This window comes from Adiantum capillus-veneris, chromosome 30, assembly GCF_014529385.1.
Source record: "Adiantum capillus-veneris isolate H3 chromosome 30, ASM1452938v2, whole genome shotgun sequence".
NCBI lineage: Eukaryota > Viridiplantae > Streptophyta > Polypodiopsida > Polypodiales > Pteridaceae > Adiantum > Adiantum capillus-veneris.
The window spans coordinates 88,984,853-89,056,941 of NC_140960.1; the positions used below are offsets into that span (position 1 = coordinate 88,984,853).

The 72,089-nt window shown below is 41.4% G+C and overlaps 1 protein-coding gene across 1 annotated transcript; it reads right to left on the minus strand.

Annotated features, from left to right (window-relative positions):
• Window positions 1-25,285: 25,285 nt before the first annotated feature.
• Window positions 25,286-49,780, minus strand: LOC147418369 (polyphenol oxidase F, chloroplastic-like). The gene is made up of 2 exons (XM_086506435.1): window positions 49,354-49,780; window positions 25,286-26,186 (listed from the first exon to the last, which is right to left on the minus strand). The coding sequence occupies exons 1-2, from the start codon at window positions 49,357-49,359 to the stop codon at window positions 25,470-25,472; spliced, it is 723 nt and encodes a 240-aa protein (XP_086362561.1). The 5' UTR covers window positions 49,360-49,780; the 3' UTR covers window positions 25,286-25,469.
• Between the last annotated feature and the right edge of the window lie 22,309 nt (window positions 49,781-72,089).

Below are 72,089 nucleotides of genomic sequence, written 5' to 3' on the forward strand. Positions count from 1 at the left end.
GTCTGAAACTAGCTTTTTGGTAGTTATGGGAGAAAGCGGTCAAATAAGACTTAGGAACAAATCAGAGTTGGGTTTTCCAATTGAATACTTTTTTTTCAATCCTGGCCACTTGGAATAATTGAGATAAGACCTTAGGAACAAACCAGATTTGGGATTTCCAACACAACATTCCTGGAAACATACCATTCAAGAGCTGACAACTGCAACTTGAAAGAAGAGCTGATTTTGCGGGTTGTCTTAACATTTTTTATTGTTTGAAATCATACACAGATTTCACATAGTTTCTAGACAAGAACACAAGATTCAAAGGAGTTCAACAGCTTTTGGAAAAGTTGAAAAGCGTTTTTGGAATTTTTGGAGAGAGCGTTAATAGGTGACAAGTTCGATTTGTGCAAACACTCAATTTGTGTTGATTTCATTATTTTAAGATCTGGTAATTTGTATAATTTGAAGGCTAGATTAGAGAGAGAGAGAGAGAGAGAGAGAGAGAGAGAGAGAGAGAGAGAGAGAGAGAGAGAGAGAGAGAGAGAGAGAGAGAGAGAGAGAGAGAGACTGATAGTAGAGTCTCACTAGATAAGAGAATCAATCAAGAACTTATAGCAAAGCCTATGGGGAGCCTCTGGAAGTCCTAGGCCCTATCATCAAGGACTATGTGTCTGATACAACTTCACAGTCTTTTAGTTTCTATAAAATGGCTTCTGATCTATGCAAGTAAGGACATGAGATAGCTAGTTCTAGTAGAGTGCCACTGAAGGTGGTGTATTACAACATGACCTTAGTTTACCGATTTGACAACCAATTTGGGGCAAGGATCTATGCAAATCCATATAGTCACTTTGATTGTTGAATTGATGATCATCAGATGGGATTTATTGAAGAGCTAGTTATGAGGTATCTAAATGATAGATATTTGGATCGCATTGGTGTTACTTTTAGAGTGGTAGAGAATCCAAACCTAGTAGACAACCTAAGATGAGTGGTAGATGAAAACCGAAGAGATGCAGTGCCTAAATCATGGCCATTGCCATCTTGAAAACATCTCATGCAAATCCATTCCTTGAAAAAAAACATGCCTTGACAGATGATACATCCATAACTCTCTATTGGACATCCATTAGGAGAAATTATCAACAAGTATAGAGGTAATTCCATTGGATATGAGATGGTCACGAAAGAGAAGATCCTATATGTTTTTGCTTCAATAGCTACTACAGAGGCTATGTTGATCTTAGACAAGTTTGGATACCAATTTGAAGTAGTATTAAGAAAGGATTTTTAAAAATTTTGATATCTCCTTGCACTACTCATGGCTTTACCTTGGGGGGGGGGGTCACTACATGTAAACCCTCCGTATCTTGTGCATTCAAGGCATGTCAAAAAGAAATTCCTTACCTATAGATTTTACATGAATATAAGAATCAAGAAGATTCTAGAAGCTCAAGAATGTTCTAGAAGTATATGGAAAGGTCTCGAGTTAGCTAGAAGAATCTAGAAACATCTAGAAGCTTGAGGAAGAACCTAGAAGGTTCTAGAAGAAATAGGAGTTTCTAGAAGGTAGAACTTAGAATGCTTTTAACCTCCTTAGGTTTGAATATAAATAGGGGTCTTGGGCAATATGCCCCTCAGTCCTACCAACACCGATTGTGAAGCTCTTTCAAGATGAGCCTTCTTCTAGACCTCATCTTGCATCAAACCTTATCCTTTCAAAATCAAGTCTTCTATTATTGTGGGATTTGAGTGATTGATCAATTGGCCATACCTAGTTCTCTTTGTGTAAGCCTAGAGTCAAGAACTTTAAAAGCTATAACTAGAGTTGTTGAAACACCAACATAGATGAGAGAAGAACCGAGCATTAGAAGAGTAGATTCTACCACAACAACAACCATAGTGGAGGATACTCATCTAGAGAGAACTGGAGATAGAGGTGGCTTTACACCCATTACAGTGTCATCTATGCCACACCTTACCAAACAAGTACTACCAAATGTGACTACTAGAGAAGTATTGAGAGCACCATCACCTATAGTGTAATGTATGAGGGTACTTTCCTAGGAGCTTCGGGAGTGTTGAGATTTTTTTTTGAGCTGCATGTGTCCATCTTAAGTCGCAAAATGCATGGCATCAAATTATAATGGATCAGGGGATCCCCACGCATATTTCACATCATTTAAGCACGTGTTGAGAGCTGAGCACGTCACAAATTTCCACATTTAGTTTGAAAGTTTTAGATTAACTTTGGAAGGCACCACTCTTACATGGCTCCAGCCTTTGAAATAGAAAGACTATGGAAACATAGAAGCACTATTGCAAGACTTTGTGGAGGAGTTTTCCATGCAAGAGATTAAGCACAATATAGTTTCACAAATCCATTCTTTCAAGCAAAAAGATAATGAGAGAGTATGACAGGCTTTGTTGCAATTCAAACAGTATATGAAGAGATGTCTACCACGAGAGAAGCCCCAGGAGGATAGGCAGGTAGTGTTGTTCATTGAGGGGATCAAGAACAAGCACCTCAAGAAGCATTTTCACTTGAAAAAGTGTGTGACATTAGATGAGGTAATGTGAGGGAAGCTATCTATTTAGTAGACAGTTGCATGACCTACAAAGAGGTATCAAAAAATGTGGATATAACTTTGGATGACTCACGAGCTACAGTTAGTGATGTAAATATAGTGCGGACAACATCAATATAGCAACAAGTGAAAATGGATCATCTTGTAGATGAACATATGAAGAGAATGGATCAGACCTTGAGAGTCCAAAACCATAGAATACCACCATTAGGACATTGCTTTATATGTGGAGGAGATCATTCGACGACCCATCAATGTCCAGTGTTTCCACAACATCATCCTAGATAGAAGTGGTGTGCCATTGAGAATAAGTGGACAAATCATACCACTAAGAAATGTTACTACAATAGGGGTCAAGTTAGGAAAAGTACTTCTCAGCCTAACCCACCAGTGAATCCTTAGTATCAATTGAATAGGCCAGCAGCACCACCGCCAAGATGTGCATCAAGACCAATGAATCCTCAGCTAGGAGTTGAAAGACTGAGACTAGTGTTGGGGTACTAACCACCACTGCTAGGTAAAGACCAGGTATCTATGAGATATGTGTATCCAGAAAAGAATGCTCAGTACGAATATAGTCATATTACTAAGAGGAAAGCTATGGGTACCACCATGCATACAATCCTAACCCACGTGTGGTTATGAAGTCATATGACCATGAGAATATCGCTTCATCCTCTAAAAATTCTCAGTTATTAAGAATAGGGAGTGTATCATCAAGCGAAGAGCTTACATTGAGTCACGGAACACTAATGTTCATAACCAATCAAGGGGGGTCTAAAAAAAATGTGTATCCCCAAAGACCATCTACCTAGAAATCGAGACAACAAAGAACCCTAGGACCTGGTTCAAATTTCAAGGAGACCATTTGGCTAGGAATTGCCCAACTGACTAATCTAATGGTGTAAACAAAGTTTCTAATGTGACTGGTAATGCTTGTGGACATTGTGGTGTTGTGGAAAAAAACATTTGTATCAAGATTGTCCTCAAAACCCACATAAGGAAGGAAAAGTGACGGTGAACATTGTCGAGGTCATGCCCTCTTCAAGTGGTTTTGATTCTGATGAAAAAGTGCCATTGAAGGTGGTAATGAGAGCGCAAGCCAAGTAGAAAGTGGCAAACGAGAAAATTAGTTATGACTCTAACAAATCTAGGAGTGTGAAATTGTCAAATAAATCTATGAGAGATAGATTTAGAGCTCAATATCATAGGAAGCTAAAGGCTGTTGCAGCAGCTGAGCTGTCACAGGCTCGAGAGCAACCACAACAATCAACAAGATCTTCATCTAGTGAGATACTAGAAGAAATACCCAAAATCAAACAAAAGTAGAGCAAAGCAAAGCCAAAGGATGCCAGCTCAGGAAGTTTGGTCCTAGTCGATAAGAAGTTCAAGCCATTGGAAGAAATTTTGAAGGCTTATGAAGCGAGACTAGACAACATAGACTATGAAGCATCGGTGGATGACTTATCCTAATGCAAAGATGGAAAGAGGGTGGTTTTTGATGTGCAAATTAATTGAGGCTGCTCAAGTGCTTATGGAACCTCCACTAGATATTCCAGCTTAGGCTACGACAACACCTCAATCTAAAGAAACAAACAAGAGAAAGGAAGAGAGTTTAAATGACACGACTAAATAAGAACCGATGAAAGAAGCTCAGGTTTCAGCTAATGATTAGATTGACCAAAAGATCTCAAACGAGCATGGTGAGAAAGACAATAAACAAGGATCCAAGATCCTCAAGGGATTGGGAATGTGATTACTTGTGAAGAAGGAGCGGTTGAACACATGGTAGAGAACATAGCAGATGAATCTGTTTATCATGTGCCTCCTATCATGCCAGAAGTTAAAGGCAATTGGAAGAACTTTCGGATATAGTCAGAAAGGCTAGAGATGAAAATCAAGCATGGGAATTGGCACATATTTTTGAAGTCAACCTAAGTTGACAGGGTGTGGTGGACTTTGATATACCACCCAACCGTATGGTGACCAAGGAAAGGGACTTTGATGTACCACCCAACCGTATGGTGACCAAGGAATGGACAGATTAGAGGATAGTAGAGAGTACATCCTTAAGGAGTTGCCTTCCTACTATATGAGGTAAGATCTGATGTTATGGTTTTTCCATCTCAAAAAGGAACTCATAAGCCAGTCATAGATTCTCAAGGATTGCAAGAATTTATGTCAACAACGATGAGATACACACTGATGATAGCTGAACTATTAAAATTCAGACCTCAGATGTGTAGGGATGTTGAAAAATGTCTTAAGAAAATGGGAATCAAAAATTCTATTGAAATCATAGGTCGAGAAGTGGAGGATTGGAACAAACCCAAAAAGGATATTGAGCAAGTCCCCATAAACAAAGTCGGTGATTATTGCAAAGGTGAAGATGGAAACACCACATTGCCTATAGAATACCATGGAGCAAAAACCATAGCTATTTTGGACAATGGTGCAGGTGTTGCCATAGCCACTAAAGGTATTTGGGAACAATGGGGAAAAACGGCTCTTAGGCAGACACAAATGAGACTACAATTAGCTGACGGTCATATTGAGAAGCCTATTTGAATTTTAGCATGTAGTCATGACTTTTTGTGGAACTGATTATGAGAATAAATTTGCAGTAGTAGATTTTGGTACTGAGGATAACTACATAATGTTATTCTAGGAATACCATTCATGTGCCCATTAAAAATGGCTCAAAAGACTAGGGCTATGACTATATCTACTTGCCCCACATGCAGACCGCTATGCAGATCAACTTGAGAGACCATAGCTACAGAGATCTACGTAAGACTCTGGTAGAAGAAATCAATTTGGCTACAGCTGCAGAATCTCAAATACCGGCATGGTTGAATTCTAAAGCTCGCCTATGGATGTGCAGAGCTTTTGAATGTGAAAGCCTTGTAAAAGAAGTGTAGAGGGGATAGGTCATTTGCAGATTCTTCTTATATACTTGAACCTTTTTGGCAAGAAAGAATGGAACCCCTAGAGTGGACCCAAATTTTGGCCAACTTAGATGTGTGTGGCAATGAGATCACCCCTACAAAATTTTGTGATGAGAATGGTTTGGGCTTCATTCCATTTTGCATGATAAACAAAGAGAAAATGGATGACAATGTAACATGAGAGCTAGAGACTAGTGTGCAGTGTCTATATATTTAGGATAAGAATTCTATTCCCAAGTGATGCATAAAAAAGTTTCATGAAAAGCTTGTGAAATCTAAAGTATTTGCACCAAGAGATTATGTGCTTGTTTGTACTCTTAAACAAAAGACAAAGAAATTGAAAAGGCGAGGTATGGGGACATTTGAGATTCATTTTATATCACCAAGTGGGGCCATAAAACTTTCTACATTGGATGGAGAGGAAATGCCCAATTGGATTAGTGGCAATAGATTAAAAATGTTTCACTTGCCATTGACTAAAAAAAACTTGAAAGGGCATATGCAACTAAGAACGGGAATGGCAAGCATGACAAAGTCATTCAAGAGGCACTACAAGAAGCCAAAGAACGAGCTCCAAAGAGAAAACAAATGCTGGAGGACCTCAAAAAGAAACAAGCTATTCCGCTTTACGAGCTAACGAGCATTGAGGAAGACGAAGAAAGTTTGGATCCATATATTTCTACAGAGCTAGGAGCCAACATGTTACTTATTCATGTGCTAGTAGATTTTGGTGTGCATATGAATATAATTAGTTGGGATCTGTATCAGAAAATGCAAGAGTTGGCCCTACAACCATTGTAGGGTTAAATGGGACTGTCAATACTTCCCTAGGTTACATGGAGATTATGTTACACATCCAAGGATTACCATGTCCTTACTTATGTGTACTACCTCTAGACTCCTGTGATAGTCAGCTAGTATGGGGTGCACCATGGCAATGCAAATACAACATACATTGCTCAGAAAACCAAGTGTATTTCACAGTAGAACATCACGCATGACAAATAGCATTTGCTTCCATGGAAGATACCAGGTATCTCTTTGAGGATGATGACAAAAGAACCAAAGAGTCAACCAATAACACCAATGCAAGACACACAATGAGACATTGCAATGGTCATGGAGGAAACGACACTTACAAAATATATTGATAGCCATAATTATGCATCTATAATTGATTTGCCCCATTTAGTGTAAGTATTTGAGACAAAGCTACCTGTTACAAATACCATGTCAACCATTGAAGGCTCAGAAGCATCAAAACAGACCACTCAAGTCAACCATCCCAAATAAATTTGGATACCAAAGAAGAGACAAGTCAAGGTCACACAAACACAACACCAAACACCATGAAGGTGACAAATATGGATATCAAAGGATACCGTAAGAATTGATGGAGGCTTCATTTGGGTGCCAAAAGCCCAACTACAAAGTTTCTCTCAGCAAGATTGAAACCAACCACGATGTTCACCCACCACTACAAAGGAGGGACGAGCAACCAAGCTCGATCCACCACTAGTCCACAATTCAAGAAAACACAAGTAGTCAAATACAAACAGGTATGGATGCCTAAGCAACTTGTTATTGCTCAAAAATTCACACACAACCTGTGGATTTTGAAACAAAAGATTCCAATTCATCCCATGGAGACCACAATCCACAAAAGTGCTTCAAAGTCACCATAGCACTTGCCAAAGTCAAAACCCACTACAATGGTGTGGCGTCCCAAAATTCCAACACAAATTCAAGCCAAGAAGCAGTTTCAACCTTCACCAATTCAAAAGCGCATTGTAGAATTACAACACTTGTTACATGGTACATGCTCATTAACACAGGACCAGGTTAACCTCATCCTAGAATTCCCTGAAGCACTTTGCTTAAGACCCACTTCCCGCACAACGAGTATGCATACATAGGGTCACATTGCAAGACCTTGCATAAGACACTGCTTTGACTCCCATGCACAGCACAACCCTGATGGCTCATTGTCGTTTTGGAGAACTTGAACAAGGAGGGGGGAGGCATTCTGAATGCGGACCTAATGATCAAATGAGAAAAGCGCATTGTTTTATTGATTTTTGTCTGAATGCAGACCTAATGATCAAATGAGAAAAGCGCATTGTTTTATTGATTTTTGTGTTATAATTTTTATTTTAAAAATTTTTGATTTTAGGCCCTGAGAAGATGATGTATATCAAGTATAAGGGACAAACGTCCATATATGAGCCCTTAGGTGTGAGTTCTTATGTACATATTCTAGATTTTTTTTCCACTTATTTTTTTATGTTTTTCTCTATTTTCTATTGCCTTTTTTATTTTCTATAATTAAAAGAAAAAAAACAAGGAAATTACAAGAAAAGCAAGATACATGTACAAAAAGTCTATGAGGTGACAAGAACTATCAGAAGTCTAATTGGAGGTCGTTTGGTCTAAATTCAAAATGGACATAATTTGGTCGTATGAGAACCAAACTTGACCTATAGATTAAGGGCATCAAAGCTACCAAATTTTTTGAAGGAATCTCACCAGAAACTCTACATGCAAAGCGATACAAGCAAAGAGGCTCTTGGATGTCGAAAGCATCAAAGTCACTAAAAGTCATCCAAATGACATTGGAATGGGGTCACAGTTCCTTATACAGCTTCTACATGGCTACTACATCATGTCCCGCATCATACATAGTGCCATGCTTCAACCTACAGTCTTGGACAATAGTCAGAGCTTCATTCACATGACCAATGGCTAATAGCAACAATAATGGCATCCGATAGATGGAGTGACACATCAAGTGTATCTCAAGGGAGTATATTTCCATGTTGAATTGATCACATGCCTGAAAATTAGCATATTTGTGTAAGGTAGGAAAAAAACACAATTTTTTTCCCTCTTAGTTCATTTTTTACCACATTGATTTTTTTATGATACCACAGTTTTGTCCTAGCTTGGATACCCTCGTTTGTGAAGTATCACATGCATTGCAAATGCCTATCACTATTTACTTGATATTTTCACCTTGTAATAAGAAAAAAAATGGTCTGATCCTTGCCTAGAGCGACACATCACCAGAATACAATGGGAATCATGGCCACAGAGGATCAAGTTCATTTGAGGCCAAATCTTCTTACCGAGAAAAAAATCATGTCTTTTCCTACATACATGAAAACAACCCCAGCTAGTTTTTTGACTTAATGGCAAGCTTGACATGAGTCCCCAGACCACTTATATAGAGCCAAAGCTCAAAAAGTTCATATCTATTGTGAATAAAATCCAAATATGTGTGTATCTAATACTGAAAACCCTTGTTTCATCAAAATCATTGTCCAAGTGTCACCATATTTTCACCATAGCCTATTGTCACAGTGTTTATCAAGCTCATGAGGTCAAAATCCAAAGAAAGTCAATATCCATGGTAGATGGGGAAAATTTGCTTTTTTTCTTAATCTTCCATGAATGGAGTTTTTCAAGTTTTTGTGAATTCTACATGAGTCACATGATCCTTCTAAGTCAATCAAAGAACCAGCAAGTTAAACGGGTGCATAAAGGCATGAAAATTGAAAAAATATTTCTAAAAAGTCACTTTAGATGCTACCATTACGTGATGGTTTAACAGGAGCTATGAAGACTAACGTCAAGCAATGTCCAGGAGAATAAAGAACTGTAAGGATAGATTTCCAAGCAAAGAAAACCTTGAGCAAGCAGAAACCATTCTTTCATAGTCGCAAAAAGCACATTGAGATGCATTACCACTATGTCAGTGAGAGGCTCTCAGCTAGAGACATCAGCTTGGCATATGCTCACACAAGACAACCTTGCGGATCTGTTCAGGAAAGCATTGCCTCATGAAAAGTTTCAAGCTTTTTGCAAATATTTGGACTTACTTCTCTATGTGGACTGAACATGCTCATAACGCATGAAACTTACCTATATACTCTATGTGCCAGCTCTAGTTCATTGTATCACTCGCAAGGGGGATTTGTTTCCATGTATATGGTAGTCATGTGTTTGAACACATTTAGGACAAGTAGGGTAATTTTTTCCCTCATGGAGAGGTTTCTTTCCCACATGCTTTGTATATACACCCATCACTCTAGGGCTATCTTAGATTATATTCTCACACTTAGTAATGCACTCTCTATTGTGTGCGTTAAGCTCTCCTTAAGCTTCTTCTCCATCTCCAACATGTGTGTGCATTCTTGCAACCCTAACTCCAAAAGTGGATAGTTAAGTCTTTGAATGATTAGATTTTAAAAATAATGGTAATTCATAATGAAAATTCTTGGAAAAGATTGACTCTTTTGAATCAATGTAGTCTTTTGAGTTATTTCAAGTAGCTTCAACATGTAAGAAAATGTTTGGCTAGTTTTAAACATTATTCTAGTTGGTTGGATACTCACCTTGATGAGGGCTTATAGTTTAGGCAAGAATTCTTTTGGCCAAGACATTATGATGATGAGCCAGTCTCTAAATTTGATAATGTTATATTTAGGATTGTATATGAGGATTTACAAATAAAAGTTACAAAAACCACTATTTCAAATGTTGTGGAGGACCAATATGTCAAATGGTGTGGAAGTGCACAGGTCAAATGCTGAGGAGATCACTATTTCAAATGTTGTGGTGTAGATTATCAATTTACTAACAAGGGAGATACAAATTTCTATTGTTTATGTATTTTATGAGCACGTTCACCATTCTGGCATCAATACTAATCAATGAAACATTTTGTTGATGACAACTCAATTTTTTCAAAAGGTCTACCAATTTTAGAAGATAAACAATCGGTCATAGATGATGTTGATGATAGCATTTGTGAGAGTTATTATGGAAGATGATGTTATAATTTTCAACAGTGTTAACTTTATTACGCATAGAGAAATAGTGATGAAATCATAGATGATGATTTATCTAAGTTCTCAGGAGGAAGCTTTGAAGAGAATCAATTTGAATGTCTCATCAATAACCAAAATGGTGAGCCATTGTCTACCATTCGAGCAACCCTTTCATGGAGTTATGGCTTATTCCCAAAAAAAAAAAACTGGAAGAAATGTTTCTCACTTCTATGGTGTATTTGATAAATGAGATGAATCAAAATTTTGATGATCACAATGTGAATGAGGAGGAGCTAGATAAGGTTTCAGGTCAATCTCACTAAAATATGTGTAAGATAGCGCGTGAGCTCAGCATAAGGGTTAATTGTTCTTGTATAGTAACAAAAACTATACATACATAAGGGATTTTTATTTGAAATTGTAAAAAAAATTGAGCACTTCAAGAAGTTGCAAACACAATGGTTCTGATTATTAGTCAGGATTGATGAGACGATATTAGCAGCTTTCTATTTTCTTAATTGATAGCTACAATAATAGCATTGAAGTGCTAAGATGATGATTTGATTGGTTTAGAGTGTTTATCAAAGAGTGAATTTTGAAGTTTTTTATTTGTTTGCAAGGGTGTAAATTTTATGAAAAAAAGGAAGGAAAAATGGAGCAACGGATGACTAGATAGTTGAGGTGGACCAAAGACAAAGCCTAAGGAGGACCAGTTCAAGTTTTTTGAGTGACCCTATAAATACTAAGTACTCTTGTTGTCAAGGTGCTCCACTCTATAAGCCTAATATTTTGTGAGACCTATATTGTTTTATTCTTGAGTGCTCTAATGGTGTCTCCACTACTATGTATATAAGAATGGCTATGTCTGAAGAGTTTGGTTAGCTTGTTTTGTATGTTTCATATTTTGTTTGTATCTTTAATCTACATAGGTTTCAATATTACATTTATTGTCCTATTTGACTAATTTTCAAGAACATCTATCCTTCCTTTTTCGATGCTTGCAAGGTTTCTTAGTCAAACATTTGCAATTTATAGTCTTACTAATATAGAGAATTTTGTGTCCTTAAAATGATCATGAAGCCTAGATGGCACTTAGCTTTCACATATGTAAAAGAGAAGGCCTCTGAGAACCAGATTAGTATACCCAAGCTTTTGTATGTTGATATTTAACAACACTTTGGATGAAGGGCCCATTCCTAGTGCTTCTTTTCTAATGGAATCCTAGCTAGAGAAAAGGAAGGATGGATGTCAACCTGATTGCATTGTTGCTCCACCTCTTGGAGATGCCACACCAAAGTCCATAGATTATCCTTCATGGCTTTATATGGTAAAAATGGATTGTTGAAGAGGTTCAAGAAAAGAGAAGCAGGCAAGATGGCTCTCCAAAAAAGACAAAGATCTCTCTCCCCCCCCCCCCCCAATTATCATATTGTGAGGGGTAGTGATGACGTGGAGGGTCTTTTAAAGACAAATGGGTCTGAAAGCGCAAAGCCAAGAAAATCACATGCAACATATGAGAAGGTTTTGATAGTGCCATTGAATGGTATGGGTAGACTGGTAGAAGCCGGTATGCCTTTCTAGAAACCTTTGTGCATTCAAGTTTAGCTAGTGTAAGGGCAAAACATTGAGAAGAGGCCTTTCTACCTTTATGTCTTCCAGTTTTCTAATCAAAATTTATTTGATTTTCACCTATTTGCAAAATTGTCAAGTTTAGCTAGTGTAAGAGAAAAAGATGGACTAGAAACCTATCTACCTTCATGTATTCAAGTTTTTTAATCAAAATTTGTTTTCACCTATTTTTGAAATTGTGAATTGATGTAATAAGATAGGAAAACAAGGTAGTTATGGGGTTTTAGGATCATAAGTTGGGCATTTCTTTACTAACATATGTTTTTCCCATCTAGGATTGTTATGTTTTTGTGTCATCCAAGTGTTCTTTGTAGCATCACAATCCTAGTTGGCCATGAACACACATATATAGTTGAGAATCCACATCAAAAAATGTGTGAGTACATTAAAGCTCACACTCAGTACCTAGGTATGCAAAGTGGGTACACATGATCTTGCATGTACCCACCTTGATTAGTTGAGATGTTGTTTTTGTGGAAGATGTAGTTTGGACACTGGTAGCATGTAACAAGCAGATAGATGCGACCTCATAAAATGTATATGATACATTCATTACATATGTTTAGTGGTGGATATAAATATGAGTCCTAATGAGGAACATGTAATTCTAATCAGGAACATGTAAAGCCTATATATTTTTTAAATGTTTAGTGGTGGGAGTGTAAACATAAGTCCTAATGAGGAATGTGTAAAGTCCATATAGTTTTAAATAACATTATATATTAGCAAATTTATAATACAGCTATGTTGTTTATGATCGATGAAGATAGGGCTGAAAATGAGTAGGCTAAATTTATGCCACAATGTTTGGGCAAACTTTGTGTGATAGAAGATTAGGTGCACCTTTGTCTCCTTGTATTCATTCACGTTCTCACCATGTCTCTTATGCACCAATGTCAAGTTTTATTGTACCTAGTATGTATGATGAGAAAGCCTTTGTCATTGAATGAAGCACAAAATTTAAAGGATTGGTTGGGTAAAATGCAATTTGAGCATGATGCTATTATGAAGAATGGTATGTGTTCTTTGTGTGATGCCTCTCGTAAAAAAGACCATTGGTACTAAGTGGTTTTTCAATCTGAAATGTAAGCTTGATGGTATTGTTGATCAATATAATGTTCACTTATGAAAAAAGATTATGCTTCAAAAAAGGGGATTGATTTTCACAAGACTTTTGTTCTCACTTGTCATACAAGTACCATTCGTAACATTTGTGCATTGGTAAATCATAATGATAGGAATATACAGGAGGTTGGGTATAAAGAACGACATTTTGAATAGCACAGCTTCGTGGCTTTGTACTGGAAGGGAAACAAGGAGTACACGCTTCAAATAGCTTTGTATGGTTTGAAGCAAGCTCTGTGTGCTTGGTATGAAAAGATGCATGCTTATTTTGCTACACACGGCTTTCAAAATAGTCCAATCAAACGCACTTGTGTGTCAAGAGTGCAGATGATCACTTATGAACTTGTGCCCTATGTTGATGACTTGTTGCTCATGGACCAAATGAAGGACATATTGCTAATTTTAAGGGTGATTTGAATGTCTTTTTGAAATAATATACTTGGGATTTTTGCACCATTGTTTGGACAGACAATGTAAGCCACTTGATGGAGATATTGCTTTGTGTCAAAACAAGGTACATTGAGGCATTGTTATATGGATTTGGCCTTGAAGATTGCAAGTATGTTGCTAGTCCTATGGAGGTAGGCTTGAAGCTTAGTCTTCATGATGTTGGAGATTACTTTGATGGCTTTCTCCATCAGTAGGCTTAGCTACCTTGTTTAGTATGCATTACAAGGCCACATATTTAGCATGAAGTCTTGTGAGTGAGCAGATATATGCATAGCCGAAGGTCTATCCAGTGGAAGGCAATTAAGGAGTCTTTCGTTATTTGAGTGAAACGTCACATCTTAAATTGTTAATCCCAAGGAGGGATCATTGACGCCAAATTTACATAATTTTTCAAACTTGGATTGGGCTAGTTGCTATGACATATGAGTGTCCACTAGTGGTTTTTCTATGATCCATGAGTGTCCACTAGTGGCTTTTGTGTCATACGAGGCAACTCATACATATCTTGATTAAGCAAGAAACAGCTTGCAATGGCCACTTCTAGTTGTGAAGCTTACTATGGGATAGGTTTCATAGCTATTGCTGAGTGTGTTTTGCTCAAAAACCTTTTGACTAACTTAGGTGTTGGACATCAATATGTTGCCACCACTATCTTCACTAACAATCAAACTGCTTTGGCAGTTGCAAAGAACCCAGTGTTAAAAGATCGCACAAATCACATCAAGGTTCATATCATTATGTTAGAGAGGGACTCTCTTATGGAGAGTCAACTTGGCTTATGTGCTTACGCAGAACAACCCTCTGTCTCTCTACCTCGTGAGAAGTTTGAAGCTTTATGCAAATTTTTGAGATTAGTTCCCTTTGTGGCCTGATTACATAGGGTCTAGCACTTCCCTATACACGAATGATAGCACATGTTCATCACATCCCTAGTGCCTGGGGGATATTTGTTACCATATGATGGTCATGATATGTGTGAACTGGTAAGAAATAAGACGTAGCTAAATAGATATTTGAGTAGATTACTTAATGGAGAGAGATAGATTTCACACACAAGAGATTATAGAGTAGAGAGAGAGAGAGAGAGAGTACACAAGATATACGTGGTTCACCCAATGTGGGCTACGTCCACGGAAAAGCAACCACTCAATGGCTTTAGCACTTCAAAAGAAGAAGTAGTTTACAAAGGGATTAAACCCTTAATAGAGCTCCCGCCTTGCTTCACTCTCACCACCTCACACTCACCTTGTTGCATCAACTTCACACTATGAAATGTATGTAGAAATGGCCTCCTTTTATAGGCCAAAAGGGCTGCCCTCTCTTATGAGAGGCAGCCATGTGTAGCCGCCCTTGTGCAAATAAGTCCAAATCGGACCCTCCAATCCGCCCGTGTGTGACCGCCCTTGAGAAGACAAGTCCGCTTTTGAATTCGGCCACCGGCCATTGAATTCGGCCACCAGCCACCGGCCATTGACTTCCGACCACCGGCCACCGGCCATTGACTACCGGCCACCGACCAACCGACCGGTTGTTTTCCGACCACTTTTTGACCGCCGTCCGGCCATTATATTCCGGCGAAAAGGGATATTCTGACAAAGGAAAAAAAAAGTCTCGGGGGCCTCCGCCCCCAGGGCCCCTAAAGTTGCCCCTGATTCTTGTCCGTGAAAATTTTGGTTTCCGGTGAGTGATTTTCCTTCACACACGATGGCTTCTCCTCATAATGGGGGCCTTACAAATGTGCGCTTTTACCACAGAAAATTACAAAGGTAAATCAGGCTCCATACTTAACAATCTCCCACTTGGAGACTGATCTCCAAACCAAACCTGTGACTGCTTTCCATTCTGGCTTCTTATCCTTGAATGCCGATTGAAGATGAGCAAAAGCTCAACTTCTCCTTGTTGACCACCTTTGTAATCATGTCTGCAGGATTTTCACTTGTATGCACCTTTCCTAGCTTTAGCTGTCCCTCTTCCAAAAGAGTGCGTATGAAGTGATATCTCACCTTAATGTGCTTTGTCCTTGAATGAAAGGCTGAGTTCTTCGAAAGATGGATAGCGCTTTGGCTATCACTGTACAAGACACAATTGTCTTGTTTGAATCCAAGCTCTTCTAAGAATCTGTGAAGCCACAGAATTTCTTTGCTTGCCTCCGTCATTGCAACATACTCTGCTTCCGTGGTAGAAAGTGAAACCACTTTCTGCAGCTTTGAAGCCCAGCTTACTGCTGTGCCTCCAACCATGAACACATAGCTAGTAGTGCTCCTTCGAGTATCTTTGTCACCTGCCATATCTGCATCAGCATACCCTTCTAGAAAAATATCAGTTCCTCCAAAATACAAAGCATTTGTTGTTGTCCCTTTTAGATACCTAAGTATCCACTTCACAGCTTGCCAATGCTCTTTACCTGGGTTGTCCATGAACCTACTCACAACTCCCACTGCATGTGCAATGTCTGGCCTTGTCCAGACCATAGCATACATTAGAGAACCTACCGCTGCAGCATATGGAACTTTAGACATATAGGCTATCTCCTCTTGTGTCTTTGGACACATATCCTTCGTTAGTTTAAAATGACCAGCCAAAGGTGTAGAAACTGGTTTTGCATTTTGCATTGCAAACCTTTCTAGTACCTTCTTGATGTAATCTTCTTGAGATAGCTTTATTGTCTTCTTCGTCCTGTCCCTTGATATTTTCATACCAAGTATCCTCTTTGCAGCACCTAAATCTTTCATTGAAAAAGATTTAGACACCTCCTCTTTTAGGTCTTTGATGTCCTGCATGTTAGCACTTGCAATCAGCATGTCACTAACATACAACATTAGGATGATGAACTTCCCATCTCCCAAATTCTTCATGTAGACGCAGTGATCCGAGTTGCATCTTGTGAATCCATGATCCAACATCCATCGATCAAACTTCAAGTACCATTGTCTTGATGCTTGCTTTAAACCATACAAGCTCTTCTTTAATCTGCAAACCATTTTCTCCTTACCTTTTACTTCATACCCCTTTGGTTGAAGCATGTAGATTTCCTCCTCTAAGTCACCATGAGGGAATGCCGTATTTACATCCATTTGCTCGAGATTTAAATCATGAGCATCCACAAGGCTTAAGACAAGCCTAATTGAGTTCATTTTTACAACAGGAGAAAATATTTCATTGAAGTCAATACCTTTCTTTTGAGGAAACCCTTTTACCACAAGCCTAGACTTGTACCTTTTCTTCCTACCTTCTTCTTCCTTCAGCTTGTACACCCATTTGTTTTGAAGTGCCCGCTTACCTTTAGGCAACTCAACCAACTCCCATGTTTGGTTGCGATGTAGTGAGTCCATCTCCACTTGCATACTCTTCGTCCATTCTTCTTTGGATTCATATTGCATAGCTTCTTCGTATGATTCCGGCTCTCCAGAATCTGAGATCAAGAGATGGTTGAAGGAAGGAACAAACCTTTCTGGAGGTCTACTTGCTCTTGTAGATCTTCGGGGAATAGGTTGAGGCTCCTCATTTGGTTGACGTTATTGCACATTGTCACCGTTTATAGTCCTTGAGTCTTCACCGTCCTCAAGCTCCATGTACTCATCACCTTTTTCTTTTGTTTGTTTTCTTTCCAAGTAATCTTTATACATATTTTGTTCGTTAAAAATTACATCCCTACTCCTTAAGATTTTACCATCTTCAGGATTCCATAGGCGATACCCAAAGTCACCTTCTCCATAGCCAATGAAGAAACACTTTTTGGACTTTGCATCTAGCTTTGATCTTAGGCTTCTATCTATGTGCATGAAAGCCTCACACCCAAACACTTTGAGAAATGCATAATTCACCGGTTTACCTGTCCATGCCTCTTCTCGAACTCCCCCATCCAATGCCGTTGAGGGTGACCGGTTGATTAATTACACAGACGTACTTACAGCTTCTGCCCAAAGCTCAAGCGGTAGACATGCATGTAGCCGCATGCTTCGTGCTCGCTCCATGATTGTCTTGTTCATCCTTTACGAAATACCATTTTGTTGAGGTGTCCTTGGGGTTGTCCTTTGCCTCTGAATGCCATTGCTAGCACAAAAGCTTTCAAAAGCTTGGCTGCAATATTCACCTCCATTGTCGGATCTGAGGCATTTAACCTTGGTACCTGTTTCATTCTCCACAAAGGCTTTCCACCTTTGAAATATGAAAAATACATCGGATTTATTCTTCATGACATAAACCCATTTTTTTCTAATCGCATCGTCTATGAATGTTACATAGTACAATGAGCCACCAAGTGATGGTGTACTTGCTGGACCCCAAACATCAGAATGAACCAACTCAAGTTTTTTTATTTTTCTTTCATTTCCTGATTTTTAAAATTTTACCCTCTTTTGTTTACCATAAACACAATCTTCACAGAACTCTAAGTCCACTTCTTTCAAACCTGGTAGAAGCTTCTTTGTTTGAAGGATTTACATTCCTTTGGCACTCGTATGCCCAAGCCGGTAGTGCCACACTGCACTGTCAACTTCTGTAGTTGCTGCACAAGCTGAAGGTTGAGTGCTAACAGTACACAAGTAAAGTGTACCGACCTTTTCTCCCTTGGCAACCACCAAAGATCCCTTTGAGATCTTCCACCGTTTGTTTCCGAATGCAATGTTGTGACCTTCATCGTCCAATTGTCATGTAGAGATTAAATTTTTGCGAAGAGAAGGAACATGCCTAACATCTTTAAGCTTCCATTCATTTCCGTTAGCAGTTTTGACAGAAACTGTACCTTTGTCGACAATCTCACAAGCTTCATCATCTCCCAAGTATACATACCCAAAATTACCTTTGGTGTAGTTTTGGAAATGTTGCTTGTGTGGTGTCGCATGGAATGAAGCCCTGGAATCTACTATCCATGAATTAAACACATTGTCTAATGAGAGAATTAGAGCATCTTGCTCTACTAGACCTGCCACATTGGCCTCCGATGTTGGCTTGTTGTCTTGAGACTTTGTCTCCTTCTTCTTCTTGGACCAGCAATCCTTCTTGACGTGGCCCTTCTTGCCGCAGTTCCAACATTCAAGAACTGACTTTGTGCGTGACTTGCTCCGTCTTGAGCGATCACAACCCTTTTGGTTTTTGAACCTCTCCTTAGGCCTTCCTCTTGTTTCTACTGACAATGCAGCACTTGATGATTCTCCTGTGCTTCTCCTTCGCATTTCCTTGCTTAGGAGAACACCCACAATATCATCAAACTTAAGAGTATTTGTGTCAGAAATAGAATTACTTACAGCCATCACAAGGCTGTCTCAACTATCCGGTAGAGATGATAGTATAAGGAGAGATCGCACTTCGTCATCGAAATTGATTTTCACTGATCGAAGTTGACTTATGTTTGTGTTAAAGTCATTTAGGTGTTCTGCAACTGAACCATTCTCTGTCATCTTTAGATTGAACAAGCGCTTCATAAGAAATACCTTATTAGATGCCAATGGTTTCTCGTAGAAGTCATCAAGTGACTTCATCAAGTCCTCTGTGGTCTTCATCTCCGAAACATTGAAAGCCACCGTTGACGCTAAGCTTAACCGGGTTGTTCCCAGTGCCTTTCGATCAAGGACAATCCATGCTTCATCTGCCATCGTTGCGGGCTTCTTTGCAAGATCGCCTAGTGGCAAATAGAGGTCCTTCTGGTAGAGATAGTCTTCAATTTGCATCTTCCAATGTTGGTAGTTTTTACCGTTGAACTTCTCAATCTTGAGCTTCCCTTCCTCCGCCATAACTCCCACTCAATTCAAGGAATCCTTTCCTTGAGATAAATTAGCTACGAGCAAACCTTGCTCTGATACCAGTTGTTAAGAAATAAGACGTAGCTAAATAGATATTTGAGTAGATTACTTAATGGAGAGAGATAGATTTCACACACAAGAGATTATAGAGTAGAGTAGAGAGAGAGAGAGAGTACACACGATATGTGTGGTTCACCCAATGTGGGCTACGTCCACAGAAAAGCAGCCACTCAATGGCTTTAGCACTTCAAAAGAAGAAGTAGTTTACAAAGGGATTAAACCCTTAATAGAGCTCCCGCCTTGCTTCACTCTCACCACCTCACACTCACCTTGTTGCATTAACTTCACACTATGAAATGTGTGTAGAAATGGCTTCCTTTTATGGGCCAAAAGGGCTGCCCTCTCTTATGAGAGGCAGCCATGTGTAGCCGCCCTTGTGCAAATAAGTCCAAATCGGACCCTCCAATCCGCCCATGTGTGACCGCCCTTGAGAAGACCAGTCCGCTTTTGAATTCGACCACCGGCCACCGGCCATTGACTTCCGACCATTGACTACCGATCACCAGCCAACCGATCGGTTGTTTTCCGACCGACGTCCGGCCATAATATTCCGGCGACAAGAAATATTCCGACGAAAAAAAAAAGTCTCGCGGGCCTCCGTCCACGAGGCCCCTAAAGTTGCCCCTGATTCTTGTCCGTGAAAATTTTGGTTTCCGGTGAGTGATTTTCCTTCACGCACGATGGCTTCTCCTCATAATGGGAGCCTTACAAATATGCACTTTTACCACAAAAAATTACAAGGGTAAATCAGGCTCCATACTTAACATGAACAACACTTACGAACTTTTTTCCCTCACTAGGAGGTTGTTTTCCCTCAATAGGAGATTATTTTGCCTCAACTTGCATATACACCCATCATTTTAGAGCAAGCCTTAACTTTGTATTAGCACACTTAGCAATGCAACTTAATGTGTTGTGTTTTCTTGAGTTTCTCCTTCATCTTCACCATCATTAAGTGCATTCTTACATCCAAATTTCCAATAATAGAGACCTTACAACCTTTTTCTAGATCCAAGTGGCACTATTACAGTTATTGAAGTTTAGGTTTATTGTAAGTAGCTTTGACAAATTATTATTGATCGTAGAAGAGTCATAAACTAAGGTCAAATTACTCGGTATTAGGCAAATGGCTCTGTTCAAAAATCCAAAAACATAGGTAAAAGCATCCATAAAGGCCACTTTGTGTAAGACAGAAGCTCAGCCCAAATGTGTTCTAGTGAAAGTTTTGGCAACTAGGAAACTCACCCCAAAATTGCAAAGGAAAACAAACCCCAAAAACTCCAAGAAGCCCTGACCGTGAGGCTAGAACTAGTAAAGATGTCATTCATAATTCAATTTATTTGATAACAAAAAGCTGGTCAACAAGAAAGCCCTATAAAATTAACGGTTGGCACATTTGGCACATTTTAGGAGAAAGAAAACAAAATTAAGTATGGAATGACCATCCAAATTGTCAAGAATATATTTGATTTAGCTTTCAAAACTAGTTTGAAAAGCAAGTTTTAAGAAAAGAATGTCTCATCAAACTTAGGAAAAATGCATGAAAGAAAGTTCCTCTCACTTATCTTGGAATTTTTATATAGGAGCAAGGGACTAGGAAATCAGCAGTTACACCCATGGAGGTAGATTATATTTGTTGTGATTAGCTGAGCATGTGATTGATCATGAGTGTATAGGCCTCTAGTTGGTTTTATGGCCTTGGCACTAAGTAACACCCATCTTTAATGCGGGGTGGAGTAATGGGATCGACGGTCCCAGTTGAGGGGTGGGAACTCGAGGTGCACTAAACATAGCCGCACAAAAAGCGAGGCGCAATAAACCTAGTCAGCAGGAAAAATGAAGCACGCAACCGGGATATGAACCGGTGACGTTGCAGTCCGGGTTGAGGGTCACATAGGCTAACCACCTCACCCACGCGCGCATCATGTATGCCTAGTCGTTTTTATGACCTTATATTGTGAGGTGACATGCATTCCCCAAGTTGTCCAGGTTTAGTTTTTTATTTTAGCTGCTGCGACTGCGATCTCCTCGACTTTTGTGCTTGAGCTTCTCCACCTTTGATCCCATTGCCTCCCCCTCTTAAATATGGGTGTTAGTTAGTGTTGAGGGGTGTATGGGTGCCAAGTGACGTGGCATGTGTGTTATTTTTGCCTAGTATATGTATGATTTTGGAAGAGCTCACCCCCTAAATAAGGACCTAGGGAAAGTGCATGCCCTTTGTATATGGTTGGCTAGCACACACCATGATGAGCGGCTATTAAGAATCAGCTTAAGTTTGTTTATTAATTAAAAGAGAATTGAAATACTGTTTGATTAAGAGATTTTTAACATTGTGAAGAAATGAAATAGAAGAACCATCACAACAATCTGGGGCTCCCTCTTTCATCTCTGCTTGACTATACCCACCAATACCCATGTTAGGGTTTAACTAAAGGGGGTATCCCCTATGGGAAAAGGGGTTGCCGCTTGGTTTGGGGGTAGCAAATCCTCGTCACTATATGGCATTGGCTCCCTCAGCAAGGGGGATCTAGGGCCCAAATTATGTGGTGCGAGTGGCTTTGATCTCCACTGTCCGATCGCCTAGGTGAACTAAGAGTGACCTAGGGAATGGGCTAGGGAGTGAACTAAGGCAGTGTACACCCGTCGTGCCCACATAGACACCTATGTGCCATTGCATGGTGGTAAGGCTTTCACGTGGAACCATGAGGCTACGGGTTCAGCCGCACATGATGCAAGGGGACGGTGAACTAGGGGGTGAACTGGGGAGCAAACCAAGGCCACCATTTTTTGCCCCTACTTCATCCTTTCACTCCTAGTTCACCCCAACAATCGGACGAAGCCTCATGGCGCATGGCGCCGCCTAGTTTGGGCTTTGGATCCCTCCTAAAAGGGGCCCCGTGCCATATAGTGACAAGGGTAGCCCAGTAAACCAAGAACTTTCCCTCCCACCACCAACACAACATAATTGGATGTAGGAAGAGCATGTCGATTGCTTAAGTTTCCAATACATCAATTGTGCCACCACCATTAATGAAGCAAACACCATGGGAGACCTATTTACTGCAGAAATTCAAGAACGGTAATATGTACTCGTAATGCAGGTAGACACTAAAAAGGCCTTTGATCCAGTACAGTAGGATTTCATTGCCGACACAATGCGGGCCCTTGGATTCTGCCCTAAGTCAGCTAATGTTGTATATTTTTTGTATGCTCATAATACGTCTTCATGCCTTCTTGATGGTGAGTCAACTGACCCTTGGCCTCTTGGATGCTCTGTCAGGCAAGGTTGCCCCCTCGGTGCCTTGTTGTATGCCATCACCACTCACCCCTTGTTGTTGCATTTGGATCACTTGACTTCGCTTGGTCCGTCTTCATGGGTTGAAATTACCCTCTTGGAGTGACTTTATTGGGCAAGCTTATGTTGATGACTCGTTGTTCATGCCTCGCAATAACCAAGATGATGTGCGAGAGATTATGCAAGCATGGGATACATTCGGTCTGACAGTAGGCCTTAAGATTAAGTTTCAAAAATCCAAACTCATGCCTCTTAGTGCATGTGACTGGCATCATCTTTTGTGGCCTAGCGATATTCTTGATCTGCAAATGGTTGTCAGACACTTGATGTATCCTATTGGTGGACCAGGTAACCAATACTCAATAAGTGGATTGGGTCATGCAATGCCTCAATGTCAAATTGCATTATTGGAAACTATTTACATGGCCATTACATGTTCAACTTTGCATTGTCCAAAGCATCATGATGGCATATGTTCAGTTTTAATTGTCATTGTTGAATTGGCCTCGTTCTCACCTCACATTGCTTACGTCTGATATTTTATCTCGTTTGTGGCGCACTAGTTCTCACAAGAAAGGCCCCCGTTTGTTATCAATGGAGAAACTTTGCACTTTGAAGCGTTTTGGGGGGCTAAATATTTTGGACCTTCTCCACCACACTCGAGGAAAAAAGGCCATGTTATTGCCTACCCTTGCACAGCAATCTCAGCCATGGACAGTTAGGATTGCCGCACTATGTCAGCATGCTAGCACTTCTGCCTTTGGTCACTGGAAAACTTCCCTCTAGGAGATTGTGCTCGACAAGATGGACGCCCATATTCCTAGTTGCTATGTCCCCTCCAGTTTGCTCTTTGCTTGGAAAGCCGTTACTAATCATCTTTCATGGGATGGCAGACAACAAAATGTTTGGAAAGCATTCATTAGAGCAGGGCATTCTCTCTTACTCTTGTTGATCGGTCACCTCGCCACGCATACTTTCTTTCGTGCTGAGGCATGCGCACAGTGGATGATGTGGTCAATTCATCTAGGCATTTGTTACTTTTTTCTCACGCCGTTACACACTTTGGGTTGGGCATGCATTATCGTCGGATTTGGAGTGCGCTTGAGCATATGCTAGTTGTTTTCCTCCCCTTTCTACCATTGGCCCGTGGATGTCGTATACCGGATTGGACTTTATGGGACACTCCTCTTGATGCCATTTCTGCCAGCAATATTTATGCTTCTCTTTTGTAGGAGTCTTGGCTGGCTGATCATTGTGATGCACTTCGGTCTTTGCATAAATTTGATCGATGGTGGAGAAAGGCTCGTACTGCAATTTGGAAGTGCAACTTGCCTCTTAAGGAGCGTTTGTTTCTTTGGCGTTGTTTGCTAGAAATTCTCCCAATTGGAACTCTCCTTGCGGTGCATAACATCAGCTCTTCTCATTGTGTCAGATGTTCAGCCGGTGGAGAGACTGTCAAACATCTACTTTGGATTGTCACTCCACCAAGGCTTTCCTTGACCGCTTATCTGTCTATATGCGCCTCCGCTTTCCCTCGGTAGTTTTCCAAAAAAGATTATGGATTTTTGGCATTCTCCCAACCTCCCGACAGCAACTTGCGATAATCTTCACATGGGTCAGATTTTGGTCACTATGGTCTTTGTGGCACCAACTCAATTTTCGCATGCTCCATCGGCATGATGCGGTTCAAGATTTCGCTTAGGTAATCACTACATTTTGCCTTTGATGTTGGGGACACATCCCCAGATATCTTTCGACGGCTCTATGTTTGCTTTTAGAGCTTTCACATCACGGGACACCTCTTGGTTCCTCCCTTTGTATCTGATCTTTCTCCTCATCTTGAGGTTTCCAACTTGTAAATTAATCAAAACATATTTACAAAAAAAAAAGGATGTGTGTTTTGCGCACACGTGTGAGTGCGTGCATGTGTGTGTGTGTGTGTGTGAGAGAGAGAGAGAGAGAGAGAGAGAGAGAGCAAAGAAGTTTTAAACATCATAGGAACAACCCTAAGAGACCTTAAAATCTTTGAGAGAGATTTCATAATTATCCTCAAAGGTCAAATATGACCTATATAGATGGCACCAAAAGAAACATATCAGCTAGGATATGTTAAGGACTCTTGATGCTTAAAAATTGCGGAAATAAGTGAATCCACATCATGATTGGGAGAGGAATGTGTGTGGGGAGATCTCATGGCTGAAAATGTGGGGGAAGCAAGCTCTAATGTGATCAAAAGCTGAGCACCCAAGCATGTGTGATATTCAGACTTGCAGAATTGTTGAGGGCATAGAGTGCATAGTCGATGCGATTCCTCGCTGGTGCCCCGACCTGTCGTAGAGGATGAGAGCTCAGCCGGACAGTGGCACTAGTGCAGCATATAACAATGGGTGTAATTCCCTTGTTCGGGAAAGAAGATGGTTTTGTAAAAGGGGCAACATATGTGGCATTATATATTAAAACTGACCCCCCTGAGTTCTCCCAAGCTGTGATACATTGGCACTGTAAAAAAACCTCATGTGAGAGAGAGAGAGAGAGAGAGAGAGAGAGAGAGAGAGAGAGAGAGAGAGAGGGTTTCCCTTTTAATGTTTGAAATGTTTTCTTCAAGAACATTTTTACTTCCATGATCATAAGCAAGTCAGATGAACTACCTCCTGTGAAACAGAGAAGCCAAGACTACAAAACTGTACAGAATTCTATCATATAATATATACAATTCAATCCAAAATAATACATACAATGTTTCCACATGATCTAGTCAAATAATATACATAAAGCGCCATAGGAGCCAGCATGTGCGTATATCATGGCTCCCACGATCATCACTCCAATTCGATTCCCATACTTTCAAGCACAACAGGAAGTCCTTTGTCAACCCCGCAAGGCACAAACGTGACAAGAATACTTGGCTGATCCCACAACCCCAGATCCTTTATGATGTCACTGATACCTATCTGAAAAGTTGTAACCTGCAATTCATAGTCAGGGCTCTTAACTCTTCTAGGCTCATGGAAATATGATCCACTGAACTCGGCGCATGTGACCGGAGTCTTCTCGTTGGCATCAGGTAAGTTGATGAAGATGCGAAATGCTGATGCCTTGCTGCGTAGCAGCTTGAGTTTCACAGAAAGAATTTCTTCCAGCTCATCATCTTTCAACCGCAGCTCAGGACTCGTACTTGGCCTCCCTAAGTTTGCTGTGTAAGGCAACCCTCGCAAAACCACTTCATCAATAGAAACTTTACTGGGATCAAAAATCAAAAAGCTTCTTTGCTCCTGTGCTCTTGCCAAACCATCAACTACAATTGGATTCATGCATAGCATTGTTCCAAACACTGCCAGCACTTGGAACACTAAAACCCGCCTTACAGAAGCTTCACCCCCATGACTAGCATTGGCATTGATATTTGTCCACTGCATTGCCTGACATTTTGGCCGGCAACATCGCACCGACCCATTCATGGAAAAATCTGCATCTTTCATCTTTGCCAGTTTCTGATTTAAACAATTGAGGAACATCTCTGCACATCCAATGCCAGCCTGCAAATGCCATCCTTTCAATTATCCAGAATTATTGAATAGCACTCAGCTCCTTCAATGAACGTTTCACACAAACTGCTGCTTCAAGAAAAATCTTTACAAGATCGCTAAAATGAAAACCTTACTCATCGCCGTTCACCAACCACTACTACTAAATATACGTATTCGAATGCAGAAAAGCACCCCTTCCACCCATATTGCAGTTAATAACTCCGAGAAACTCCGAACTACCAATCTAGTAATTTCAAGATTCAAGCTAACACAAGTTCACAGCTAAAGCATGCCACAAACTACAATCTCCACCAATACAGCATAGAAAAAAGATATCTAAGCTATCAGCCAATGTGCAGTCAAATAAAACGATGTGACTCTCCAAAAGGTACTAAATGATTCGGTACAAATTTCTACGAGAGAAACCCTTTTCAAGTGAAGTAGGGTTAAGGTATAAGAAATGCGTTTCATATGAAAAAAACGTTTCGTAAGTTTCATATGGATATGAAACGTGTTTCTATGCAACACTGCAGTGCAGACTACTTAGTCTAGCTGCCCCTCTTCTCAGAGGCCGACTTCGGCACAGACACCTTGGTCTAGCTCTCAGAGGACAACCATAGCAGGGATTGCTCGGTTTTGTTGAGGATCATAACAAGCTGGTTGCTTAGTTGGGCTCTCTCCCTCACTTGGAGGCCACTCTACGTACTGACAAAACACCATTTGCTGGTGATGCGTGCAATCTTTCGCTGACTGCAGCAGCATACGGTCGAGTTTTGCAGTGCAAACTTCTCAATTTGACCTTCCTGGAGATTTTGCAGGTCAGATGCTGGCCTTCATGGATTGCAGCTACTCCTTTTCTTCAAATGGAGTGACCCCCGATCTTCTTCAGGATTGGACATTTGCAAACCTTTCAGCACTCCTATGAATGTTGAGTCTATACACAGTTCGGGACGAGCGGTACACACTTAGTAGTGCCGAAGTAACCATTTCCCTACGCTGCTCGTGTTGGCATCTACTTGGAGATTTATTGGCAGCTAGAGTTCCGACACTTGCTTTTTTGCAGCAGACATCTTCATTCGAGGCCTCACAACTTCAGCTTCTGACGGTTTGTTTAGCATGCTGCATCAAGCACTAAGAGCAGGTGTTAAGAGTTATACCACTCTACTGCTTCATCTAGGGTTAGGGAATACTTGTATTTGGCTACTGTGCACCAAGCTTGCCACCCATGCATTTGCATTTAGGCTGCTAGAGGTCCTAGCCGTGCCACTTTGGCCGGTCGAACCAATTTGGACCTGGTCTACTTTTCCCCTTTTCTTGGGCGCCCTATGGTTAAGGTTAGTTTCCTGCATTTTCTTTTCTAGGTCATGGGGGTATTTTACTAGAATGCCAACCTATGCCTTTGTGCCTTATATAGGCAGCCCACTAGCACCCACTATGTCCGTAGGGTGACACTCCAGTGGGAGTCACGAGGATGGGCTTCATGCCCCAGCATCTTCTCCTGCGATCTTTCGAACTCTCTCTCTCTCTCTCTCTCTCTCTCTCTCTCTAGTGGTGGAGGCGCTCACCAGATCAGTCTCCTTCATAAACCGCACATGGGAACTTCCTAGAGACAGATATGCTCGCATAGCACTTGAGTCCTCTCGACAGTTAGCCATACAAGGAGATACAACATGCTGGTATGGGGAGATGACATCATGGTTTCAGGCGCATGGGTTCAGCATAGACAGGCTGCCACCATTCCAGTACTCATTGGATGCACCATCTCTCACTCTTACACAGTCAGAGACCACCAAGCTCATCCGCCAAGACCTGACCCAACTAGACACCAGGAGGACATGGATACAACCAGCACAGGAATTGGGCACGAAGATGGCTTTCTACAGAGACCACCTTCTCCAGCTTACGGAAGATGGTTTTGTGACGAGACCCAGATACATGGATACCCAATTGTCTCATGGGATACGATGTGCTATTGGCCAGTTACGCACATCTTCTCACCAGCTGCGGATTGAGACTGGGAGATACAACGGAGTACCAGCAGAGGCCAGGACATGCCCCTTGTGTGACATGGAACCTGAGACAGAGCTGCATTATACATGCCGCTGCCCCGTCTACTACGAGATACGAGGCCGCTTCCATTGCTTGTTCAGAGAGGGTTTTGGACCACTCTCAAGAGTCATGGGATACGAAGATCAGAGATGCCTGGGTTTGTTCTTGCTCGAACTGCACAGACACAGAAATAGCCTGATGAATGGTGAGGCTAGCCAGTCTCAAAGACAGATCACAGACTTCTTCAGAGCAGACGCGGGACAGCCGCAAGAGCCACTCCCATAGCAGAGCTCCCCCTCGTCTCACACCAGAGGCACACTGATCGACCGAGCGATTGAACTGGGGAGATCTAGGCGCCCACGACTGCGAAGGACTACACAGCATCGACGAAGGCTACGTCAGAAGAGTCGGAGCACGCTGGCTAGGCATGCACGACGCCCGGTCAGACTACTAACCATGGAGGAAATTGATTGAGATTCGCCAATGACCGATGCTAGATCTCTTGTGATTCAGCTATCCCAACAAGCCGCCCATTTTTGCTTAGTTCACATCGACCAATCTAGGATCCCATAGTATATATCTTTGTTTTGTACTGTTGTTATGTTATTTTGTTACTCTAACTTTGCATCAGATCCACCACCTTGTAACTTTCTGGTCTCATAGGTCACTATGGCCTTTTGAAGACGTTAATATAACATTTCATTTCTCTCTCTCTCCCGCTGTCACTTGACAGTCGGGCCGCAGCTTTATTACCGTGTAAAAGAGCAGGTGTGGTAACACTCAAGCTCAAGCAGGAGAGAGAGGAGAGAGCACTAAGAGATGCTACAGAGAGAAGATGGAGGGGGCGAGAGAGAGAAAGAAAGAGAGAGTGCTCACACCCTACGGGGCTTGCTACACAACAAGAGCATACTCAGGTGCTCAAATGTGGGATGTGTTTAAGTTTGGGCTGGGTGGTGAAACTTTCTATGGGAAGTATATAAGGGCCCCACGGGCTTTCACTTTGTATCCATCTGTTTGAAGTTAATTGGAGCAATCTCAAGCTTGGCTTGTCAATCTCTCTCTATTTTCTCCCTCACACTCGTACCTGTGTTGCCATGAGTGTGTCGCATCTACACTTCCCATTGTGCTATTCTAACAAGATGCCACGCCCCCCCACCTCTCCCAAATTTAGGGGGCCTACAAATACGTCCGACCCACCAATACCCCACACCCCATAAAATGTGGGAATATGAGGGCTCCACTGCATAAAATAGGGCACCCTCTACAAATGGGCCACAGGTAGCGTGTGACCCCATGATCCCTGTAGAACCTAAGGCACAACCAAAGAGAAGCCCTCTCGCCCTAGATCGGGAAACCAGGAGATAATCCTCAAAAATCTTAATATATGCCTCTCTACACCGACTCAGACATGGTGGTGAGATTACAAGGGTCTCAAAAGAGGATGTGTTGCAAAAGATGGTCAGATGCAGTCTATATGTTTATATTTGTTGTCTTTGAGAGGTGATAAGCGTTGTCCTGTCAAGCTTTGTTTGGCCTCTTGGTGGCGTCTTTGGACAAGAGGTGGTGATGTGTTGTGGATCCAGCAAGAACTTGTCACCTGGCCCCATGTTTGTATGAAACTGGCCCGTAGGGCGATAGACTTTAGCTTTCACCCGATTCTTTACTTAAATTTTACAACACGAGGAAACTTCACGAATAAGCTCGTGACTGGAAATTACACTTCAAACAACACACAGCATAGGAGCTAGAGTGCTTCCAAGTAGACAGCGACACGTTGTAGGCCCCAAAGACTAGCGCCTTTTTCGGTATTTTTTTATTCTTACTGCAAATAGACGTCCCGAACGCTTTCACCTAACTCTCACCAAGCAGTCCAAACCTGTCCATGGCTGTAATTGCAGGTTTTTTACCCAATTTTACCAACATAATGGCGCAAAAACCCCTGTAGGTCAAAAGTACACGTCAAGGACACTTTCCCTTGCAGTTTGGAAGCTTTGCAATGAGCTCCAGGTCAATTTCAGCATGCTGTAATTCCCTGTTTTGTCACTGTCAGGTGCCCAAAGCCCTGTTTAAGCATCCCAAGGCTTTCCCGAGGCTCCCCTGGCGATGTCCTGCAGTTTAGGTGCAAAACCCTAAACCTGCAGAAAAACACAGCAGGCTGTAATTTTCTATTTTGGATCGTTTTGGGCAGAGTGAACACGTCAACGCTCGTCTCAAGTGCTCCCGCATGCAATGGGACAGTTCCCCTTTGAATCAGACGAGTTTTCACACGAGCAAACTCTCCGATTTCGCAATTATTCGCGATGGGACTATGCGTACTTGTGGGGGATTAGCAATTAGCTAATCCGGTTCCTGTACAGAAGGCTCTTGCCTTGGCAAATGCGCATAAAACCCCCAGAATTGTACATGGTCATCAAAGAGATGCACGAGAGCAAATCATCGCGCTACATGAGACAAGGGAGAAGGCAAGCTCTCCATAAAAGCTATAATCACCTGCACCCACCACTCACACACACACTGTAGTCACTTGTAAAACAAAAATCAGCCTCCACTCTCAAATTGGGCGCCCCCTCTTCATGCAAAACAGGCAAAATCACTTGGAGCCGTCATGTGTCTAGTTTGCCTCTTTTGAATTAAATTCCTAGTATCCACCTACTTATAAAGTGTAGCAAGGGGCCTAAATGACTTTGAACTGAGCCTAGACACCCTTTTGCTACTCGGATTTCAGAGCCGACTGGCCCAACCATCTCGTGGCAACCTGTCCTTCCCCATTGCGGGTGAAACTCTCAATCGTGGGCCGTTTCACACTGGCCACACAATGTCCGACCATTTGCGATTTCAAGAAGAGGGTCCCAAAAATTAAATAAAAATCAAGGGAAGAAACCAACAACTAAGGTTAGTGGTTGCCATAGCCTCGTGACATACCCCCTCTTGAAATCGCAAATTTCCTCGATTGCATGCCAAATACACATGCCATAGATGGTTTAGTGTGGTTAGCACCCTTTCATCATCGTATGTATCCGCAAGAAAGGTCATGTAACATAGATACAAATGACTTAATGAAACCTTCATACTCTTTTCATTTCCATCTATCATAGAAGTGAGCATAATACCTTTGACAATTGTAGAGCAGTGCACACTTCTATTGCACTGAATCCATATGTACATTTGATGTGCTAGCTCCATTATTACCCCCTTTCGAACACGTTGGATTGGGGCATACGTAGGTTGTAACCCAAAGGCCTCAAGGTAAAGCTACAATACGTTCGGTGACTCTAGCAATTCACACTCTTCCATCCACTTTGCATCCATAGGTGGATAGTTCCTGAACTTCACCAAATACCGTCGTGCAACTTTTCTTTGCTTATGTGCCAAAATATGCTCAAGTACCAAGATCTCATCAAGTTCTTCAACTTCTGGCTGATCGTCATCTGCCATATCTTCTTGCACATCACCCACAGTCTTAGAAGACTCACGTGAAACGCATTATGAATCTTCCAAGTGTCAGGCAATTTCAGCCTATAAGCAACATCGTTGATCTTCTCAAGTACTTGAAAAGGCCCATAGTATCGCATGCTGAGCCTTGGAAATAACCTTTCCTTGCCCTTCATCTTCTTTAACCTTGCCTTTTCAAACCGTAAAAGTACCCAATCACCAGGTGAAAACAACAATTCACGACGATGACAATCACCAGCCCTTTTCAGCTTTGCCTGAGTCTACTCCAACGAAAGCTTGATCTTCTTATACATTTCATCCATGTTCTCTACATATCAATCTGCCTCAAAAAGTTTGTCCTCTGTGTGCAAATATAGGAGGAACCTTCTTGCCAGCCTCAACAATCTCAAAAGGTGCCTTGCCTCTTGACGAATGCACCGTATCCTTGTATGCATACTCAAGCATGGGTAGATACTGTTCCCACTTGCCCTTATTATCTGACACATAGCATTTCAGCAGATTTAAGACAGTAGAATTAGCCTCTTCTGCCTATCCATCAGTTTGTGGATGACATGAGGAAGAAAACTTTAGCGTGGTGCCCATGTTTTCAAACAAAATAGGCTGGTCATACGAGGATCACGATCAATAGATTGTGGCATACAATGATACTTGAACTGTCACAAGACGGACACCACGTGCCAATAGAAAAGAACAGACTGAACAGACTTTTAGCACTTCAATAACACCTGAACTGAGAGAGAGAGAGAGAGAGAGAGAGAGAGACGACACGCGACACGGAGTCGCAGAATTCCACCCCAAAGAGTATTGGCCCCAAACCTTGGCCCCCTTTTCGGTATTTCTTTATATTGCATCAACACAGTACAAGCCAGTACTCCAGACTCTGCACCTTCTCCAGGAAGCATGCCAAAGAATGAGCCCTAACCTCATATTTAAAGGCCCTTGGCCTGAAAAGCAGTTACAGTGAAAAAGCCTTCAAAACTCAAAAGTTTCTCGTCCAAAAGCAATGCCAAAAAGCTGTCAACGTAAATCACGGAATTCCGTACAACTACAAGCGCAAAACGTGGAAATCCGTACAGTCTGCCACGTCATCATGTAAACGCAATTTCCGGATTTTTCGTACAGCTGCCACGTCATCAACATCGCAAGTCTTTGTGTGGGCCCTACTTATTTTAATGTCTTTTATGTCACTGGGACTGTCACAAGACAGGCCCCACGTCCCAATAGAAAAGAACAGACTGAACAGACTTTTAGCACTTCAATTACAACTGAACTGAAAGAGAGAGACGACACGCGACACAGAGTGGCGGAATTCCATCCCAGAGAGTATTGGCCCCAAACCTTGGCACCCCTTTCGGTATTTCTTTATATTGCATCAACTCAGTACAAGCCGGTACTCCAAACTCTGCACCTTCTCCAGGAAGCAAGCCAGAGAATGAGCCCTAACCTCATATTTAAAGGCCCTTGGCTTGAAAAGCACTTACAATGAAAAGCCTTCAAAACTCAAAAGCTTCTGGTCCAAAAAGCAAAGCCAAAAGCTGCCAGCGTAACTTACGGAAATCCGTACAACCTACCATGTCATCAGCCAACGCAAAACACGAAAATCCGTACAGCCTGCCACGTCATCATGTCAACGCAATTTTTTGAAAATCTTCCCTGCTTTATTTTAATCCTTTATGTCACTTGGGGCCCCATCGGACGGGGTCCCTATAAGTTGGTAGGACTTCTTGTTCTGTTACTTGTTCTTCTTAGGGTTTAGGCCCCTCGGCCGGCATCTGTAAGTTGGCTCCATTCTTTAGCTTTGACACGTCAGCAGTTTGTTACATCTCCCCTTCTTGAAAGAGAGCAATCGTCCGCGATTACAGCATATCTGCAAAACAACTCAAGTTAGCTCAAAAATTTCCGAGGGACAATCAATTTGCTCTTTTTATTAAGGAGTTAGCTTCTCCTTTCTGCTCTTTTGATCAAGGAGTTAGCTTCTCCTTTCGGCTGTTTTGATCAACGAGTTAGCTTCTCCTTTCTGCTCTTTTGATCAAGGAGTTAGCTTCTCCTTTCGTCCAGATCGGAACTCTTGATCTTCCGGTGTAGTAAAATTAGCCATCACACCCAGACCGTACTGATCTTCCACGGCTGTCTTGATGCACTAAAATTACATACCCGGGCAATCTCATCCAATTAGGAATATTCAATAGCTGGCACATCACAATGCAGCACAAATGCTTACATATGAATGTTACAAGACATAGAAACATAAAGCCGCCGATGAACACTCCTCCCGCATAACCTAACAAGGTCTGGGCCGGGAGATATTCAACGACTCCCTCATCACTCCTCCCGCATAACCTAAAAAGGTCCGGGCCGGGAGATATAGAGGCCTTTTACAACCAAACGCCCCTCAGACCGCAGCCTGCGTCGTTTGGAGGTGCTGAGAGTAACCACTGCTCAGACTTCTTAATACTCCTCCTACATAAACATCCAGGTCCGGGCCGGGAGTCACAACAACAATTATTTTACAAGCATGCAACCAAACGCTCCCTAGGCATCAGCCTGCATCGTTCGTAGGTTTTCAAACATACAACGTAACGCTCCCCAGGCATCGGCTTGCGTCATTCCGAGGTTCAAACAATATCAAAACAGTATTTCTCACTTCTCCACCCAGAAGTAAAATCACCAATCATTGAAACCAGTATCAAACCAGAGTCAAACAATTCAAATCGGCACCAAAACAGGTTCAAAATAGATACCATCCATTTCAAACAAATTTCAAACAAGATCACCAAACAAGTTCTCAAACAGATTTCAAACTTAAAAAGCAATCTCGACATTAGTCGAGCTCGAAAAGTTGACTGACTTTCCATCTTGAAACCTACATAGAAAATTAGGGTTACGTTCATTCCATAGGGTCGTAGCCGAGCACAGCATGGTCCATCAGCTCTTGGACAACAGTGTTTCTTTGGCAGCGATGGTTGTCACAAGACGAGCACCACGTGCCAATAGAAAAGAATAGACTGAACAGACTTTTAGCACTTCAATAACAACTGAACTGAGAGAGAGAGAGAGAGAGAGAGAGAGAGAGAGAGAGAGAGAGAGAGAGAGAGAGAGACGAAATGTGACACGGAGTGGCGCAATTCCACCCCAGAGAGTATTGGCCCCAAACCTTGGCGCCCCTTTCGGTATTTCTTTATATTGCATCAACACAGTACAAGCCGATATTCCAGACTCTGCACCTTCTCCAAGAAGCATGCCAAAGAATGAGCCCTAGCCTCATATTTAAAGGCCCTTGGCCTGAAAAGCAGTTACAGTAAAAAGCCTTTAAAACTCAAAAGCTTCTGGTCCAAAAAGCAATGCCAAAAGCTACCATCGTAATTTATGGAAATCCGTACAACCTGCCACGTCATCATGCCAGCGCAAAACGCAAAAATCCGCCACGTCATCAGTTTTTGCGTGTGTCCGGATCCTACTTTATTTTCTTCCTTTATGTCACCTGGGGCCCCATCGAACGGGGTCCCAATAAGTTGGTAGTACTTCTTCTGTTACTTGTTCTTCTTAGGCCCCTCGGCCACATCTATAAGTAAGCTCCATTCTTTAGGCTTTGACACGTCAGCAGTTTGTTACATCTCACCTTCTTGAAAGAGAGTAATCGTCCGCGATTACAACATATCTGCAAAACAACTCAAGTTAGCTCAAAAATTTCCGAGGGACAATGAATTTGCTCATTTTATTAAGGAGTTAGCTTATCCTTTCTGCTCTTTTTATTAAGGAGTTAGCTTCTCCTTTCGACTGTTTTGATCAAGGAGTTAGCTTCTCCTTTCGGTTATTTTGATCAAGAAGTTAGCTTCTCCTTTCAGCTGTTTTGGTCAAGGAGTTAGATTCTTCACTGTCACAAGACGGGCACCACGTGCCAATAGAAAAGAACAGACCGAACAGACTTTTAGCACTTCAATAACAACTGAACTGAGAGAGAGAGAGAGAGAGACGACACGCGACACGGAGTGGTGGAATTCCACCCCAGAGAGTATTGGCCTTAAACCTTGGCGCCCCTTTCGGTATTTCTTTATATTGCATCAACACGGTACCAGCCGGTACTCCAGACTCTGCACCTTCTACAGGAAGCATGCCAGAGAATGAGCCCTAGCCTCACATTAAGGTCGTAGCCGAGCACAGCAAGGTCCATCAGCTCTTGGACAAACAGTGTTTCTTTGGCGGTGATGGTAGTCCCAGGATAGCAATCGCACTGGACCTCCAAGGTCATCTGCTCGTGAAGAGACATCTATTGAGAGATGTCGAGAAATTTATCTGCTAGGGTTCCCATGGCAAGCATTTCAAGATACCCCACTCTGCCAGAAGTTGCACTCCGAAGGAATATGTCAGAAACCATATAACTTCCGGCAAAAATTTTCTTGAAAGCTTGCCAAGTCCTTGAAGTGTGCGGCTTGGTAGCTATAGATATCAACATCTACATGGCACTACTTTTGAGAAAAAAAGTGACTCAAAACAAATCTTGGATCCTTCTTTTGCAAGTGCTCTTTTTGGCTTATGCCCTGTAAGACATGAGTAGTGAAGACGGGAGCGCGCCCGATGCGCTATGAAGTAAGGGTGGGAGTGGCTAATAAGTCCGGGGTCAAAGCACAAGCCTAAAATTTTCAATGAGCTTTGGAAGTGCGATCTTGCTCTATCTGCTCTTTGGTGGGACCGGTATCCTTTCAGAAAAGCACACGCCTGATGCTCTGATACCACTGTCACAAGACAGGCACCACATGCCAATAGAAAAGAGCAGACTGAACAGACTTTTAGCACTTCAATAACAACTGAACTGAGAGAGAGAGAGACGACGCGCGACACGGAGTGGCGTAATTCTACCCCAACGAGTATTGGCCCCAAACCTTGGCGTCCCTTTCGGTATTTCTTTATATTGCATCAACACGGTACAAGCCAGTACTCTAGACTCTGCACCTTCTCCAAGAAGCATGCCAGAGAATGAGCCCTAACCTCATATTTAAAGGCCCTTGGCTTGAAAAGCAGTTACAGTGAAAAAGCCTTCAAAACTTAAAAGCTTTTGATCCAAAAGCAATGCCAAAAAGCTGTGAGCGTAAATCACGGAATTCCCTACAATTGCCAACGCAAAACGCGAAAATCCGTACAGTCTGCCACATCATCTGTCAGCGCAATTTCGGATTTTTCGTACAGCTTCCACGCATCAGCTGTGCAAGTCTTTGTGTGGATCCTGCTCTACTTTAATGTCTTTTATGTCACTTTGGGCCCATCAGACGGGATCTCCATAAGTTGGCAGGACTTCTTCTTCTATTACTAGTTCTTCTTAGGGTTTAGGCCCCTCGGCTGGCATCTGCAAGTTAGCTCCATTCTTCAGGGCTTTTACACGTCAGCAATTTGTGACATGAACACATTGTACACAAACAACTGTGCCATTTGGTCAGATTTTATCTTCTTCCTGACAGGAATAAAATGGGTCTACTTGTTGAACCTGCAAAATGGTCCATGTACCATCATTCCATGTTGGTGTTCTTGGCATATCAAAGATAAAATCCATAGCAATACTTTCCCATGGCTTATTTGGAATAGGCACTGGCTGTAACAACCATGGTGCCTTTTGACTGTCAAACTTGACCTTTTGGCAAATTACGCATGCTCGGACAAAGGCATCCACATCTCTCCTCAAAGTAGGCCAATAAAAGAATGTCTCTACCGCTTTCATTGTCGCATCTATACCACGATGCCCTGCATACGGTGGGACATAGCTTTCTACCATAATCTTGCAATGGCCTAGTGACGCATAGCCTTCCATGCACCATCATAAAACCGTCCTTGAGAAGGTAGTGCTCATGGCATTGCCCATCTTGCAACTGTTCAAAGATCCTTGCAAAATCTTTTTCAATAGCATATTGTTCCTTCATGTCATCAAGCTCATGATGATAAGGAATTGACACAGCTAAAATGTGTGGCTTTCTTGACAACGCATCAGCCACAACATTCTTCTTGCCTTCCACATGCAAAATTTGAGAGTGAAACATAGAGAGAATGTTTGCCCATCGCATATGCTTTTCGGATAACTTTGACTGTGTCAAGAAGTATCGCAAGGTTTGATGATCTGTCTGGACAACAAAATCAGCACCTAATACGTAGTGCTTCCAACTAGAAAGCCCATGAATCACAACCAATAGTTCTTTTCCATTGATTTGCATAGTCTTTTCAGGCCCTTGCAAGATTCTGCTCTCGTAAGCTACTACCCAACCATCTTGCATTAATACTGCCCCAATACTGTTGCCACACGCATCACACTGGACCACAAATGACTTCCTGAGATCTGGTAAAACAATAACTTGATCCGAAGCCATCTTTTCCTTTAAGAGATTAAAAGCTGAAATCTCTTTTTGTGTCAACTTGAACGTGACCTCTTTCTTTTGCAGAGCATGAAGGGGTAAAGCAATCTCCGCAAAAAGTTCTTTATAAACCTTCTGTAGTAAGAGCATATGCCCAAGAAGCTACAAACATCATGCACAGTCTTCAAATCTGGTCATGTCCTAATTGCTTCAACCTTGGAAAAATCCATTCCGACACCATCCTTTGACACTATGTGGCCAAGAAAGTGAATCAATTCCAAGAAGAACTCACTTTTCTTAAGATTAACAAGCAACTTTTGACTGCATAGCTCTTCGAAGACAATGGTCAAGTGACTCCTATGCTCCTCTTCATTCTTTGAATAGACTATTAAGTCGTCAAAGAATATGCCGACAAACTTTTGATGTGGGCGGAAAATCCAATCCATCATCCTATTAAACCTAGCAGGAGCATTTGTAAGACCGAATGGCATCACTAAGAACTCATACAGACCAAATGTCATCCTAAACACAGTCTTGTGCACATCCTCTGGCCTGATACAAATCAGATGGTACCCTCTCTTAAGGTCTATCCTGCTGAAAATTGCAGCACCCCCTATGCTGAAAAGTGATCTTTTTGTTGAAGACATCCAACAGCACTCCATGGATACGGAACATCCACGGGATTCCCAACAATGCATCGCACTTTTTCAGTGGCATGATATGAAATTCCCGTGTCTAAATATGCAGAAGCAGCTTTCCAATGATGGGCGTAACACACTCTGACTAGCCAGGACATCCCAACCTTGCCTCTCTTGTGTACCCCATCTCTTCACCTTTGATGCCCAACTTGATGGATAATTCTGATGAGATAAAGTTTGGTTTAGCACCCGGATCAAAGAAGATAAGTGTTGTCTTGACTTTACCCCACACTCGGAATGACTCACTGGCATCTGAGTTTGGCCTATCACCCACCATATCTGGCACTAACCCGGCCGTGGGTTTGGGCCTCTTGCCTTTTCTGTCCTCTGAGGTTACTTGCCTCCTCCTCTGGGGACAATCTGCAGCAAAATGGCCAGGCTGCTCGCATATAAAGCATTTGTTCTCAACCATTAAATCCTCCTTCTCTTCAAATGACTTGCACTCAAAAGGCTTCCTTTTCTTTTTCTTATCTTGCCCTTCAGACGTCGTGGCTGAGTCCTTAGCTTTCCCTATCTTTTTTGACCCCTCGGACGCTTCAGGAGTCACTTTCACCACGAGCTTCTTTGCTGAATTTTTCTTTTGTTGACGTCCTTTCACATCGCCCTTAAACCCACTGTTCTCTCCCTTCAACAAGGCATGACCAATGTTGGCAACTTCCAAAAGCTGAGTGAGGGTAGCCACTCTGTTCTTTGTACAGTAGTCTTGAAGCCCTTTAGGCAACCCACAACAATACTTCTCAATCTGCTCTGTAGTGGCACAAACCTGTAGGAGGTTACTAAGAGCAACGCTTTACAGAACCTCCGATTGTGCTCCTGTAGGCTCTTGCAAGTAGCCGCAGTGAGTTGGTGCCAATCCGTCATGACATCGGCTTCAAATTCATTTGACAGCCATGCAGATGCAAACATTTTCTTGAAGTATACCCATGTGGCGGGTGCCTGTCCTTACATCAACAGTGTCGTCCACCATGTAAGGCATTGCCTTTCAAGAAAGTGGCAGCTTTCCTGACCTTGGAGGCCTCTGTAAAATTGCATCAAGCTGTTGAAGGAAAGTACGAGCCTTTGCCTTATCCTTAAAGCCGCTTAAAGTATCAAACTTCACACCTGCACCACCTTCTTTGTATGCTTTTGGCTTTTCCAGTGCTCCCAAATTATCATAGGGAAGCGTTTGCAACATGGGCATTGTAATAAGGATCATCAGTGCCCCCCTTGGCCATTGACATTTTGAGTCACTGGTGCCATATGTGCCTGCTGGTCAGAAAAGCCAGCCATGCCAAAATTGCCTTGTGGCACCCCAAACTGGCCGTGATTGCACTGAAACCCTTGTTGTATGCCACTGTTACCATACATGGGGTTTGGCATCATGCCTTACATACCCCCAAAGACTGTTCCTGGCATATATTGCTGGTTTCCAGACACATATCCAGCCATGCTCTAAAACACAGATCCATCCCCGAAAGTGGATGTACCGTGGGTGGTGCAAAAACTTGTTGCATAGCCTCGAAATGTCCTAACCACCTGCTCATGGACAGAAGGAATTTGTCTTGGGAGCCCCAACTGACTCTGCAACATGTCCTTGCCTTGCTGGGACGCTGTCACAAGACAGGCACCACGTGCCAATAGAAAAGAACAGACTGAACAGACTTTTAGCACTTCAATAACAACTGAACTGAGAGAGAGAGAGAGAGAGAGAGAGAGAGAGAGAGAGCACGCGACACGTAGTGGCGGAATTCCACCCCAAAGAGTATTGGCCCCCAAACCTTTGCGCCCCTTTCGGTATTTTTTTATATTGCATCAACACAGTACAAGCCGGTACTCCACACTCTGCACCTTCTCCAGGAAGCATGCCAAAGAATGAGCCCAAACCTCATATTTAAAGGCCCTAGGCCCAAAAAGCAGTTAACAGTAAAAAGCCTTCAAACTCAAAAGCATCTGGTCCAAAAGCAAAGCCAAAAAGCTGTCAACATAAATCACGGAAATCCGTACAGCCTACCACGTCATCAGCCAACCCAAAACGCAAAAATCCGTACAACCTGCCACGTCATCAATCAACGTAATTTTCGGAAAAACCTGCCACGTCATCAGTTCCATGCAATTTCCTTCAGTGTGTGTGTGGGTCCTGCTTTATTTTAATCCTTTATGTCACTGGGGCCCCATCAGACTGGGTCCCCATAAGTTGGTAGGACTTCTTCTTCTGTTACTTGTCCTCTTAGGTTTTAGGCCCGTCGGCCGGCATCTGCAAGTTGACTCCATTCTTCAGGGCTTTGACACGTCAGCAGTTTGTTACATCTCCCCTTCTTGAAAGAGAGTAATCGTTCGCGATTACAGCATACCTGCAAAACAACTCAAGTTAGCTCAAAAGTTTCCGAGGGACAATCAGTTTGCTCTGTTTGTTAAGGAGTTAGCTTCTCCATTCGTTTAGATCAGAACTCTAATATTCCGGCGTAGTAAAACTAGTCATCACATCCAAACATACTGATCTGCCACGGGTGTTTTGATGCACTAAAATTACATATCCAGACAATCTCATCCAATTAGGAATATTCAAAGGTTGGCACATCACAATGCAACACAAATGCTCACATATGCGTGTTACAAGACATAAAACATAAAGTCGTCGATGAACACTCCTCCCGCATAACCTAAAAAGGTCCACGCCGGGAGATATTCAACGCCTCCCTCATCACTCCTCCCGCATAACCTTAAAAGGTCCGAGCCGGGAGATATAGAGGGCTTTTACAACCAAACGCCCCCCACACCGCAACCTGCGTCGTTTGGGGGTGCTGAGAGTAACCACTGCTCGGACTTCTTAATACTCCTCCCGCATAACCATCCAGGTCCGGGCCGAGAGTCACAACAACCATTATTTTACAAGCATACAACCAAACGCTCCCCAGGCATCGGCCTGCGTCATTCCGAGGTTCAAACAATACCAAAACAGTATTTCTCACTTCACCCGGGAGTAAAATCACCAATCAACGAAACCAGTATTAAAACCAAAGTAAAACATTTCAAATCGGCACCAAGACAGGTTCAAAACACATACCATCCATTTCAAACACATTCCAAAAAGGATCACCAAACAAGTTCAAACAAAACTCAAACTTAAAAAGCAATCTCGACATCGATCGAGCTGGAAAAGTTGATTGACTTTCCATCCTGAAACCTACACCAAAAATTAGGGTTAGGCACGGTCCATCAGCTCTTGGATAAACAGTGTTTTCATTGGCGGCGATGGTAGCCCCAAGATAGCAATCGCACTAGATCTCCAAAGTCATCTGCTCGTGAAGAGACATCTACTGAGAGATGTCGAGAAATTTCAAGTTATAATCTGCTAAGGTTTCCATCGCAAGCATTTCAAGATACCCCTCTGCCAGAAGTTGCACTCCGAAGGAAGATGTCAGAAACCATATAGCTTCGAGCAAAATTTTCTTGAAAGCTTGCCAAAGTCCTTGGAAGTGTGTGGCTTAATAGCTATAGACATCTGCATGGTACTGTCTCTGAGAAAAACAGCAGCTCGAAACAAATCTTGGATCCTTCTCTTGCAAGTGATCTTGATGGCTTATACCCTGTAGGCCATGAGCGGTGAAGACGGGAGCGCGCCCGATGCGTGATGAAGTAAGGGTGGGAGTGGCTAATAAGTCCAGGTTGGAGGGCGAAGATACCTCGAATAAATTCGAGAAGTCTTTGGATTGCTCTGTCTGCTCTTTTGTGGGACCGGTATGCTGTCAGAAAAGCACACGCCTGATGCTCTGATACCATTGTCACAAGACGGGCACCACGTGCCAATAGAAAAGAACAGACTGAAAAGATTTTTAGCACTTCAATAACAACTGAACTGAGAGAGAGAGAGAGAGAGAGAGAGAGAGAGAGAGAGAGAGACGACACGCGACATGGAGTAGCGGAATTCCACCCCAGAGAGTATTGGCCTCAAACCTTGGCGCCCCTTTCGGTATTTCTTTATATTGCATCAACACAGTACAAGCCGGTACTCCAGACTCTACACCTTCTCCAGAAAGCATGCCAGAGAATGATCCCAAACCTCATATTTAAAGACCCTAGGCCCCAAAAGCAGTTTACAGTAAATAGCCTTTAAACTCAAAAGCATTTGGTCCAAAAGCAAAGCCAAAAAGCTGTTAGCGTAAATCACAGAAATCCGTACAACCTGCCACGTCATCAATCAGCGTAATTTTTGGAAAAACCTGCCACGTCATCAGTTATACGCAATTTCCTTTAGTGTGTGTGTGTGTGGGTCCTGCTTTATTTCAATCCTTTATGTCATTGGGGCCCCATCGGACTTGGTCCCCATAAGTTGGTAGGACTTCTTCTTCTGTTACTTGTTCTCTTAGGGTTAGGGCCCCTCGGCCAGCATCTGCAAGTTGACTCCATTCTTCAGGGCTTTGACACGTCAGCAGTTTGTTGCAGACGCACAAGGGACCTGGGCTTAAGCCTCAGCATGTAAGGTAGAGCGGAAGTGAATGTTGAACTTTGCTCAAGATGAGTGCTCCGAACTGTGCTCAAAGGTTCCTTTTACTTACGGAAGGGAGAGCCTTCTGTTCCTTTAGTGAGAGAGTGCAAATGATCACAAACAAAGTGGTAAACACTGTGAATGAAGGTGTTGAGACTGAGAGATAGAGAGAGAAGAATACGACGCCAGAATGTTGTCAAACCGTCCTCCAAGGGCCCCACTGTCAGGTGCAGCGGAAGAGAATAAGGATTTTGCCCGGATCTAGTACTCCGCACACAAACACAAGGGACACTTTACTTCACTTGAAAGAACTGAACTGAACTGAAAGAAAGAGAGACGAGAGAGAGAAAAGAGACGACACAGGGATGTCGGGTCCCAACCCTCAAGGGCCCCCTTGCTCTGTTGCCAGAGCAAGTACTTTCTTTATTCTTGCACAATGCTGCTACAATGACTAAATATTGCGATGCTCATGCTAATGGGTACTGACACTATTGATGATGGGTACTGGGTACTAAGGTACTGAAGGGGTACTGAGGTTCTATGTCGAAGACGATGATGTCGATGACGGGTACTGCGGGTTCTATGTCGAAGGCGGGGAGGTCGACGACGAGGTCTATGTCGAAGATGATGAAGTCGACGACGAGGTACTAAGGGTCTTTTGTCGATGACGATGAAGTCAACGGCAGTACTGTGTCGAAGACGGTGAAGTCGACGATGGTTCTGCGTCGAAGACAGTGATGTCGACGATGGTTCTGTGTCAAAGAAGATGATGTCGACGACGGGTACTACTGGTCTATGTCGATGACGATGATGTTGACGACGACGACGACGACGTTGACTGTGACGATGACGACGATGGTGTCGTCCTCAAGTCCGGGACTGCAATGACGATGTCGAAGGTGTCGTCGTCAAGATAGGGATCTGCGATGACGATGACGAAGGTGTCGTCGTCAAGATAGGGACTGCGATGACAATGACGATGCCGATGACGACGATGGTGTCGATGATGACGGTGTCAAGGCTGAAAACTGAAAACGCCATGCTGATCTCGGCCTTCTTCTTCTTGAGAAAACGCTAGGGCTCCTATTGAGGTGTTGCCTGCCTGTCGGGTGCCTACCTCCTTGTGTCCCTGCTTCTTCTGCTTCTACAGAGAGCCCAATGGGTTTCTTTTATAGATCTTTAGCAATTTTCCCTACCTACTTTTCCAACAAACCTACAAAAAGAATTCCAAAAGTCACTTTTAATAAAATGACTTATAAGAGGTGGTTCACGTTGTAAAAAGCCTGCATGATGAAATGATTGTTCTTGTGCAAGAGAGGGTATGCAAGTGTGACTGGCCTGGACATGCATGTCCTGCTAGAGGCTCACAAAGGTGCCAGGCTCAGTCCTAAGCTAAGACTCATGCTAGACTATGGCAGAAGCGTGTCCACGTGGCGCAAGTGAAGTGCGCACGTGGCATCCCCCCCTGTTAAAAGTGAGGCACAACTGTCGAACTTCTTTCTGTACTTCTGATGCTGACAAATGAATGCTTTTGATGCCGTGGATGCACAAACCAATGCAGATTCCTCCGAAACCAAGGTCTGATGGTACTGCGGGTGCTCTGGGTGCCGTGGGTATTGTTGGCGATGCAAACACCGTGTAAGGGTCACTGTCCAGCCTTACTACGATTGCCGAATATCAGCCTGGGCTCTATACCAGATAGTGCTGACTCTGCCTGCTGTAGCAAGAGCTGTTCCCCAAACACTGACTGTGGTGAAAACATTACCGATGCTGATGGACTGAGTGTGGTTCCGGAGTCCTTTCCAAAGATTCAATGACGAGGGAAATGGATGCACGCTACATGCGAATGCGAATGCAGAAGAGGTTAGGGATCTTGTCTCCAACTCCTTTCATATCCGCATACAAAGCTAGGAGATCTTGGTACTCAAGATCTGGGTTCTCGTGTATCCGATGTCGATCTTCTTTCAAAGACATGGCAATGAAGATGGAATCTGGTAAATCCATGGTTGGGACTCAAAGATTCTTCAGGGAAAAACATTTGGGAGAGGTTCCTTGGGGTTCTTGGTTCTTGAGGTTCTTCTTTAGGTTCTTGATGGTTCTTCCCTTGAGTTCGCGAAGCCGAAGCACGCACAGAGCTCTAATACCAATGTCAGGTGCAACGGAAGAGAATAAGGATTTTGCTCGGATCTAGTACTCCGCACACAAACACAAGGGACACTTTACTTCACGTGAAAGAACTACCTCCTTGTGTCCCTGCTTCTACTGAGTGCCCAATGGGTTTCTTTTATAGATCTTTAGTAATTTTCCCTACCTACTTTTCCAAAAAACCTACAAAAAGAATTCCAAAAGTCACTTTTAATAAAATGACTTATAAGAGGTGGTTCGCGTTGTAAAAAGCCTGCATGATGAAATGATTGTTCTTGTGCAAGAGAGGGTATGCAAGTGTGACTGGCCTGGACATGCATGTCCTGCTAAAGGCTCACAAAGGTGCCAGGCTCAGTCCTAAGCTAAGACTCATGCTAGACTATGGCAGAAGCGTGTCCACGTGGCGCAAGTGAAGTGCGCACGTGACACCCACTCTCTATGGCAAGAGCGGTCTACTATTGATTGCACAAATCTCTACAATTGTCTGAATGCGATGGTCTAGCCGACGATGTTGACGACGATGATGACGACAACGAGACGGGCTGAAATCTGCAAATCTTGTATCTGCTAAATTCTGACTCTATGTCGGTGACGATAATGCGACAACGACGCGCTGAAAACGTAGATGCTGAAATCTGCGAATAGCGGGCTGAATCTGCAAACGCTGGCTGATCTGATCGTGCGGCGAGGATCTACTGCGGGAAGGTGAGATCTGCGACGTTTGAGGGCTACGGTACGGAATCAGACTGCTGGAAATGCAAAACGCTGATGCAATGATGCTCCTGTCGCCGGGAATCTGCAAAACGCTAGGCTGATTTGCTGTTCCAAAAACGCTAGGCTGATCTGTTGTCTGTTTACAAAAACGCTAGGGAATCTGCTGTGATCTGCTATCACTACATGATCTGCAATCTGCAAAACGCTGGGACTAATCTGCAAATGCTGAAAACGCTGGGTTTTTCTTGATGGCTGAAAACGCTAAGTTGTTCCACCGGGGGTCTTGCTGAGAAGGTGCACTGCCAGACACTGAGTCCCTGCTGCCTCTTCTGCAAGAAAGTGCTAGCGCTAGGTTTTCTTACATATTGCCTTAGTCAATTTGCCCTACCCAATTTCCCAACAAAGTCACTTAATAATAATAAGTGAAAAATGGCTAAAATGGGGAAAATAGGTTCTATGCACTGTAAAATGCTCTTGATGGGTACTGACTGTAATCTGATGATCATGTTGTGTGCAACTAGAGGAAATGCAACTACTCTATGTGTCTGGACATGCACATCTGCGAACAGACTCACAAAGGTGCCAGAACACTTCCTAAGCTAACTAAACCCTTGTCATGAAGTAGCTTGTTCACATGCACATAGGGTTAGATGTGCACAAGACACAACAGGCTCTACTGCATGAAACAGTTGCCTTGTCTGCTGTGACACTGGTGGCGCTTGTAGAAATTCCATAAACCTATAGAAAAAACACATTCATAGCAGCAACCAACTGTGTCCTGAACGCATCCTCGTCTAATTGCCCAATCATATACCCTTGACATTGTGGAGCATTCAAATCAACAAAGGTACAAACAAGGGTGGTCGTGAACTCTCGCTACGCTCGAACATTGGAGGAGGAACAGCTTGTCTATCCTGTGAAGAGGAACCCTCTTCCCTGGTGTCATTTGTCCTGTCAGCCATAGTGTAATTCCAAGTTTTTGTACTCTGTGTCTTCGCCGCAAACGAACCAAGGCTCACTCTATAAGGAGAAAGTGATTCTATCCACCATGAAACGGCCCGACTTTAGCCTCCACCCGATTCTTTACTTGAATTTTACAACACAAAGAAACTTCACGAATAAGATCGTGACTGGAAATTACACTTCAAACAACACACGGACAGGGAGCTAGAGTGCTTCCAAGCAGACAGTGACACCCTGTAGGCCCCAAACTCCAAAGACTGGCGCCCTTTCCGGTATTTCTTTATTCTTATTGCAAATAGACGACCCGAACACTTTCACCTAACTCTCACCAAGCTATCCATGGTTGTAATTGCAAGATTTTGACCCAATCTCGCTGGCATAACGATGCAAAAACCCGCGTAGGTCAAAAGTACACATCAAGGACACTTTCGCTTGCGGTTTGGCAGCTTTCCGATGAGCTGCAGGTCAATTTCAGCATGCTATAATTCCCTGTTTTGTCATTGTCAGGTGCCCAAAGCCCTGTTTAAGCATCCTGAGGATCCCCTAGCAATGTCTTGTAGTTTAGGTACAAAACCCTAAACCTGCAGAAAAACAAAACGGGCTGTAATTTACTGTTTTGAATCGATTTGGGCAAAGTGAACACGTCTACGCGTGTCTCAGGTGCTCCCGCACGCAATGGGACAGTTCCCCTTTGAATCGGACAAGTTTTCACGCTAGAAAACTCTCCGATTTCGCAATTCTTCGCAATGGAACTGTGCATACCAGCAATTAGCTAATCCGGTTCCTGTGCAGAAGGCTCTTGCCTTGGCAAACGTACACAAAACCCGAAAATTGTATATGGTCATCTAAGAAGCCCAACCAGTGGGCCATTACCATATATGCAAAGGGGAGAGAGATGCACAAGAGCAAATCATCGCGCTACATGAGACAAGGGAGAAGGCAAGCTTTCCATTAAAGTTGTGATCACTTGCACCCACTACTCACACACACACTGTAGTCACTTGTGAAGCAAAAATCAATCTCCACTCTTAAATTGGGCCGGGGGCTCTTCATGCAGAACTAGCAAAATCACCTGGAGCCACCATGTGTCCAGTTTGCCTCTTTTGAGTTCAATTCCTAGTACCCATCAACTAATAAAGTGTAGCAAGGGGCCTAAATGACTTTGAACTGAGCCTAGACCCCCTTCTACTGCTCGGATATCAGTGCCGACTAGCCCGACTATCTCATGGCGACCCGCCCTTCTCGAATGTGGGTGAAACTCTCGGCCATCGATTGTTTCACATTGGTCACACAATGTCCGGCCATTTGTGACTTCAAAAAGAGGGTCCCAAAAATTCAATAAAAATCAAGGGAAAGAAACCAACCACTAACCTTAGTGGTTGCCACAGCCTCGTGATATTGTACATATTCTATTGGTCTTGATGGAGATACTAGATTCTCGTTTAGAAAGCTAACTACCATAGCACCTATGCTTAGGTAGATAAGTTGGATTGATAATCCTAGCTGAGAGGTGTTGTGACTACCTCATGACCCGCACTTTATCGTGCAATGGGGCTTGTACCTCTTGCACATACCCTAGTCTTATTGCAAGCGCAAAATTTTTACACACAAAGAATTGATGGTTTTTTTGGATTTGGTGCAAAAGCGACATCTTCTATACATGTGGAATGAAAGGATATGCAATACCCACACGAGCTTCATGCAAATGGCCTTAAGTTCGTGAGCCATACTACCTCTTATTTCTACCCTCGAATATTTTTCCAAAATGTATTGAACATAGATACCACTTTTGCATTCAAATTATAAGAGGGCCTATCCCCCTTGTATTTTTATTGCAACAACCTCGGGGAGTTTCTCCAATAGCATACAGCTCCCTCGATAGAGCACCTATGCACTTCTTTAGTAGATTATGTGCAGCATAAGAAGAGGCGAGGATTGTTCGTCTCATGATCCTCCATCAACAGATACTATGTTGGCTTCTGTCCTTTGAGCACGACAGTGTCACACAAGTCTCACGCACTTGACTATTCATCATACGTTGTCTCCCAGTAAGGTGTATAGGCGGTGGAGTTCTAGTCTGTATGGCTGAACAGGTTCAAAATCTAATGCACACCGAACATGCTGGTAGTCATTATTGTCTATCCGAGGGTCCTGCTAGAATTACTTTCTACAGCAGCTTTGCTGCTTGTTGTCAAGACGGTTACTACTGTTCACGAACATAATTCGATTGCCTATTTGGAGGCACCCAGAATCTGAGAGGGGTTTTGGAGGGTCATCGTTGAGTAACTGCTTCCACTATTGTATAGGTCTCTCTCTCTCTCTCTCTCTCTCTCTCTCTCTCTCTCTCCATATACTCCCATCTTTCGTTGCACGCTTCTTCTGAATTTCTCAGCATTCCAAGCAGGATAGTCAGGTGAATTGCAAGCACTGCCACGCTTGACTCTTTGGGATGCGTACAAGCCTTTGTGAAGAAGACGTACGGGCTTGCTATTTGGCAGTTTGGTTCTGCACGCCTCTCCTTTTTGGCAATTCCTTGACCATTGGATTGAATTGCCCGATGTTTTCCACGTAGCATTTCACGCGCTCTAGCCTCTCTTTCCACTATCGCTTGTCAATAATGTAAACAATTGTGAGTGGATACACAAGCAACACCTTATCAAATTCCTTTGATAAAATGTTGGATCAAAAAGCAATGATGTATGATATTGTATGAGGTTGACACTAGCCATTTTATGTGACTTATTGGTATCTCAAGTGGAACTAAAATTTGTTGGACTCATTGTACAAAATATTCCTCTAATGAATGTGAAAATCCTTATTGGCTTTTAGGAGGCCCAAAGGTTTGTTGGAATCTTGCACTATTGACTCACCCCCATTCATTGGAAATATTTGCACCTACACCTATCTACTAACATAATATGGCGAAAGGGGAGCCCTTTACACGTGTCGTAATCTGCAACTTGAAGGCTAAAGTCCAAAACTAAAAAAAGCCCGTTCGCACGCGATAAAGAGGGAGAGGGGGAGAGAGAGAGGCCGTCGAAGGCGGCCGGCCGTACTAGTATATATATATAGTATCCTCCTCCCCCTAGTTCCACAACTCCCCCATCCCTCGTCGCACCATGCCCATGTCCCTTAGAGAGGAGTGAATTGGTTGATGAATCTTATTAAGGGCCCAGGGGGTTGTTGCCTACTAGCATGACATTACGCAACAGGCTACCACAAAGGCCACCCTCTTTCACGCTTTTAACTTGCAATATTTGGGGAAACAAATTTAAGATGGTTTGGATGTTGGGACAAGGACCTTGTCGGAGACTATCCTAGAGGAGCATTGGGAGTTGATCGGGATGCGTGGCTATGGAGATGCCTAGCCAAATGCATCACAGATTCTTCAAGAGACATACTCCCATTCTTGCAATTTGGGTGAGGACTATGCACTTATCAAGTCTTGAAGTAATCGGATTCTTGCAAATCTTTTCCAATAGTGCTTGCCAAAGTCTATTTTGGTTGAGTGTGTTTGCGTGTCAAAATTAAATTAAAGACAAAGGATATTATTTTAATGTTTATAAAGTTGTTGATTCAAAAGTTTGGGATCAATCAACAATTATATGACCATGCATTAGGGAAAGTTTAAGGTCTCTTTTTCGTCTTGTAAGAAATGGTAGAGAGAGAAAATGCTTTTCATTTTGAAAAATGTGAATAAGAAATTCAAAAACCCAAAATTGCGTAGAAAACTCCACCTTCTTATCGAGTGCACGAGATCTCACTTTTCAGGGCCCCACATGTAGTGTCATTTTCAAATCTTTTTGAAGTGTGTCCCTTTCTCAAAAATTATCCCTTCCAAAGCACCCGTTTTTTCTTTTGATCCAAATTTCAAATTTCCCCTGCTTCTTCTTTCCTTTCTCTACACCTTTCTTTGCACCATATCCAACCCATCATCTTCCCCATATCTAAGCTTTGGCCATCAACCCTGCTAAGACATGTATCTATCATCTCCATGTTCAATAGGCTTTGTGAAACTCCTTCTTCTGGAATTGAAGCATTGTGATCAGAGGGAAAGAAGCACATTGACCTATGGTAGATTGTATCCCATAGACCCCATCACCAAGTAGCCCACCATTTTTGAACTTCTCTTCATTGATGAGATTTGTAGGAGATGGTATGAAAGGACTACTAGGATGTACACAAAACCTTGTAGCAGAAAGGGACTTTCTTTTGATGGAGAACAATTTGCTACAACAATTCAAGGATTCTATTAATCATCAACTTCAAGAAAGCAAGGAGAAGGTAGAGAACTTACATTTATTTTGTTGAATATAGCTAGAAGAAAGAGGACAGAGCTTGGGCTTAGATAAAAATAAAATAAGCTGAAGAATATTGAGAGTCTCAAGTGAGGAGGTGGAGGCTACAACAGAACAATTAAAGCAATGAGGTAAAACTAGTGTAATTTTCAAATTTGTGTTTTTGTTTTGTAAGTCAATTGTATCTTTAGAAGCTATAGTCTTTGTAAGTTTCTGTTTACCCCAGGTCCTTAGTTAGGCTAGACTAAGTTTGTGTTTATCTCAAGTCCTTAGTTTAGTCTTTATAAGTTTGTGTTTACCTCAAGTCCTTAGTTTCATCAGACTGATCACAAAGAAACCTTGGAGAACCTTCCACATCAATGACATATATATCCTAGTAGGAAGAAAGACCTTAAATTGAACTCTTTCAACAATTTGTTCTTTGACCTAAGAACTCTACATATGGAAATGATAAAATTATTTGATTTTCAACATATTGAGGTGAATGGGCAAGCCATTCTTGTGATCAAATTAGATGAAAGTGAAATTGTGAAGGATAGAAAACTTGAGAGGGTATCAATAACCTTCATCAATAGAGCTCTAGATACCACACAGGTGGGAGAAAACCCTAAAAATTTAAGTGTGCAGTCAGAGAAGAACATTTGGTGGCTAAGAGCTTTTGAGGTCGATAGTGAGGTTTTTTTATGTTAAATTGGGTGTTTCCACCACACTAGTATCCCTACAATAATCAAAGTCCAACAGCCCAAGGAGGAGTTAGATGTTGAGGGTTGTGAAAGGTACAAGGTGAAATCGTACATGGGGGAGACCTAAAGATACTGAAGTGTATGTGTCAAACGGTGTCAATGCCCAAATCCCTTTTATCTAATGTATGGGTGCAGCAAAGAAGCTGAATCTTGCTAATTGGAACAAAGCTCCAAATAGAAACTCTAATGATCCGAACTTTCAAGCTGGTTTAGATGTTCCCATTTCAAATGGCCACATATGCACATTGCATGCATTGTGTAGAATCATTGAGAATATTGTGCACCTTTAGATAGGATTTGCATGGAAACTACAACCTTTATTAGCAAAAAAAAAAAACTACCATAGTAAGTATTGGACTTCATGGGAGAATGTGGTGGTTGAGTTAGACCCCAAGAGGTCATATGGTGGAAGTAATGTTCCTAGGAAAGCTTATATTAGTGGGGTGAAGGCTAGAGCCTTCACCCCATTAATAAAAAAGTTCATCTGGTGGAAATAATGTTCGTAGGAGAGCTTCTATTAGTGGGGTGAAGGATGGCTCTGATACTAATGTGAGATTGAGGGAACGGTTGTGAAGGATTCTTAAACCTACCACCCATAATATAGGCCCTTGCCCATCAATACTTAGCATCCCCTATCCACAATTAACAGCCAGTCCTTGGCCTAGGTCCATGAACCCCCTTGGGTTTGCCCTTGGCATTACATTGCTCCCCCCTTGGAGAAACGTTTTCATCCTGGAAAACAAAAGTGGTGATATCTTTATAAGAACACTAATGTTTTCCATAATGGCATCCTTCCTACATCCAGTTGTTCTTTTGACTGGAACACGGTTCATAGGAGGTTCGATGAAACCAAGAGTAACATCTTGAGTTTTCACATCGTTGTCCCATTGCAACCATCTTGTGTAGCCGGCTTGTATACAACATAGCATGTAGATTCCATTTAGAACTCAATTGAGTATGCTAAACGAGTTATCACAACTAAGATGTACCCGAAATAGTACCTCCTTTCACTTTCCATGAAAGTAACTGACTGACATAACTCATCAGTAAAGTAGAAGTCCTTGACTTGTTATCTTATCGCATCAGTAAACAACCCCACCATAACTAGTGTTCAAGATTGACAACCTCGCTTAAACATGAAGGGACTAAACGAGTCACAAACATGCTTTACATTATGGTAAGCAAGCTCCAACTAGAGTGATACATGATTGCTAATTGGATTTCTTGGTGCTAACGTACGCGTTTCACATATCCTTTAGCACAAGATTACACTTATAATTTGCCTATCCTTTTTGGATAACTCACAATACTAAGGTGGTGTGTTTCCCCACGATTTACAAACAATCTTCCAAAATGACTAGTAAACAAGGATCACAATGTCATACAACATTGCTAAGGAATCAACAATATCATGAATAACCATCTTGGTTAACTTGAAAGATCCACAAGCACCCAAACCAAGCGATGACCTCTATTGGTGATTGGTAGATCCAAAAAGTAATCTCATAGAGATACTGCACATAGAGTGCAAAATGCTTCATAAGCAACTAATGTGATGAATATGCATGCCACTCCAAATTAGCCTTTGCTAAACATTAGGTCCCATAACACCTCGTGTACATGCATTTAGCAAAAACATATCCGAACTTGCATATACATGATCAACCTTGCCAATACTTATGGAGAATGTGATGCTCCGAGCACACATGAAAGGGGAGTGTAAATAGTTCTGAAAAGGAACTAAATACTTTTTACTGCAATCATTTGCAAGCCTTGATAAAATGTTTGAACCATAATAGAAGGTGAAACATAAGTCACTTCTAGGTACAAAAAATGAAACTTTTTCATTAGAACACATAGCCTTGCTATATGCATAAACAACCATCCGTTAGAGTCGTTTAACAACACTTGTAACTTTTCAAGTGGTTCTAAGTATCCACCAATTTATGGCCACTGAAGTTGTTCCTGATATGTAATGCTAAAAATGGTCTAGAAACGGATTTGACTAGCACCTAGGGACTTTATTGCGACACATAATTTATATAACAGGCACCAGTGTCAGTCCTAGAGATTCATATTCTCTACATGTGAAAAATATGTCTCAAAAAAGGATTTATGAAAAAAGAACATCCTTCAAGTACAAGGTGTACTTGTATGTGGAGATAATTGTAAACACTTTGCGACATGAGTGAGAGGACCCTTGTTATCTTTAATCCACACTGGCTAAGCTGAACTCCTTGAGTTCCTAGACCATGTTGTATCCCATGTGACAACATGTGCCAAAATTGCATAATGTAGGAATGTGTATTGGACACTATGGTCCAAAATACTTTGCTATTACATGACTTTGTCATGTCTCTTAAAGAGCAAAATGGAAGAAAACATAGAAGTTTATGCATCCTACTTGAAAAAGTAAACAAAAACATATTCAAAAGAGAAACAAAACCAAATCAGATGTGTACTTGGATGTTGAACAGAGTGTCACTTACATGTAGTCAAAGTCAACTGTCCAAATTTTTGGTCTGCAAAGGTCTAGGAACACTAATTGAAAATTAGTGAAATTCATGTAGTATTGCACATGTAACCCTGGGTGTTTCCTTTGCAATCCAAACCCCTAGGTTAATTCTACATTGTCCGACCCCTTGTTAGAGGTTACAAAGAAACTGTTGAACTAGCAGCCAATAGTAATTGAAGTCCACTTTGGAAGTTGAAATTTTCCACTACCCCTTGGCAGCTTGTGGACTTCTTTCCTTGAAAGTGCAAGTGTGAAGGTTCCACGAATTGACCATCAACACCTAATGAGTGATTTAGTAATCACAATCTGGGTCTTGCCCGAAAATTGTACTCGTATAGACACTCTTAGTGCTATAGATAAAATAGGAGATCCACTCAAGTTTGACTCGTATTCACAATTGGATCTTTTCTAAACTCGAAAATCCATAATCTTGTGTTATTTTGTGAACAGCCGTGTTGTCTGAATTGCTTGCTTTATCTATACACCTTGGTAGAGATAAGCATTTACGAGTTTGGGACTTTCAAAAACTCTACTTGATCTTCACAGTTAAAGTATGTAGTGCTAAAGTGACGCCCAAAAAATCAGTAATGGCAAGACACTTGCTTGTCCATTAGAATTGATGGGTACTCAACTGGATAGAATTGCTCGATCTTAAAGAAATCAATGATGGACTACAAACAGATGGCGCTTAGCCATTCCAAAATAGATGGATATTAGCCCTTCAAAAACAAATGGCTCTTAGTCCTTCCTATTACCATATCAACATAGAAATATTTTACTAAAATCATGCCTAATTTCAACTTTCCCATAGAGAATTAGGAAAGAGAGAGAGAGACAGAGAGAGAGAGAGAGAGAGAGAATGAGAGAGAATGTTGGGTTGAGGAAAAATCCCTTATTTTACTGTGTTGTATGTCCCTTACAAATGCTTCTGTGCAAACAATGTCTCACATGTAGGTAACATAAGTGACATCTTGACTAACCTACCTTGTATGTGGTCATGAATCTACCAGAGTGACTTAAGTATGGCTTGTGAATAAACATAAATAAAAAATGTTTTAATACATCAATAACTTACCTCGTCCTTGACAGAGTAGCTAGTATTATAGCAAAAGTGTATACAATGATGGGGTGTCGTATATCCATCGTACTAGTATGCCATGCATACATATTAAAAAAAAATAGAATAATAATCCCTTGACTTCAATGATAGTTTCAACCATGTGAGCCCCTGATATATGTGCCTTGCACGATTACACTTGCACACAATGTGTCGTTGCGTAAATTGTGATCTTATATCCACGTATTGCCAAAGATGTGTGCCATTATCGTTGATCTAAAGTCAATCAATAATACCTTGGCACATAAGAGAAACCTTGCTTCTGGCAGAGCACTTTGCTTTTCATAGTTAAGAAATATTCTTCAAATGAAAAGTTAAATTACAAAAGAAACAAGCATAATTTGAAATTTACTACCTTGTCGCCCACTTCTGGCCAGGTTTTTGGTAAGTCATAACTAAGAAGCACCCTTGAATCTAGCTCATAGCCATATGTACTGCTCGAGTGAGTTAGCATATGTATCATATACGGCCTCTTGACATAAAAACCTGCAGACATCTTGGCAAGTTTCCCCCAAGTTCATATGCTCATGGCATATTCCAAACGTGGGAAGTCTTTTGTTTGTATGATACATCTTAGTAGCCCCACTTTGGATGCTACCCTTGCTCATAGATACAGATACTCTTGCTCACAGACAAATGTCATAGCAAAAGAAAGTCCCAAGAACGTCGACCTTGTCTAGGATGCACATATAATCGACCTTCTCGAATTGTACAACTTAGTGAAAAAAAAAATGCTTGCAAAGTATGTACCTTATACCTGCTTGGAACCTTGAGTGGTGCAGTGTTGATTTGCATGTAGCCATTGCCAATTAACTTTGAAAACTTGTCGGATCATGCTTGTCGACAATGGGTGGATCTTGTCCTTGTTTGATTGCATCAATGACATGCAACTTTCCTAGGAGTCATGACCTAGCAAACTTGTTGTTCATCTTCTTGAAATTTTAATTAATGGAAGGCCTTGCCAAATACCTTCGCCTTACATGCCACAGGCCCTGCCTGAACACCATGACATTTGTCCTTGACAAACATATCTTCGAGCAAGCTCCCCTTCCACCATAAGTCATGGTCACAGAGCTTGCTTTTACTAATGCAAAAACTTTTGCAAAATTGAAATGAATAAGAAACATTAATTTCAAGTTTATTGTGCTTATCGGTCATCAAAAACGTCTAGATCACCATCTTTGATAGATATGACACAATTGCAGACGTGTTGCCACAGTTTGCCGCATGCCTTGCATGTTGTACACTAACACTTGTTATTTTTCCCTAGCAAGCCCTCCATAAGCCTTGCATACGGCTCATTAGTTTCCCTTGCTAAATATAGTGATTCTTCTTGTAGACGGATCAATGTTTTGAGATGCCGAGAGCCTGGTCAATCATGTTGTGCATTGCAGAAGCATGAAATCTTATGCCATCAACTTGAAAGCTTCGATATCCTTTATTGATCTTATCAGCTCTTCCCAAAGATGCTGCTTACATGTTGTGCATGGTTAGTTCATGCAGCCTTGAGGGTTGTCTACCCTTGCATGGTCGCACAATCCCCGCACGGCTGCATGGTTTTGTTGTATGGGTGGCCTCCCCATGGGATGGGTCCCTACGATTTCCCCCTGGGCACACTTGGGTGCCCATGTTTGAAAGAGAAGAATAAAAACGACGCTCTATTGCAGAATAATGGCCACAGCCCTGCGTGATCAAATTGTTGAGAGAGAGAGAGAGAGAGAATCTTGAAAAAACTTGATCAAAAGATTATACTCCAAGAAGTGTCCTCGCTGCGTAATTTTAGTAGGCTTGGATGGAAGTCTGAAAACAATGAATTCATGTAGGGAGGACACTAGTTCAATGGAAGATACACATTGCTACTAATAGATTAATTAACAAATGTGTCCTCCCTATGCAAAAATACAATTCACACAGAGCCACACGTATACAAAGTTTTCGTTCAAGGAGGACACATGTTGAAAAAACTCTAAAAAAATCTTATACTTCAAGAAGTGTCTTCCCTGCGCGATTCTAGTAGGCCCATTCAAGAATCGGAGTATACTGAATTTGTGAAGGGAGGACACAAGTTCAATGGAGAAAATGAATTTTATTCACAATAAAGAAATAATCGAGGAAAAAAATGTACCTTTATGTCCTCTAAGCATCATCTTGAATTAAAGGTCATGCTCAAAAATTTGGACAAATTTGAGAAAATTTAAAAAAAAAGATTTAGAGGAATTTTGGGGTATATATAGCATGTCAATTATGAGCCTTGAAATTTGTGCACAACAGTCAAATCCATGCAAAAAGGTTATTTTTGTCTCGTAATTTGGGCAAAATCAAATCTTGTCTAGATATTTGTGCACTACTATATAAAGAGTAGAGCGCACCCAAACAACATTTTCTACTCATTTTGCTTTTAAAAAAAATTTGAGCACCTGCTTTGCTCCAATCTATTTCTTCTACGTTTTTGAATACTTCATATCCTAAACACTAAATATGATTCTACACTCTATCATAAGCTCAAAATGTAACAGGTTTTTGGCACTGGCTACGAACAACAATAGTTATTATTTAGCTCAGTATGAATTTATATTACTTTCATTATCAACTTCTTTTGATCAATTTCTAAGGCATGTGTCCACCTTACGCGAAAAATAAGTACTTGGACTAGCCTCCGACTACTCACTTTTTACACAAAGAGGACTATCACTCTTTTTTGTGAACTTGTAATACATGTTACTTTCATACATGTAATATATATGAATTTATATTACTTTCATTATCAACTTCTTTTGATCAATTTCTAAGGCATGTGTCCACCTTACGCGAAAAATAAGTACTTGGACTAGCCTCCGACTACTCACTTTTTACACAAAGAGGACTATCACTCTTTTTTGTGAACTTGTAATACATGTGTCCCCCTTGCATGAAAATTGAGTAGTCGAACTAACCTCGACTAGTCAAATTTTGCACAAGGAGGACACAATAACAAGCACAAGAAAAAGCTGATCTTAAAACTCAAAATATAATTTTGACCTTGCCACTACATCCGGAAGGCCCAAAAACTCTAGGATCGAGTCCTAAGTTGCCTCTTTTGGACACCCAGAGAGGGAAAAACGTCAAAAAGGCCCACCAGAAAAAAAGTTTTCCTCCCTGTGAGAATTTAGTTAAAGTGGAGGGGTCAAAATCACCATTTTCTGAGTCACATTGTCAGGTTTTTTTAATTCTTGTTAATTTTAGTACCTTGCTTGAAGAATTTTAAGGGTACTTTAATTTTGTGCATGAGGGACACCCTTTGCTAAAAAATATTTACCTTGATAATAAACTTGGATGTTGTCCACCATCTTCTATATCGAATTTGAAAGACAAGTATTTCTCCTTAATTATATGCTTCTTCTTACTTATATTATGGTTGATTATATAGGGAGGGAAAGTCATTAATGGAAAGGACCAAGTAACTACTACGAAAGTTCCTAAAGAGGAGGTGAATAAGGAGGATCTACATGATGAATTAAAAGAAAACCAAGGAAAGAGCTCAAAGCGAGAAGAAAAGTCTGCACCTAAAAACCTATCAACTAAGAAAGGAATAGATACCAAGATTCGACTTCAGTCTCTTTCATCGAAGAGAAGATTTTTTTCAAAGAGTGATATGCCTCAGGGAGATTAGGAAAGCACCAGAGGCACTCATTGTAGCAATTCTTAGGCTTCCTTTCTAGGAACTTTGCAGGCAGATTGCAGAGCAACTCAAAATAAATATGAGGTGGAACATTTTGTAAAGGGCACATACATTTTGTAAATAATTTACAGTATCCCTTTTTGAAAAGTAACATCTTGTATAGCTATAAACCCCTTGTAAAATCAAACATTTTGAGATGATGAAAACTATCTCAAAGTATGCCCATGTACCTTCTCTTCTACTTCCTCCTCTATTTTCTCATCCTCTTTTCTCTTTTTCTTTTCTTCTTGTTCTTTCTCACAAGAAATGAAGAAGAGGAGCATGTATCCTTATCCATATTTTTATTTGTATTGCCCATTGTAAGTGTGGACGGGTGATTTTTGGAAACTTGCATGAGCTATTTATAGTGTTATGACGCAAGGGCATGACAAGACTGGGGTATGATAGCACTTTATTTTTCTTAACATACAAAACCATACAATATTAAGGGCATGACATTGGCACACCTTTTTCTATCCAACCAGAAAAAAGGCACTTTGATCTTGCTTAACATATCTGTATATCAGACACATGATCAAATGTTTTCTCCAATGCCTCAGTGCCTAGTGTTCTGACAATGTGCACACCATTTGTGCTTAATGTATCCGTATATCAATCATATTATCAAATGTTTTATCCAGTGCCTTGTGACAATGTGCACATCATTTGTGGAAACCAACAGGTGGTTGTATATATTTTTTTGTTCATCTGTGAGCTTTAAACTGGCAAAACTTGCAAATTCTGTTAGTATAACCAATGACTTTAGGCAATGGTGTTCTGCAATCACGACATTGTCTATTAAAGTTGTTGTTGATTCATTTGCTCTTCACAATGGATCTTTTCAATGATCATTTGAACAAGCTGGTCAATGTGATCAGAGATTAGCTTATTTCGCTGCATGTACTTTGTGATGTACAAGGTCCTTGTTGCTCTGAATTAGATTCTTTATCTGGCACTCCATGAAGTAGGACACTGATGTATTTTTAGGAGATAACAGTGTGACCTCTATTCAAAAGGATGGACAACAAAGCAAGATACTATAAAATAACACCCCTATGTTGTGTCCTAGGTGATATTTTGTAAAATAGAGAAGTTTTTTCTAATGGATGATGGTGTTTCTTTAGTTCTCAATGAGATTAGAGCTTGTTTTTTTTAATGTAAAAGATTTTTGAATAACATGATTCTTGTGGTATTCCAAGAATGTTAAATGTTTGAGTGCAATTGGCCTAGCACAATACAAGTCAACAGTCTGCATGGCAACACTGTGTGATCTGGACAAGATGTGATGCATGAGATTAAGAGGTGAGGAGTCTATGTAGTGAGCATCCTTTCTTTTTAATGTGATGGGAATCTGCCAGCAACTTAGTGTAAACTCTGTTCTTGAAAGGTTTTGTTAGGAGTGATGCAGCTATTTCTTGTAGTTTAATCTTGTTGCTGCTTTTGCAAATTCAACGTGCCAATTGTTTCATCCTTAATTGTATATTTGAGCAAATAATATGATATTGATGAGTTTGTCATGTGTTGCATATTCATATGAGCTCCCCAAAGGAGAAGAATGGTTGGGTGGTTTGGTACAACATTTTAATGCTTGTAACTTGGTTGACAGTAAACTTCAAGCAATGTGAGTATAGAATTGGGAGAGGGTGTAGTTGGGTATCATATGGAAATCCATACTTTGTACTTACCAGTGTTATAATACAGCTATGTTGTTTATAATCGATGAAGATAGGGCTGAAAATGAGTAGGCTAAAGTTATGCCACAATGGTTGGGCAAACTTTGTGTGATAGAAGATCAGGTGCACCTTTGTCTCCTTGTATTCATTCACGTTCTCACCATGTCTCTTATGCACCAATGTCAAGTTTTATTGTACCTAGTATGTATGATGAGAAAGCCTTTGTCATTTGATGAAGCACAAAATTTAAAGGATTGGTTGGGTAAAATGCAATTTGAGCATGATGCTATTATGAAGAATGGTATGTGTTGTGATGCCTCTCGTAAAAAGGACCATTGGTACTCAGTGGTTTTTCAATGTGAAATGTAACATTGATGGTATAGTTGATCAACATAATGTTCACTTATGACAAAAGATTATGCTTAGAAAAAGGGCATTGATTTTCACAAGACTTTTGTTCTCACTTGTCATACAAGTACCATTCGTAACATTTGTGCATTGGTAAATCATAATGATAGGAATATACATGAGGTTGGGTGTAAAGAACGATGTTTTGAATGGTGTCTGCATGACAAAAGTGTAGGTAGCACAGCTTCGTGGCTTTGTTCGAAACTGGAAGGAAAACAAGGAGTACAGGCTACAAACAACTTTGTATGGTTTGAAGCAAACTCTATGTGCTTGGTATGAAAAGATGCATGCTTATTTCGCTACACATGGCTTTCGAAATAGTCCAATCAAAAGCACTCGTGTGTCAAGAGTGCAGATGATCACTTATGAACGTGTGCCCTATGTTGATCACTTGTTGCTCATGGACCAAACGAAGGACATATTGCTAATTTTAAGGGGGATTTGAATGTCTTTTTGAAATAATATACTTGGGGCTTTTGCACCATTGTTTGGACAGACAATGTAAGCCACTTGATGGAGATATTGCTTTGTGTCAAAACAAGGTACATTGAGGCATTGTTATATGGATTTGGCCTTGAAGATTGCAAGTCTATTGATAGTCCTATGGAGGCAGGCTTGAAGCTTAGTCTTCATGATGTTGGAGATTACTTTAATGGCATTCTCCATCAATAGGCTTGGCTATCTTGTTTAGTATGCATTACAAGGCCACAAATTTAGCATGAAGTCTTGTGAGTGAGTAGATATATGCATAGCCGAAGGTCTATGCAGTGAAAGGCAATTAAGGAGTCTTTCGTTATTTGAGTGAAACTTGACATTTTAAATTGTTAATCCCAAGGGGGGATCATTGACGCCAAATTTACATAATTTTTCAAACTTGGATTGGGCTAGTTGCTATGATATATGAGTGTCCACTAGTGGTTTTTCCTATGATCCATGAGTGTCCACTACTGGCTTTTGTGTCATGCAAGGCAACTCATACATATCTTGATTGAGCAAGAAACAGCTTGCAATGGCCACTTCTAGTTGTGAAGCTTACTATGGGATAGGTTGCATAGCTATTGCTGAGTGTGTTTTGCTCAGAAACCTTTTGACTCACTTAGGTGTTGGACATCAATATGTTGCCACCACTATCTTCACTAACAATCAAAATGCTTTGGCAGTTGCAAAGAACCCAGTGTTCCAAGATCGCACAAATCACATCAAGGTGCATATCATTATGTTAGAGAGGGACACTCTTATGGAGAGTCAACTTGGCTTATGTGCTTACGCAGAACAATCCTCTTTCTCTTTACCTCGTGAGAAGTTTGAAGCTTTATGCAAAGTTTTGGGATTAGTTCCGTTTGTGGCCTAATTATATAGGGTCTAGCACTTACCTATACATGAATGACAACACATGTTCATCACATCCCTAGTGCCTAGGGGATATTTGTTACCATATGATGGTCGTGATATGTGTGAACACCACTTACAAACTTCAGGGCACTTTTTTCCCTCACTAGGAGGTTATTTTCCCTCAGTAGGAGATTATTTTGCCTCAACTTGCATATACACCCATCATTTTAGAGCAAGCCTTAACTTTGTATTTGTACACTTAGCAATGCAACTTTATGTGTTGTGTTTTCTTGAGTTTCTCCTTCATTTTCACCATCATTAAGTGCATTCTTACATCCAAATATCCAATAATAGAGACCTTACAACCTTTTTCTAGATCCAAGTAGCACTATTATAGTTATTGGTTTAGGTTTATTGTAAGCTACAAAGGAACTTATGCCTCCCATTGTGAAGATATTACCTAATAAAACACTTTCAATTCGCTCATGGGAGAGTACATTACCACCACTGCATTTTGATGAAACAGTAAAGGTGATAGAAAACTATTGGCAAAAGACCTCAATTGTTATCGACTGGAATAATTGGTTCCAAACGGCTATGACACCCTTTTAAAAGGTATGATCTATACAAATAAGGGGGGAGTGCAGCTTGGCATGTATCTTCCTATAAATTTCCTCTCAACCTTCCCTCCCTTACCTTTTAATTGCCAAACCCTAGGGAATATATATATCTATATACATATATCTTTGTACTTAGACTATATAAAAATTAAAAAATAATAAAAAAGAAGTAAAAGAGCAAGAGCCATCCAACCAAAAAAGTGAAATATAGAAATCAACATGAATCACAATGTCACATTCTGTGCACTGACCAACCCAAGAATTATTAGAAACCTAATCCAACTCTGTCTATGTTCACAGATTTGGCTACTTCACCAAAGTCCTCCACTTCTACTTTGGGTGAAAGGTAACCTCCTTACCTTTCTCAAGTGTTTTACATTATCTACCCTGTACTTACCTCCGAATGTGATATGGTAGCTAATCTAGTGTGTGAGAAAAAAATTGAGGAGTTAGAATGGCTGAAGTATCTATTGACCATGAGTGATCCCTATGCGATAGAGGATACTGCCCCATAGGCACATGCTTACCCCTTCAGACAAAATGACTACCCACAGATGGTAACACTCTTGATTAACATATATGCACAACGAAGCATGTGGTCTCACTGAGGATGACTATATTTATCTTGACGATGAGGATAGAGACCTAGCCTTAGGAATGACAGTCACTCTATACAATATCCTCTTTCCTTGGTCCTATAGTGTGGTGCAAATAGATAGGTTAGGATTCTATATTTGGGTTTAATTTTTTTCAATAATGGGTTGATGCGTCTTCCCACCAATGTGCCTCCTAGAGGTATTTTCTATTGTTTGCTAATTGGCCCGGGAAAACATTGTACTAGCTCGGCTTTTGAACATCATGCAATCTTTGTCATGTCCACTCATCAAATCAGGCATGGTTGTCAGTACAAAACAAGTGTTTCTTGACCATTATTATTGCTTGTTGTCTTTTCTAGTATCCATACTTGCCTGTTTTGAGCTTGATTGGTAACAAAGTATTTAACATGATTGCTTAGTATTATACCTTATATTCAATATAATTTTACGTCATATTCCCTTGTCTATGTTTATTAATCAAGAACTCTGGCTGAGCTAGTTTAACCAAGGTAGAGCATTATATATATTCTTTTAATATTGTGGAAAATTCTTCCTAGTTCTTAATAGTTACTTTAGGTTCTTAATCCGATATATGAGTTTGTGTGCAGTGTATTTGTGCTTTTTAGTGGACTTACTCTACATTGTCTCTTAGGAGGAGTCACATATTTTTTAGAGTACGTGAGCCGTGCCATTCAACATAAACATCTTGATTGAGAGCACATCCATTGGCCACTACTAAGATGTTCACCACTACTACCTACTTTAGTCTACACATTCATAGATTCCAAGGATGGAATCTACATCAAGAAGGGGGACATGTTAACCCATGATGCCTTTAGTACCCTTCTTATTATTTTCTAGCTATAGGCTGGGCTTGTCGGTCTCGTACTTACATTACCATGGATCGTACTTACATTACCATGGATCAAGTGATTGCCGATGAGAGATGCACCATAGACTTAGCAGATAAGTCTTTGTTAGATGGACTTAGCGTATAAGGATTAATTGGATGTAGGGCTTGATCGGTCAAGTGTGGGCTCCTAGGTGTGAATGGTGCATTCTCCTTCCTTGCACAACACACCGAGCATGCACACATTTGCACACGCACTCCACATCTTTCACACCAATGCATTGTATGTGTTTGGGTTAGGATGTATTTATGTCTCTCTCTACACTTGCAAGGCTTGGCCTTGATGTCAAATGTGTAGATGATAAATATACTCTTCACGACCTCAATACAATCTTGCCATCTAACACCTTGTTTCATGGGTTTCATAAGCTTAGTGCATATGAAAACTATAAGGAAGTATTTTGGGGCAGTCAATCATCAAAATTTTCCTATATCACATGCATCTAAGAGATTATTAATAGTACATTAATTGACATGATTTTTGTACACTATGGGTGTCTTTTAAAAACCCTCACCCCCTCTAATGTATACATATTTGCAATCCTCTCTAATCAACCCATGTGATACTTGGAGTATATATAATCCTCTCAATTGAGCCCATAAGATATACACATTTGGAGTATATATAGTCCTCCCCGATAAACCCATGTGATAGGTTGCAAGTTTTGAAAAGTGATAGCCAACAAAACGATTCAACAAGCATTTTTTTTTAAATTCAAAGCCTGTTGCGGATGCAAAAAAATTGCATCCACGTTTTGTTCATTTGAATTTTGGCAACTGTCTTAGTTTGCAAAATTTGGAATGTTTGCTTCATTGCCCTCACTTGAAGCACCATCTAGACATGCATGTGAATGGAAAAAATGTAGTGCTCTAGATTTTTAAAGGATGTTTTATGTGTCAATTGAGGGTGAACGATATGCTAGATGATTTCATACGGATAACACACCATTGTAGAACGTTGGATGATTTAATGCGGATAACACACCACTACACAATGCTGGATACCCCTCAACAAGATGATGTTTTCGTGAAGAAAAACATGCCACTTATGAAGAGGGATAAATGTAGTCAAAAGTGAAGCTTACCATGCCAATTTGGAATGTTTGCTTTGTTTCCCCACTTGAAGCACCATCTAGACATGCGTGTGAATGGACAAAATGTAGTTTCTAGATTTCCAAAGGATGTTTTTATGTGTCAATTGAGGGTGAATGATATGCTAGATGATTTCATGTGGATAACACACCATTGTAGAATGTTGGATAATTTAATGCGGATAACACACCATTGCACAATGGTGGATATGTAAGACAAGGGAAGCTAGATCCTGAGAGTCCACCACCCAACCACCCATTATATAGCAAAGCCCCTAGCCCTTTGCCCTAGTTGGACTCCCTTTCCACACTGCCTAGCCCGGCCCTGCCCTTGTCTAGTCCGGCCTTGCCAGTGTCCTGACATTACTCCCCCCTTAAGAAGAGTTTTTGTCCTCGAAAACAAAAGTGGGGAACTTCTTCTTAAGAACACTAATGTTTTCCCAAGTGGCATCCCTCATGGATCCAGCTGTTTGGTTGCTCGGAACACGGTTCCGTAGGAGGTTCAATGAAACCAAGAGTAACATCTTGATTTTCCACATTGTTGTCCATTTGCAACCATCTAGTGTGTAGAATCCATTTAGAACGCACATGAGCATGCTAAACAAGTTATCACGACAAAGATGTACCTGAAAGAGTACCGCTTTTCACTTTCTGTGAAAGTAACTTGCTGACCTAACTCATCAGCCAAGTGTAAGTCCTTGACTTGTTCTCAAATTTCATCATTAAACAACCCCACCCTAGCGAGTGTCAAGGTTGAGAACCTGACTTGTACATGAAGAGACTACCTAGTCGCAACATGCGTTAACTGATAGTAAGTAAACTCGAAGAAGAGCAATAAATGCTTATTAATTGGATTTCTTGGTACTAATGTACGCACTTTGCATATCCTTTAGCCCAAGATTAAACTTTGTAATCTGCCTATCCCCTTGGATACTGACAGTACTGAGGTGTGTTTCCCCCACGGTTTACAGACAGTCTTCCCGGACGACTGGTAAACGGGGATTTACAATATCGTATAACATTGTCGAGGAATCAACAATGTCCGGAATAACCATCATGGTGAACTTGAAAAATCCACAAACACCCAAACCGAGCCATGACCTCTATTGGTGATTAGTAGACCCCAGAAGTAATCTTATAGAGATACTGCACATAGAGTGAAATATGCTTCATAAGCAATAACTTGAGGAATATGTATGCCATTCCAAATCAGGCTTTGCTAAACACTAGGACCCATAACACCTAGTGTGCATGCATTTAGCAAAAAACAGATCCGAACGTGTATATCCATGATCCTCCTTGCCATTACTTATGGCGAATGTTATGTGTGTAGCACACAGTAAAGAGGAATGCAAATAGTTCTGAAAAGAAACTAAATACTTGCAGTGGTAATCATTTTCAAGCCTTGCTGAAATGGTTGAATCATACTAGAGGATGAAACATTAACCACTCAGAGCCTTGCTATATGTATAAACACCCATCTGTAATGACTTGTTTAGCAATACTTGTAGCTGAACAAGTCATTCTAAGTATCCGACAATTTCTGGCCACTGAAATTGCTCCTGATACGTCGTGTTGAAAATGTTCTAGAAAACAGATTTGACCAGCACCTAGGGACTTTGTCGTGACACATAATTGAAATAATGGGCGCCAGTGTCAGTCCAGAGACTCATATTCTCCACCTGTGAAATATGTCTTATGTAAGAATGTTCAAAAAGGAACATCCTGCAAGTACTAGATGTACTTGTGTGTGGAGGTAACTCTAAACACTCTGTGACAAGAGTGAGAGGGACCCTCATTCATTGATCCACATTGTCTAAACCGAACTCCTTGAGTCCCTAGACCATGTTGTATCCCAGGTGACAACATGTGCCAAAATAGAATCCTACAAGTGGATTCATAACAACATAATGTACATTGGACACTACGGCCCAACATACTTGTTTCAACATGCCCTTGGCATGGCCCTGGGGACTGAATTGAAATTTCAGTTACCCGCATTCAAATGCACAGGAGTACGTCTCCCTCCTGTGGAAAAATCAAGCAACATTGCACTGGGAACCCTGGGTGTTGCCTTCGCAATCCAAACCCTTTGGGAAAAATCTACGAAGTCCAACCACTTGGTAAGACCTTTTGTAGAAACTGCTCAACTAGCAGTGGACAGTAACCAACCTAGTTATCTGTGTGCAGAATGATGAGACTCAACTTGAAAAGTTGAATTTTTCCGCCACCGCGTGATAGATTGTGGAATTCTTTTTTTGAAACTATAATGGGAATAGATCAAACTGTGATCCTCAATGCCTATGGGGTGATTTAGTAAGCACCCGCTAGGTCGTACCCCCAAAACTATGACACCATAAACACTCGTAGTGCGATAGAGAGAGCAAGAAATCCACACAAGTTAGATGCCTAGCTCGTATCAATAGCCATGCTGTCTCAACTGTTTGCTACCTCTAGGCTCCATGGTATAGATCAGCTAATGTGAGTTCAAGAGTATCCAAAACTCAACTTGAGCGTCGCACTAGAAACAGGTAGTGCAAAATGAGACCCTAATCATCCAAAATGACAAGATTCTTGCTCGTCCATTAACGTCAATGTATTCAATGTGTATTCCTATGGGCAGATCTGTTCGGTCATAAGAACAAGCACCCAAGGAATGCCAATAGTTGGGTCCTACCCAAAATCTGACAATGACTCCTAGTCAGCATGTGTGGTGCATAGCCCTTATGGCAATTAGTGCACTCAAGGAAATGATGAAGACTAATGTAGAGGGCGTCTTGCCCAATTTCTAGCTGAGAGTTAGAGCACCTTGGCTCATGCTGACTCCCAAACAAAACATGTCTCAAAAACTGCGTAGAAAGTTTTCATTATTCATGGAGAGAAATAAGAAAGAGAGAGAGAAAATGTTGGGCTGAGGAACTTTCCTTAAGTGACGGGCTTGTATCTGTTGTGCCCAATCTATGTGCTCTGACGTATCTTATGCCTGACTTGCAGCTTATCCTATAAGCATGCAACAATCTTCTTGTATAACGCTCTCATCGTAGAGGGGGAAAAAACACACGCCACAGCTTGACCCTCTTACCATGTATGGGGTCGTGACTTTACAAAAATGACTTAATATGGCACTTTTCCTGTGAAATAGGTCCTAGATTTAGGTTCCATTTAGTGGTATTGTGTGTTGACAGCAACCATAAATTGAAACCATGCAGAACTTAGTTTGTCCGTGACAAAGTGTCTGGTGTGATAGCGGAAGCGTAATCTTTGAAGCGGTGGAATTTATGCCACCTGGTTAGTCTTGCCTTGCAGACAAATTTTGAAGCCCTTGGCGAGAGTGATGGCCTCATACGTGAGAACCAAAACCATAAGTGCCTTGCACAGTTTAGACTGGTAGGAATTCTGTGAGCTGATATTCCCATTTGGCTAGTTTTCCAAACTTGTGTGTCACTTCCCGTGATGCCAAGTCATTGGGCAGTACCGTGGCACAAGGGAGAAGCCTTGCTTCAAATAAAATTGCCAAAGTACTTTGCTTTGCACAATGACAGTAATTGCCAAATAAAGTGTAAACAGAGAAAACAAGAAAAACTGAAACTCGACTAACCTGGTCGTTGTTGCTGCAACCAGTTGTCATGAAATTTGGAAGGAAAAACTCATTCCAAAACGGCTCATAGCCATATCTGCACAGATGTCCTTGTATGTCCTATACACCCGTCTGGTACATAATGAAATAACCTGCAAACACATTGCCTATCTCTTCCTAATTATGAAGGTCATACCATATGCAAAACGTGGGGAGTCGCAATGCATATAATTTTGGCTGGCCTTATTGCCAACAAATGCTATTGGCGACAGATGTCATAGCAAAACAAAGTCGACCGTGTCGACCATTCACAAAAAATAGACCTTGTCCATTTGTAGATCTGCTGGAAAAAATGGAATTATGTGTGCAAAGTATGTGCATCTTCTACATACTTTAAGTCTTATGAATGATATCCGTGATCAATCGTATACCATAGTGGTCAAACACATGCTCAATAAACAAATATCAAGTGCGTACCTCATTAAGTACACCTGTTGACGAAGCTTGTCGCCAGAAGAATCAAATGAGTTGCCAGCAAGAAGAAAACCAAGAAATGATTTTATGGATACTGATGTTTGGTTCAATAGACATGGCCGATAGTGGATTCAACTTCACCATGTCGGATTGCCTGCTGCTTAAAATCAAAGAATAATAGGCCTTGCCAATCATCGATGCCTTATAAGGCACAAGCCATGCTTGAGTTGCCTTCAGTACGAGAAAATTGTGCATCGAGAAATCCGTGTAGAGGTTATCTCGATAGGAGCCGTGCTCCTTGGTTCAAAGCATGGTAATGACTACCAAAATTGGATGTAATTTGTTGACTTTGGTCATACTGGATCCGTAGATAATCTCTCAGGACACCATGGCCAAGATCAACATAATATATAGTCTGATAATCCCTTCGTTTTCGTGTCCGAGGTCTTCACCATCGATTGATGATCTTCTGCATATGTCCTTCTATGCACCATGTAGGCGAGTTGCATATGGCTTGGGCAACACGTCAAAGCTTTGCCTTGATGACCTGTCAAATTTGTCCTTTAAATTCTTCATACTGAAAACCGACTACATACCCGAGGGTGCTGAGGGCATCAGTGATTGTACTATGCGCCCGATGGGGACCCGTGCATGCCCTTTGCATGAGAAGGCATGCTTGACGAAAAACCCTGTGGGTGGCCGCCCTTAGTTGGCGTACCATTTATTAGGGCACTTTTGAATAAAAACAAACAATAAAAAAAATTTATAGCGTTCTCTGTAGCAATGGCGGCAGCAAAGCTGCGTGAGGAAGAATTGCCATCGCCAGGGCTCTCTGCCATGAACCGTGGCTCGGCCGTGTGTCGAAAAGGATGTACCTCCTTCTTGCGACCCTAAAGAGGCAAACTCCGCCCGCTTTTGTCATAGCTTATCCTATAAGTGTACAACTACACGCCCTCGTAGAGAAAGGCTTAGCATATCCTATAAGCATACAACTTTGTACTTGTACCATGCCCTCATAGAGAGAGGTACCATTAGTCACATCTTGGCCCACTGACCTTGTATGTGAGCATGATCGTACCAAGGTAACTTTAAAGACGGCACTTTGCCTGTGAATAACATTAAAAATGTTTGAAGATATCAATTACTTACCTTGTCCTTAACAGAGTATTTCGTGTTATAGCGGAAGCGTATACAATGATGGCTATTGTATGGCCATCATACGAGTATGCCATGCATACAATGGAAAAAATATAAATCCATTGTGTCAAGGATAGTCTCAACCATGTGAGCAGCCATTGGTATAGGTGCCTTGCATGATTAGATACATCACAATGCACCATTGCGTAAACTATGAGCTTATATCCACATCGTTCTAGAGATGAGTATTTGTCGCTTGAAATTGTCTTGTAGCCATATATACTTAGAAATTGAGAGCTACCCTACATACCATTGTGGCTTGGGTCATACCCACCTCCAAGAAAATCATATATACATTGTGCCAAGTTTTGGAAGTCCGCATGCTACTAGCATATTCCAGACTTTGGAACTTCCATGCAAGATGTTCTGAGAGAAGCCTTGCTTCGCATAAGTTCATCAGATTAAAAAGCGTATCCTGAGTGCGCGTAGCGAACAGGTGTTCATGTTGACATACGTATGTCAAAGTAGAAAGGAGTTAAATTTGTCAAAATTTCATAGAGAATCGGTCTTGCCAAATCGTACAACTATGAGAAATGATGATGTATCCAATGTGTGGATCCATGCTCGTGAAAAGTTTGCTTTCCCTTCAAAGAAAGAATGGCCAACAACATCTTGTTCCAGCCTTTGGAGTAAAACTAGCAAAAGGCCTTGCCTTTGTAGCAAAATTTTTCCTTCTTGGCAGAAGCTACACTTTGTATCAACATTGCTTGACAAAATCAAGCCTTGCTTAAGGGTTGTCTTCAGACCACTCTGTGATGTTTGTGAAAATGCATAAACAACAAAAAATATTGCTATGGCAGCACACATGCATGTTGCATATCATGACCTTTGATCATAGTCTT